Genomic DNA, 72089 nt, shown 5'->3' with positions numbered 1-72089 from the left:
TAATGGGGGAGGTCGTGAAGAGGTTGATGGGCAGAGCGCAGTTTGGACCGATATTGATTGGTTGATGAATGAGCAGGTGGAGATGGAGATGAAGGAGACTGAGGGATAGGTGGAGACAAGGTAGACTGAAGGATGGGAGGAGGGGAAGAGGGGGCAGGAGGTTGTGTAAGTGACTCTTCCAACATGAGGCCACGGGGTGCTCGCTTTAAGTCATCGACGTGGACCCATCTGGTGTCCTTAGTGGACAGGTCCTGGAGGTGAAATTTGTTGCCTTGTTGAGTGAGGACGCGGTAGGGCCCTGTAAATTTGTCATCCAACTTAGAGGAACGCGTATGGGAATGAGCAAAGACAAGATCGCCTACACTGATAGTGATAGGAGAGGCGGACTTATGTTGGCGCTGCAGCATGTCCTCCTGAGAGGAAGCCAAAGTGGATTGGACATACTGGTGGATTGTCTGGAAGTTGGCCAATTTTAGTTTAACATAATCATCCATGTTGTAGATGGGTTCTGGCTTTGAGGATAAGAGAGAGTATGGGAGGTCCTTGTCAAAACCAAAGAGGACGAAGAAGAGAGATTCAGCAATGGATGCATTGATGGAGCTATTGATGGAGGATGCCACTTGGGGAATCCAGTCATCCCAGGACGAACTATGGGAGCCGAGATGTCTGAGGCACTCTAAGATTTTATGGTTGTGGCGTTCTACAAGGCCATTGGAAGCCGGATGGTTAGGCACGACATTGCACTTACTGATGTGAAAGTGGCGACAGATCTCATCGAGAAGGCTATTGTTGAATTCTGTACCGTTGTCAGTAAGAATGGTATGAGGGGTACTGAATGGGCAAATTACGTGATCTACAAAGGCACGGGCAACGCTCTTCGCGGTCTTGTCGGAGAGGGGGACGAGGACACAGTAGCGGGAGAAGTGGTCGACTGCTACGAACAAGTACTCAGTGCCAGATTCTGTGAGAGGTAGTTTTAAGAGATCGATTGAGACAGTTTCCCATGGTCGTGACGGGATTGGGTATTGTAAGAGAGGTGCTGGTAAGCCGGTTGATCCTTTGTGGCGGTGGCAGGAGAGGCAAGAGTCACAGTGGGCATTGATATCGCGGCGCATCGTTGGCCAATAGTATTTGAGACGTGCTTGGCGCAAGCATCGGTCTTTCCCTGGATGGGAAGCTTGAGGAGTATTATGAACAATATGAAGAACCTTTGGTATCAAGGCAGTGGGGACAACAAGTTGGCGTACTTCGCGATTGGGCATATCTTTGCCTGTTAGCAGTGTTTTCCTGTACAAGAGATCATCATCTAGCATGAACTCATCTAGTGATACTGGCAGAGTAGGTAAGGTCGAGGCATCGCCAGATTCTAGGAAATAAATGACTTTGGACCACATGGGGTCTTGGCGTTGAAAGTTTCGAACAACGTCTGACGTTAGTGTAGTGTTTTCAGTTACTTCAGGCTGCAGTGATGTTATAGCTGCTGCTACATGACGTGAGAGTGCGTCTGCGACTACATTCAACTTGCCTGGTACATATTGAAAAGTGGGATTAAAGTCCTGGATGATGACAGACCATCTAGCTAACCTACCTGTTAGGTTGCAATTTTTGAACAAATCACATAGTGGAAGGTGGTCTGTTTGGATATGCACTGGATAACCATAGACGATATCTCTGAAATGTTTCAAGGACCAGATTACCGCTAGTGCTTCGAGATCTGTGACACTGTAGTTACGTTCAGCGGTTGTAAGGGTGCGACTAGCATACGCTATTACACGCTTCCTTGATGCTTCATCGAGTTGCATCAAAACGGCACCAAGTCCAGTGCCTGAGGCGTCTGTGCAGAGAAAGAATGGTGTGGCATAATCAGGGAACGCTAGAATAGGGGCATTTACAAGAGCTGTCTTTAGCTTTTGGAAAGCCTGTGACTGGTCGTTAGTCCAAACAAAGGGCACATTCTGCCTGAGTAAGTGGGTCAGAGGAGCGGCGATCTTCTCGTAATCATGGATAAAGCAACGATAATAGCCACTGAGGCCCAGGAAACTTCGTACAGCGTCGGTAGTGGTAGGTTCTGGGAAGTTAATGATCGCCTTAGTTTTATCCTCATTAGTATGAATGCCTTGTGCATCTACGACATGGCCTAGGAATTTGATTTTCTTTCGCAGGAAGTCACATTTACTGAGATTGATTTTCAGGCCTGTGAGCTGGAGGCGTTCAAAGACTTGCTGGAGTTTGGTAAAATGATCAGGGATGGATTTACTCACAACAATATCATCTAGGTAAGCAAAAAGAGTGTCCCATCATACCGCTGAAGACTGAATGGATAAGTCGCATGAACACGGAAGGAGCATTTCTCAGACCAAAAGGGAGTCTCTTAAACTGAAAATGTCCGGAAGGGGTGCTAAAGGCTGTAACTGGGCGAGAGGACTCTTCCATTTCGACCTGCCAGTACCCGCTGAGGAGGTCTAAAGATGAAAAGACTAAGTTATTTTCACCAAGGGATTCTAGCAAATCAGTGAGGACAGGTAGCGGGAAACGGTCTGGAACGGTGACAGAATTGACCTTACGATAGTCGACTGCTGGTCTAAGGTTGCCGTCCTTCTTTGGTACTAAGAAAAGTGGGCTATTCTATGGACTGACGGAGGGTTCAATAATGTCCTGGTCTAACATGTTCTGTACCATTTGATCTGTTTGCTTTCTCTGGCTGTGAGGCAATCGATACGCTGGTATGTAAATCGGCTGAGTTCCTGGGAGTAGTTCAATCGTATGTTTGACAAGGTCTGTTCTACCCATCGGTTCACCGGGTAAGGCAACCACGTTTCTGTACGAGGTCAGAAGGTCGAGGAGTTGAGGCGTATGTTCTGGGAAATCTGTGCAAGTGAGATGTGAGAGCATATCGGGTGAATGCGTCGGCGCAGATCCCGTAGAGTTAATAGTACATACACCGATTGGCGTATCATCAGTCTGAATAGTAGGAATTGAGGAATCCTGGCACACCTTTACGGCCGCTGGGTATACTAGGAAGTCTCCAATCTTTACACCACTTTTAAGTTTTAGTGGAGCATTTGTGACATTGAGCAAGTACAGGTAGCATAAACTGTCCTCTAAGACTGTACACCACGCTGACTCATAAGTCAAGCCATTCACACAACACGTCTCAGGTAGGGTTAGTACATCCACTCCTTCTTTCGCACAGGCAACACAAACAGAGACTTTGGTGAACTCATGCGGTAACAAAATTGTGCACGTATTCGTTACTGCACGTTTCGTCTCTGCGTGTTGGAGAAGATCATTCAGACTGTGTGAGGTAGGTAACTGAGACATGTCTGAGTCAGCGATAGTGTTGTCGGGAGAGGATGTAAGAACCATGTTCGAGGGCTGAGATGATGTATCAGGAGACATTGAGGAATTTATGTCCTTGCTCGCAGTCAGTAAAGGAATGATCTCTGTATTCTCAGATGATGAGAGTGGTGGTTTGGGCTGGGTTGGACTTTTTGGTAGTGATAGGGGCAGAGGTAATTGAAGGACTGATTTGATCGTAAGAACAGGACGGGGACATTCCATAGTGTAAACCGGGAATCCAGAAATGTTTATACTACCACAAGCAGGTAATAATGCAATGGAATGTTGTGCCATGGTGGAGAAACCAATAATGGCATCTGCGGGATACTGCAAGTCATTAGGGACATGAAATTCAATGAGGATAGGGGGCAAAGCTCTGTGGAGTTTGACTTCAAGGGTGACTCTTCCCTTAACCTTAAACTCTGAGCCGTTAACACCACATAGGCGAATGTCTGGTGGTTCTAGGAAACTGACGTGGCTGTGATGGCGATGAATAATTTGTAAGGAATTTTCGGAGATGAGATTTACTATAGATCCTGTGTCCAAGAAGAATGACGTTGGTATGTCATGACTGCTTCCGAGAATGACTAAACCCGAGGATGTTATGGGACCTACAAGGCGGATGGGGAGTTGGGTTTCTGGGTCTACGTGATATTGGTCCGATACGGGCGCGGCGCTACCCCCGACTGTGGGCAGTTGAGGTAACGACATTCCTCAGTGGTGTGAGTCGTGCTTGATTTGTGGTATTTGCAGTGTGGACGACGTGAGCGGGAAGGTGTACGCTGTCTGGTTTGGGAGTGAGGACGTCTGTATGTACGGTCGCAACTGGATGCTCGATGTCCAGGATGACCACAGTACCAGCAAAGAATCGAAGATCGTCTGTCCCGTCGGGCGCTAGATTGATCACGGCCTGCTGTAGGAGAGCGATGTGTGGCAGGTCTGCCGCGTGTGGTGGGACGGGAGCGAGATTGGTTTGGGGTAGTGGAGGTGTGACAGACTGAGGAGGCCAAGGGTTGGGTGGTGCCCTGACGCGTGTAGTTCGAACCTGTTCTTTCATGAATGGCTTTAGTGACCTGAATAATTTTATCTCCTGGATTGAAACCGATTTCCAAGGCTAGCTCTCGCTGTTTAGGAGTAAGCCAGTGAAGGAATCTCAGGTAACCAATTAAGTCAGCAAAGTTGGTGAGTGAAAGCATTGGAACGCCATTCTTGTCTTCTAACCATTTCGTGCCTACCAGTAATTGGAGCATCTCGCTACTAGTTGCTTTCATGGCGGCGGCAGCTTCGCGGAGCTTGGCATATTGCGCTGGGACGCGCAAGTCCTCATCTAGTTGGTTTAGGAGATTAATGAATCCCATGAGAGACGCGGAATTTGAATGCTGGCAACAAAGGCTGATGAGTTCCGTACGAAAATCAGCAAAGGTACGAATGCTATCGAAATGTCCTGCACGGATCGCGGATCAGATGTCTGATTTACCGTGATGCAAGCGACCGAGGAGGTAAGCTACTTTGAGCGATTCCTCGGTAATTTGTCTATTATTTATTTCGGTTTCGACTTCTCGGAGGAAATCATAGACAGACCAAGTTGGGTCCTGGCCGGTAAATTTGGGACGATTGGCATCGTCGAGACAGATAGACTGTGGAGGGTTGGCCATGGCTGGAAGTGCAGAAGTGGCGGGAGGAGAGGTGTGGGAGAGAGAGAAGGCAGTGGCAGTTAAGGGCGAGGAAGACGGGGTATGAAGGGAGGCAGGAGAAGTAACGACAGTGGAAGGAGTAGAGGAAGAAGAAGGGAGAGTAGAGGCAGGAGTAGAGGAGGAAGTATCTGGATTTACGAGGGTAGGACGGGTAGTAGGTGATTCTGCGGGAAGTGAAACGGGAGTCTCAGGTACAGGGCGGTGGTACTCTTTGCCACTTCGTAAATGAGTGATTGTGTTAGAGTCGGCAGACGGGGTATGAGCAGGTGATGTTTCCGGGTCGAGAGGGCTGGCGGTAAGCGGTTGACATGGAAAGTATGACATTGAATGCGGCAATGGAAGATGAAAGGATGAAGATGGATACGTAGGTGGAAATGTATAAATAACAATGAGAGAATGGAATACACTAGGTGTGAAAATGAATGAAGGTGCGGGCATGGATGGTTTAAATAAAATGCGAAGGATGAGACGGATAATAAATAACGTAGGTGAAGATGAAAACGGGGCAATGGAAATGAGATGGAATATTTACAATAACCAATCTGTAGAGAAAATCGAGGATAATCTCTATAGAAAGGAAAGATATACTATAGTTACACAGTAGAAACGGGAGTGTCGAGAGGTATGAACAGGCACGATTCCGAAACGGGTATTCGACTACTGATCATCTACATACAATGAATCAACTAATTGGGAAAACTGCAGAATATAATAAACCATCCTGCTTAGGTTTTGTTGATTACGAAAAGGCTTTCGACTCAGTGAAGTACATCATCATCATCATCAGCAGCAGCAGCAGCAGCCGTTTGAGTGTCCACTGCATGACCGGCCTATCCCGACCGAAGTGGGGACGATACAGCCAATGTATCTCTTACCAAGTGGCTTAGGCTGTCTAGTAGAGATTGTATGTGGGTTGAGAAGTGCATGTAAGTGTAATTGTAGTGTTGTAGTGGCTTTGGATGTGTGTATAGTCTGTGAACCAAGTGTAATCAGTCCGCGCAAGCCGATAGAAATTATAAAATAATTCATTGCGAGAACAAAGAGTGAATGAGAACATTGTAAACTGTTCGAAAACATACTTAAAGAGGGAGCTCCTACAGTTAAATTACACAAGGACTCGGAAAAAAATTAAGACTGAGAAGGGCTTGTGTCAGAGAGATACAATTTCACCAAAATTATTTACAGCATGCCTACATAGTACTTTCAGAAAGCTTGACAGGGAAAACAAATGAGTGAACATAGATGGAGAAAAGCTAAATCATTTACGACCTGCAGATGATATTGTCCTAATTTCAGAAACAGCAGAGACATTACAAAAAATGTTAAATGACCTGAACAATGTCTCAAAGTAGGGTTAAAGATGAATCGGAGTAAAACTAAAGTGATGTTTAATCCACAAACACTAAGGAGCGTCATCAGAATAAGCGAAGAAATTCTTGAAGTCGATTAGTACAATTACTTGGGGCAAACACTAAAATTAACAAAAGATCATGATAGCGGAATAGAAAGGTGCATGACAAAGAAAGCTTTTGTTAAAACAGAAACATTATGAAGAGTAGCTTGCTTGTTTGTTCGAAACGAAAAGTATATAACGATTGTACAATTCCAGCTATGACATATGGTTGTTAGACATGGAAACTGACAAAATTGATGGAAAAGAAATATATCCGTTCTCAGACAGCAATGGAAAGGTCAGTGTTGGGAATATCCGTAAGGGACAGGAAAAGATCAACTTGGGTGAGAGGGTAGACTAAAGTCAAAGATATTATAAAAGTTATAAAAGAACAGAAATAAAGGTGGGCGGGACATGTAGCAAGAATAAGGGATAACCGATGGAGCAAGACGCTGACTGACTGGACGCCAAGAGATCGTAATCGCAGCAGAAAAAGACCAGACAGGAGGTGAATAGATGAGATTGAGAAATTTGCAAGAAAACATGGCAAAGATTGGCTCAGCCAAGGAATTCGTGGAGAAGGTTGGGAGAAACCTTTATTCAGCAGTGGACTTGTACTGCCTGATGATAATGATGATGATGTTGATGGTGATGATGATGATAAAAATGGTTTAATACATGGGACAGTACAAGCTTGACTCACTCCTGTGAAGATACAATTAGGTAAGAACGCGCACACACACACACACACACACACACACACACACACACACACACACACACACACAGTACAAACGTCCATCAACTCCCTCTCAGTCCTACAGTTGGAAGATGCTAGAGTACAGTAGAACATCAGCCTACAGTCCTTCAGTCCACCACGTTTACATTCACATGAGCCTGGGGTTGCAGCTAATACAGTATATACAGTATGGTGTATGCATTTAAATAAGTTGATGCAGATAATCTAATTTTAGTACTCAAGTGCCTTGTCCCTGACTGAGTTACCCCACCGTTGGACTAGCTCCCCCATCTTACATTAACCTAAATTTAAGGTTACCGTATTGATGTACTATACATCATATACTGGAATAAAGAGATATCGCTGCATCAATAACGAGATAACAGTACCACTGTTACCTCTTCTTTGCTGAAGGACGAGGAAATATATGTGCACAACCTCCCTAGGCCTGTATTTATTTTCCTGCAAAAACATATCTGTTAAATAATAAATAACAAATCATCAGCTTGTATCCTAAGTCTGGCCTCAGATCCTCGAAGAAAATAGGATAAATATATTCCAGTGTTTTAGAAAATACCATACTATAATAAGGAACTAAGTGTCCTTTTTTATTTTTTTTATCGAAGATCTGCACAAGGACGTCTTCACGCGGTGGCACATGTATGGCTGGGTGACTCCCCTGCCTGGTTACACACACGTTCCTCAGTTTCATCCCTATCACTCGAAACGAGGATTGTGGACATCAGGTGAAACGCAGTTTCAGCCTGTAGTTCACTGGGTTCCCAATTAGTTGAAAATTGGACAACAACAACTTAGGTCACAAACTGTCAATTTCGAGGCGCCTGTCAGTGTTGCGCTGTTGTATTGTTATTAATGTTACCGTAACCCTATGTTGCTCAAGAATGAATACTCCTCTCTTTGACGGTCGCTGTGTAACGTCACATCACTGACGTTTCTGGAAATGAGTTTATTGACCATAAGCCGGTAGGATAAGAACCATCGCTCCGAAATACTAAGTTTAGCACATTCAGGCAATAAGGAGTTGACAGAGTTATGTTAAAAATGAAAGCAAAGATTGATTGATCAATTAACTGAAATAACAGCTGGCGGCACAACTATCACAGTCACATTCCAAAGTAATATGAAGATGAACTTCGAAGTAAAAAAAAAAAAAATAATGGGCTAGATGGCAAATTTACTTCAAACGATGAGCATTACAAACAATCGATGTCTCTTATGGCCTACTTACACTTCTTGCAGTAGGTATTTGGAACCAGTCTAGGAGGACGACCCATACGAATTGATGAATTTTGAGGTTTTTGAGCCATCAGGGGAGGCGTTTGTCTTGGTTGAAGAGGGACGTATGGAGGAGCACATAAGTGTGGATGTTGATATCTGTGAAGTGGAGTCAGGATTCCGCGATTTTGAATGGTAAGTGAATGAGAATGAGGTCCGTTCAACTAAGCACACTTTGCATTCTTTTTCCTGTTTTAGTTATATAGATAGATAGATAGATAGATAGATATTTATACGGAGCCTCTGTGGTACAGTGGTAGATTGTGCGTTTCGCACGCTGGTGAGCGCAGGTTCGCCTCCAGTCATAGTTGTAAAAACTTTGGGAAGCGTTCACCAAGCCACTTGCTACTTTGGCGGACACAAGGAGTGCTGTGGTTGAACCAGTGTAGCATACTAGTATGCTTGCATCCAATCTGCTTAAGGCGGGCCGATTACACTTGGTTCACAGACTACACACACATCCAAAGCCACTACAACACTATAATAACGCTCACAATCACTTCTCACCCTACATACAGTCTCTACAAGACAGCCTAAGCCACTGGCTAGAAATACATTGGCTGTATCGTCCCTGCTTCAGTAGGGATAGGCCGGTCCTGCAGTGAACCTCAACGGCTGATGATGATATATATATATATATATATATATATATATATATATATATATATATATATATAGGGCCTGCAGCCCTAATGGATCCAGGATCGAATCCCGGCTGAGGCAGGGAACAGTTTAAGGATTTGAATTTCCTAAAATGCAGACATTCCTGATCTACCAGGTGACCTGCCGAGATGTTATAAAAATACCCCGGCTAATACCAATACATCAGCCCTGTATGAGACAGTCCTAGCATGTATTCAATGTGGATGGTGGGTGTCAGCGCCGAAGTGGTGATATGTGGAGGTGTAGGAGGACTATTGGGCCTTGGGATAGGTCACTGACCCCAAGAAATAGGCCCTGAAGCCTTTGCCCAGAGTCGGACACGTAAATAAATATATATATATATATATATATATATATATATATATATATATATATATATATATATATATATATATATATATATGTATATATATATATATATAGGTACCTATCCAGCCCATTATGTTTCAGTTTAGAAAGAATATCAGACAGTGGTGGAGTTTTTTACTGGTACATCCAATCCAGGCAGTTTGAAAAACCACTTCCACTAATGAATAAAATCGCCTGGCGCTGTTATGGCTGATTGATAGAGTAACTGAAATAAAAATTGGCGGCGCAACTGCCTCGTTTGGCACCGGACACCTGTTAAACAAACGACAATAAAATGAACAAAAGCTGACAGTACGATGAAGTAAAAAAAAGTAAAAACTACAGACACTCAAAGTATCAAACACTAAAACTTACAAAGGAGTCTGGGAACCTGCATAAAGGAGAGGATCCCCCCACCCCTTCCCCTCACCCCAAAGTACAAGCATCCTCTCCAAGCACGAGGCTGTTTTAGTAATAACGTAAAGAAGACGTAACATGAGAGGCAGGGTTAACCTCACTCCGATGATGCCTTTTTTCAGATTTGTCAGACAGTCACTAAACGACTTTACTGAAAGTACAAGGGACAATCAGCCTGTCACTACATGTGACTCCACAGGCTCCTCTTAAATAACTCATTTCCACTGCTCTCACTCTTGACTTGTGTCCTTCCAACAACGTCCAAGCTTCACTTCCATACGTTAGAGTTGGTATCACAATACTGTCATGTAGTAACTTTTTCACTTCCATGCTCACTTCCCTATTTCTTATCACTGCTTTCAAAGAACCAGCAACCTTTCTTTCCTGCTGTACCCTTTCAAGCACTTCACCGTCCAAACCTCCATCCTTACTCATCACACTACCCAAGTACTTAAACGTACTCACGTTTTCCAATTCCTCACCATCCAACCTCGCAGTACATTCACTGACTTCACCTCTCTCAAAGACCATCACTTTACTCTTCCCTACATTCACCTTTAGATTCCCTTTCTTACACACTCTCCCAAACTCATCCACCAAGCCTTGCAGCTCCCCTTCGTCTTCACTCAACAACACAGTATCATCTGCAAACAACAGTACAGGGAGTTTCCAAACACTATCCTCTCTCACCAGGGCCACTCCAGCATCCACTACCCTACTTTGTACCTCTTTTATTACCCCATCCATGTACAGATTGAACAACCATGGAGACATGACACATCCCTGTTTCAAACCAACTTTCAAAGAGAAAAATTCACTTAGTTCACCATCCACACGCACTGCAGCCTTCGCACCATCGTACATACTCTTCACAGCATTCAAGAACTTCCCATCTACTCCATATATTCTTAACACTTTCCACAATCCTTGTCTATCCATCCTGTCATATGCTTTCTCCAAATCCATGAAAGCCACATACAACTTCTTTCCCTTCTCTAGAAACTTTTCCACTAAAGATCTAAGAATAAATATCTGATCTACACAACCTCTTCCCTTCCTAAAGCCTCCCTGTTCTTGTCCAACTTATTTCTCTGTTCTTTCTCTAACTCTGTCAATAAGTATCCTACCATACACTTTTCCTATCATACTAAGAAGATAAATGCCCCAATGATTACCACACACTTCTTTTTCCCCTTTTCCTTTGTACAAGGGAATAATCATACCTGACTTCCAATCCTCCGGGACTCTACCTTCCTCCCAGGCCAATCTGCACATCTTTCACATCCATTCTACTACTATCTCTCCCCCATGCTTCAGTATTTCACCACACACTCCATCAATTCCTGGGGCTTTCCCCGATTTAACTTTCTTCATTGCTTCCACAACTTCTATCCTGATTTCTTCCTGTCTTCTCACCTCCCTCCTTCTCCCAGCCATTCCCCAGCCACTTATACTCGCATTACTTCCATCGTCTATGTTCAACAATTCCTTAAAGTGTTCTCTCCATCTGCTCACTTTTTCTCCCTTCTCCACTAGTAATCTACCATTTTTATCTTTCACTCCCCTGCTAACTTCACTTCCACCCTGTCTTACTCTTTTCACCTCTTTCCAGAACATTTTCTTACAGTCTCTCCACTTTACACTCATATTCCTTCCAAATTCCTCATCCACTCTCTTCTTACTAATCTTTTCACCTCTCTCTTTCTTTCTACATATAACTCTCTCTTCCGGCTCTCAACTTCATCCACGCCCCTATTTCTCATCCATTCACTGTATGCTTTCTTCTTTTGTGCCAGAGCCTGTCTCACCTCTTCAGTCCACCACGCTGTTCCTTGCACCCCCCTCCGTCTTCTCTTCCTTCCACATACCACATCACATGCTGCACATATTTCTTCTGTAAATATCCTACACACACCTTCCACATCTCCCATCTGCTCCAATTCATATTTGCCCAATCGTTCCTCCACTTCTCTCTTATACTCTGCCTTTTTCTCATCCTCTTGTAACCTTTCCACTCTCCTTGCAATTACTCCTTCCTCTCGTCTTTCCCTTCTTCTATTCCTCCATCTTACTTGAATTCTAATTCTGGCCACCACCAAGTAGTGGTCAGAAAGTCCACTCCCCCAACCTCTATAGGCTCTTGCATCCATTACACATCTTCGCATCCTTTCATCCACACACACATAATCAATCATTGCCTTCCTTTCATTCAGTTCACCACCCACCCTTCTCATCACTCGCTATGTATACCTGTGGATCATTTTATGCCTGAAGAGGGTATTGGCTATCACCAACCCCCTCCCAGCACAAATGTCCACTAATGCACTCCCATTCTCATCTGTCTCAGCAGGCACACCCCACTCACCAACTATTCCATCCACCTTCACATTCCCAACTTTACCATTCATATCACTGATCAAAAACACTCTCTCATTCCTTCCAAACTTTTCCATGCACACTTCTACATTTGTCCAGAACTCTTCTCTCACTCTTCTAGCACGATCTTGCGTTGGCGCATTCACACATACAATCGCCCACATTTGTATTCCAACTTTCAACTTTACCCACACAATCCTTGACCCAACTGATCCATACTGTCTTATGCTCTTCTTCCATCTTTTACTCACAACTAGACATACTCCTTCCTTTGCCCTCTCATTCTCACCTACTCCTGCACCTTGTGGTTGGATGTGGATGTGATAGGAAGCGTTATGAGGAATACACTAAGGTGGTTTGGCCATGTGGAGAGGATGGAGGGTGAAAGACTGACGAAGAGAGTGTATGTGAGTGAGGTGGAGGGGGGAAGAGGGAGGGGGAGGATGAGATGGAGTGATGGGGTGGAGAGGTATATGAGAGAGGGGGGTCTGAGTTGGGAGCAGGGCAGTGAAATGGCGGAGGACAGGGCGACTTGGAGGCGATTTGTTTGTGTCCACCCCAAACGGGATTGAGGCGTCTGGCAATGGATGGATGGATGGACAAGGGACAATTATTGAACCGTTTAAGGAACTCTGCTCAGGTAGAGCCGGGTCTCTGAGACCCCTACCCCCCAAGTTTGTTAAGTAAACTACCTTCTAAACACCCGGGAACTCTGCACCCCTCAATGGCTGCCTGAGTTTTTGTACCCATGTAAGGGGTGAAAGGGCAATTTCGAGCTCTTCTCCGTTTCCGGTGTAGGGGGGGGGGGTCTCAAAGATCCGGCTCTACCTGAGGAGGGTGCTTTATTTTGTTCCCTGATTGCAAATAAGGTTGCAGCTTCAGGCACCCCAACATTACACCATGAAGCTCCAGGATGCTATTGCCAGTTGCACCACACAAAGTTACAATCAGATTTTGTTTTAATTTTTTCCCTGAATATTTAAAAAAGGAACCTTTTTTTTTTTTGAAAGTTTGTTTTGTAATTTGTAAAAATATATAATGAATTTTAAAAATAAGTTTATTTACATGTCTATATTGCATATACATTGAAGAATGTCATACCATGTTTGGATCTGACATAAATAAAACAAAAGTGTGTTTTCTGATCTTGTTTCTGACCTAGGTCTGGTAGACCCAGGTCTACCTGAGGCGAAAGGGTGGACAAAGGTCTACCTGAGGAGGGTTAAAGAAGGTCCTATTTTGTCTCCTACAAGGTGCATAAGACCGTCTAGATTATTATCCTGGTTACTACGATGATGTAATGATTTTACTGTATTGTTACCTCCAGAAAATAATATTAACAGTGCTGTGTAGGTGCAAAAACACTTGCGCAAAGGGCAATAGCGCACCCTTGTGCTCCGGTGAATATCGTTTGCGCATTGCGCACTGCACGAGACCATGCACAATATTGCGCTTGCACACAGGAAAAGGCAGGTGCACAAGCGCAAACTTGGTTGCGCTTACACAACAAAATTTGCGCTTGGACACCTGCCTTGTGCACCTGCCCTGTGGATTGTGCAGTGCGCAGTCCAAGGGACACGTGGTCTTGGGAGCTTCCCGCATGGCTGGACAATGGATGGGGGAGGTTCGGGCGGGTTGCGAGGGTGGTTTGTCGGGGGGAGGCGGGAGGGAAGGAGGGTAGTGCATTTCTTAAAATGCTTCAACAGAGATAATGTATTTTAATATTTTTATATTATTATTAGTAATAAATAATAATAAATATACATTATTTATTAAGAGTACCATATGCAATTCCATACAAAAATCATGAAAACATATTTAAATCAAATATCCACAGCCTAATAATTTATTAGGCTGTGGATACTCGATTTAAATCATATGTTTTCATGATTTTTTATTTTTTGTAAGGAATTACATATGCTATTGTGTATTGAATTATTAAATAAATTGTCTTGCAAAAATGCAGATAAAAGTAAAACTGGCGACATCACAGTCTTTGTTTTACTGTCCCGCTCCGCACCTCGTTCGCTCTGAACTTCCACGAGTTAACAAATAACGACGCCTTGCTCCAGTCCTATCGCCTTAGTCACTTAAGTGTGCAGAGTGAATCATTTTATTACACTAAATGTGCACAGTCGAGGTCTAAGTTACAGGAAAATGAAAATAATAATAAAATAATAAAAATTAGAAATAACAGAATATAAAAATAATAAATCTAAAGTTGAATGTAGGGAAGAGTAAAGTTATGCTCTAGGACAGAAGTGAAGCCAGTGATAGTACAGTGAGGTTGGATGAGGAGGGAATGGAAAATGTGTGTTTAAGTGCTTGGGTAGTGTGATGAGTTGATGAATGATGAGAAAGAATGGAAGTTTAGAGGGTGAAGTGCTTGAAAGGGTACAACAAGGAAGAAAGGTTGCGGGTTCCCTGAAAGCAGTGATAAGAAACAGGGAAGTGAGCATGAAAGTGAAAAAGTTACTACATGACAGTAATGTGAGATACCAACTCTAATGTATGGAAGTGAAGCTTGTTGGAGGGACAGAAGTCAAAAGTGCGAGCTGTGGAAACAAATGAGTTATTTGAGAGGAGCATGTGGTGTTACATGGAGAGACAGACAAATGGAATGTGGAAGTGAAGGATCATTGTAGTGTGGATATGGATGAGAGGAAGCGTTAGGAGAAACATACTGAGGTGGTTTGGCCATGTGGAGAGGATGGAGAGTGAGAGACTGACGAGAAGAGTGTATGTGAGTGAAGTGGAGAGGGGGGGGATGGAAGGGGAGGCCAAGAATGAGATGGAAGGATGGAGTGGAGAGGTATATGAGAGAGGGGTGTGTGAGCTGGGAGCAGGGCAGTGAAATGGTGGGGGACAGGGTGACATGGAGGCGATTTGTTGCTTGTTTGTGGCCAGTGGCCACCCCTTACGGGATTAAGGCATCTGGCACTGGCAATATATAGATAGAATAATAATAATAAATAAAAGTAAGTATGCTAATTTATTTAAATATCCCAATATATATTTTACAGTAATTCCCACAAATGTATTCAAATGATTTGCGCTAGCGCTTTGCGATATTGTGCAAGCTAAATATTAGATTGCGCACTTGTGCAAATTACAAATAATTGAAAATAATAAAAATAAATAAAAGTAAGTAAGTATGCTATTTCATTTTATTATCTCAATATTTTACAGTAATTCCCACAAATATATGCAAATGGTTTGCGATTGTGCTTTGCGACATGGCGCAAGCTAAAATGTTTGTCAGATTGCACACTTGCGCATGCACAAGGTAGTGAACTGTGGACTGCGCATTGAGCTTGAGCAAGGTCGTTCTTCGTTTGCGCTGCCCACCACTGAATATTAAACTCAGGAAGAATTTCTCTTATTCAAGGGGTTCATGAAAGATACATCGGACCACCCAAGTTCATGTTCAGTTTATTTTCTGCCATCCTCAGTAAAATCGTCTGAAGATTTCAAGATCATATGTAGAATGAAAGATATCTTTTATCTGGAAAAACAAAGTTCCTATGTTTACTTATTAACTACGATTATTTTGTATTTTTTGTATCTCCAGATGATTCTTTTCGCGATAGTATAAACATTTTGGATTTGTGTCCATATTCCCAATGGTTAAAGCAGCTCCCTAACAGCTCTGCCTTGGCGATTTATTTGCTTATCAAGATACTCCTTACTGTCCTCTTCTCTTCATTAAAACAATTAAGGTACTATCACACACAGCACAAATTACATACAAATTGATATTAACCAGACTTTTCCAAAAATAAATCACTAAGGAGCAGGTGTTAGGTAACTTCCTTACCCGACGAGAATGTGACCCTGGGAGAGTGAAATATAGTCTTCATTAACTTCATCTCTACTGGTGGTCTCTTCCAAAAAACTATGTTTAAACGATGTTTAAATGACTTCGCCCTGCACCTCGTCGGCTGACGCATATTCTTAATATTTTTCTTTAGGCGATTTATTATCATTGTTACATCCTACTGTCCGCTTCTTTTATGTAAATTCATCCAGTATCGCCATATTCTGCACAAATGACGCAGATAAATATTAACCACTAATATCCAATATTAAATCCATAAAGAAAGGGTGGTAGGAAACTTCCTTTACCGACGAGAATACGAACTTTATATCTACAGTATATCTATTAACAGCTCGAGGATGGTTAAGGCTGACAACTTTTTTCCCCGTCTCAGTTTTCCCACGAGATATGACCTGCAGTATTAGTTTACATCCAGGTCCCTAATACAATATATGACCTGCAGTATCAGTTTACATCCAGGTCCCTAATACAATATATGACCTGCAGTATCAGTTTACATCCAGGTCCCTAATACAATATATGACCTGCAGTATCAGTTTACATCCAGGTCCCTAATACAATATATGACCTGCAGTATAAGTTTACATCCAGGTCCCTAATACAATATATGACCTGCAGTATCAGTTTACATCCAGGTCCCTAATACAATATATGACGCAGTATAAGTTTACATCCAGGTCCCTAATACAATATATGACCTGCAGTATCAGTTTACATCCAGGTCCCTAATACAATATATGACCTGCAGTATCAGTTTACATCCAGGTCCCTAATACAATATATGACCTGCAGTATCAGCTTACATCCAGGTCCCTAATACAATATATGACCTGCAGTATTGTGATCCCTACCCTGACGTATGGAAGCAAGGCGTGGACCTTGCAAGAGAGGAACAAGTCAAGAGTGAGAGCAGTGGAAATGAGTTACTTGAGAGGAGCATGTGGAGTGACGTGGAGGGACAGGTTGACGAATGAAGAAGTGAAGGAACGTTGTGGGGTAGATGTGGATGTGGTTGAAAAGATTAGGAGAAATACACTGAGGTGGTTTGGACATGTGGAGAGGATGGAGAATGAAAGACTGACTAAGAGGGTGTATGTAGGTGAGGTGGAGGGAGGGAGAGGGAGGGGTAGACCGAGGATGAGGTGGAGGGATGGAGTTGAGAGGTATATGAGGGAGGGGGGGGTGAGTTGGGGGGAGGGGAGTCAAATGGTGGGTGACAGAGTGACTTGGAGGCGTTTTGTCTGCGGCCACCCTTTGCGGGATTAGGGCGTCGGGCTATAGATAGATAGATAGACAGTATCAGTTTACATCCAGGTCCCAAATACAATATATGACCTGCAGTATCAGTTTACATCCAGGTCCCTAATACAATATATGACCTGCAGTATCAGTTTACATCCAGGTCCCTAATACAATATATGACCTGCAGTATCAGTTTACATCCAGGTCCATAATACAATATATGACCTGCAGTATCAGTTTACATCCAGGTCCCTAATACAATATATGACCTGCAGTATTAGTTTACATCCAGGTCCCAAATACAATGGTGAACGACAAACTCAGGTTCTCCCAAGTGCCAGCTGAATGGTCTAACAAATGCACCAGCAGCTCACATGAAAAATTTAATATTATCCAATAGTTTTATCAACCAAGAGTCACGAGCTTAATTAAAGGTTAATAATAGTATGAGAGAGAAATGAATTCCTGACGGTAAAATAGATGAGTCCCAGCCAGATCATCGAACAAGTTACGGAGAAGCATTTCTTTATGACTATTGACCAAACTTTCACTGATCTTACCGGCATGTCAAGCTTGTAATTTGGCGTATAGATGTTTCAGTACTAATATCCAAGATGTGAGATGTGATGGTGTGTTTCCTCTGCCAAGGTGTCGTAGGAACTACAGAGTCCATGTCCAACGTCATATAAATGACTGTCGCCTTACTTTTAATGGGCTCACAACTATGTGAATCATCTCACTCCCGTTACGTTATTAATCATAAGTGTTCTCAATGTTGTCCTGCCTCTGGGAAAGGTAACATTATTGCTCTTGCAAACAGGACTTCAAAGAGATTGTGGGTACTGGAAGTGTGGATGCTTTGTATACTTTTCGACCCTGCAAAATGACTGACTCTATACATGATACCTATTGTTCCTTGTGCAGTGTACAGATGTCGTGTATGGGTAATATGTGCTGTATAAAACATGTTGTACACTAAGGCTATTCCTTTCACCCACTCTGTTCGTATCTTGGACTCGGTTCTCTACAATAATACATCACAGTTGTTTCCGCTAACACGCAGGACCCTGTTATTCTGATCTTTTTCTTTTTTTTTTCATTTTTTGTTACTTACTTTCATATTCCATCGTTCAGTAAAATTGTGTTTTCTGTACCTGTATGTTCTGTACCTTCAGGCGACTTTATCAATGATAATTAATACCCTCGTAGGTCATTGTGTTAGAAGCAGTCTCCATCAAAGTCAGGTTAGTAGCATTAATCAGTCCATACACTCACCTCTTTTTCTTCTGGCCATATTATTAATGTATGTAGTAATGGTTAGTTTTATTCCTTCATTCATATTAGTACAGCTGTATAGAACTGGAATAGTCAACATTCATGGTGCCATTCCTATCCCTGTCACATTATAGCCCGTATGCTCGTCGGTTAAGGAAGCTCCCTAACACCTCATCTAAGCAATTTATTTTGCATATTACTCCTTATTATCATCTTGTAAGTCACTGAAATCACTGAAATAACACCATAACATTAAACTTGATGTTAACTAGCCATATCCAAAATTATATCGCTAAGACAGAGGTGTTAGGGAGCTTCCTTAACCGACAGGAATACGGGCCTATGGCTGACAGAGGCCTTGTGAGAAGAGTGATGAGTGATTACCAAAAAGAGAAGAAAATTAGAGGCAGATGGAATGACGCAACGAGGATACCAAAGAGGAGGTGGAATAACGGTGTGAAAGATGCAGAGGCTTCAAAATACAGAGTCTCGCCTATATAGGAGGAGGTGAGGCGGGTATGGAGGAAATCATGGTGGAAGGGAATGATATCTGGGGAGGGGATGGAACTGAGAGTTGCGGTCAATGATTTGTAGCCAGAGGGAGATGAAGTGACCAGAGTAAACGGAATAACAATCAACGGTATCTAACTAGAAAACACACACACACACACACACACACACACACACACACACAGACATGAATCCTCAATGCAGACAGAATTATTGTGTAAATATTTGGGGAATTGTTCCCTATGATGTATCTCGGTTCGCTTCCACTGAATATACAGGCAGTTACACGACACCATAAAGAACAAATCAGAAATATCACTGGGTTCAGATAGCATCACCTTTAAACTGAGTTATGGTGTTTTGGCGACGTATTGTAACATTCATTATGCAGCCAGCTGTCATTTGTGTGTGTGTGTGTGTGTGTGTGTGTGTGTGTGTGTGTGTGTGTGTGTGTGTGTGTGTGTGTGTGTGTGTGTGTGTGTGTGTGTGTGTGTGTGTGTGTGTGTGTGTGTGATAAATGTTGGAACTATAACAAATCACAACATGAAGTATTAACACACCTCTTTAAGGGCATGGCAGGCCCTACCTTGTCCTGGTAAGGTTTCCAAACAGCAGGTACTTCCATCACTCGGATACCTTCCCTACTGACTGTCTTCTCGATCATCTCACTTTTATACATCAGCACCAGGCACAGAGCGACGACAGGACAGTATTTAAGGATAGAGTGGATATGCAGAAGTAGGTAAAACTAAGATGGTAGGAGGGCAGAGGGAGAGGGTATAGTAATTCTTCTCAGTAGGACTGCTTAAAGCAAAGATTTCCTCGAGAAGAAGAACGCGAAAGTATAATGCGTTCCTTACATGGACCGTACCTTCCTGCTTGCTGCATATGTAAATGTGTGTATTATTAAGTGTACTTAGGCAATTTCTACTTTCTGCCGAGAGAGGTAGCCAGAATTAGTTTATGGTGGAAGAAACAGTTAAATTTGGCCTTGAAAATAATCGTTCATAATTACGTTTCATCGTTCTGATACCGTTATTTTATATGGGTCTTTTTCGGTAAGTGTAATGAAATCTGTTACTGGAAAAAACAAGTACAACGTTCTGTATCAGTTGACTCTGCTTTGGATGTATTATTTATTCACAAAATCTTTGGCATTCAGCCTGTATGGCATAGGGTCAGAGTGGACGACATGACACTGGATTTGCCAGTTATCTGGTTTTGCACCAAAACCTTGATGTCATGACGTCCCAAACTATTTCCAATTCTTAGTGTCAGACCGACATTATAGAAGAATATTAATTTTCTGCACGTAATCTTGACTGATTACGAAATACTTTGTTTAAGTCTTGAATATGTAGTAAGAAATTAACATTCATCTACCGAACACAGACAGACAGACAGACACACACACACACACACACACACACACACACACACACACACACACACACACACACACACACACACACACACACAAACTACCAGCTGTGTAAGAGCATTGTTACCTGTTGCCAGCTCTGAAATCCTTGTACGATTTAATGTGAATTATAAATGACATGTTCCGTTGTATGTTTTACATAAATATTTTACATGAATTAACAAAATGAATAATCTGTTAATCCCTACCTTGCATATAATTTTGGAGCAAGCACATCTAAATGGAAGAATCAGACTATGTTCTTTTACATTTACATGACATCATACGTGTGCTGGAGTGCGGATATTTGACCTAAAATATTCCTCAGTTACCGAACTATTTATTTTCAAGAATTGACGCATTAATAAAAGAATTAAAACAAGAACCATCGGTTCTCTTGGGAGGCATTTACTGTTATTTCTAAGGTAAGTTTGCTGTTTTTGTTCTCGTCACTTTGTTTATTCATTCCTGAAAACAAAATGTCAAGCCAAACAAAATGTGGCAGAGCAGAGCCTGTTGTGCGACGTCGCTCTGTGCCTGGCGCTGATGTATAAAAGTGAGATGATCGAGAAGACACTCAGTAGGGAAGGTATCCCAGTGATGGAAGTACCTGCTATTTGGAAACCTTATGAGAACAAGGTAGGGCCTGCCATGCCCTTAAAGAGGTGTGTTAATACTTCATGTTGTGATTTGTTATAGTTCCAACATCTATCTCACACACACACACACACACACACACACACACACACACACACACACACACACACACACACACACACACACACACACACACACACACACACACACACACACACACACATACACACACACACACACACACACACACACACACACACACACACACACACACACACACACACACACACACACACACACACACACACACACACACACACACACACACACACACACACACACACACACACACACACACACACACACACACACACACACACACACACACACACACACACACACACACACACACACACACACACACACACACACACACACACACACACACACACACACACACACACACACACACACACACACACACACACACACACACACACACACACACACACACACACACACACACACACACACACACACACACACACACACACACACACACACACACACACACACACACACACACACACACACACAGAAATGACAGTTGGCCGCATTATAAATGTAACAATACGTCGCCAAAACACAATAACTCAGTTTAAAGTGGATATTATATGAACCCCGTGAAATTTCTGATATGTTCTTTATGTTGTCGTGTAACTGCCTGTATATTCAGTGGAAGCGAACCCAGTTACTTTACAGGGAATAGATTCCCGAAGATATACACAATACTTCTCTCTGCAGCGAGGATTCATGTCTGATTTTTTCCCATGTTTATTCCTCGACCAACCATCTACGTAAAATTTCTTGTAGGACACTGTTGATTGTTATGCCGTTTAATCTGGTCACTTCATCACTCTTTGTCTACAGATCATTGACCGCGACTCTCAACTCCTTCTCCTCCCGAGATATCATTTCACTCCACTCCGTTTTTTTTCATACCCACCTCCCTTCCTCTTAGATAAGCGAGACTGTACTTTTAAGCCCCCTGCCTCGTTCATACCATTATTCCATCTCCTCTTTGGTATCCCTGTTCCGTCATTCCTTTTACCCCTAATTCCTTATCTCTTTGGTAAACTCTCATCACTCATCTCACAAGGCCTCTGTCAGGCATAGGCCCGTATTCTTGGCGTTTAAGGAAGCTCCCTAACACCTCTGTTATAGCGATGTAATTTTGGATATGGCTTGTTGATATCAGTTTTTATGTTATGATGAGTCTGGTGGTACTTCAACAATTTAAATGAATTAAAAATTAAAAATAACGAGTAATAAGCAAACTAAATCGCTTAGGAGGAGGTGTTAGGAATATTCCTTATGAGGTGTTAGGAATATTCCTTAACTGATGAGAATACAGGCCACAGTGTTACAGGGAAAAGGAATGGCACCATGACTGTTGAATTTTCCAATTCCATGCAGCTGTAATAATATGCATGGAGGAACTAACTAAATAACCATAACTACATTCATCAACTAGAAAGCACTCAAACAGCTCACACCTCCGCCAATGCCATTGCAGGACCCGTGTTCAGATCCGGATCCGCCCCCAAACTTAATCAATTCTTTCTTGGACCATGGCCCAACATTCCACAAAATTTCATCAGAATTCCTTGCGAATTTTTGGAGCTATTGTGTGGACAAAAAAAAAAAAAAAATCCTGCGTCCGGAAGAAAATCCGGATCACCACCAAAATCTAATAGATTGTTCCTTGGGCCATACCTTGCCATTGCAAAAAGTTTCAGCAAAATCCTTTCATAACTGTCTGAGTAATCCTACTAACAGACAAACAGACGAACAAACCAAAGCCAGCAAAGACATAACCTCCTTGGCAGAGATGAGTGTATGGGTTGATGAACCTTTACTAGCCCGACATTGATGGGGACTGCTTCTAACGCAAGCATTACGAGAGTTTTGATTATCATGAGTAACTTCGAATGAAGGTACAGGAAATACAAGTACAGAAAACACCATATTACTGAAGGATCGAATATGAAAGCAAGTTGCAAAAAAAGAGAAAAAAAAAAGTTACAAGGACAGTGTCCTCCTTATTACCGAAAATATTAGTAATGAATTACTGCAGAAAAGTGAGTCCAAGACAGGACTGGGGTCGATGAAAGGAGCAGCCTTAGAACACATGTTTTATAAAGCATATATTATCAATACACGTGCACACCGCACATGGGACAATGAGGACCCTGTATAGATTCGGACATGATGCAGGGACAAAAGAATTCGAAGCAACCACACTCGCAGTACGCACATTCACTTTGAAGTTCAATTTGTGTTATCTTTCCTAGATACAGCACAGCCTAATGAAACACTGAGAACTCTTATTATGATTAATAAATATAACAAGGAGAACGAGATGATGATTCAGAAAGTTGAGAGCCCATTTAATGAAAGGGGGTGTGACTTAGGACGTAGACTCGTCAGTCCATACGTCACCTTGGCAGGGGAGAGAAACACACCATAACATTCAAACCTTGGACCATAGTACTTAATCGTTTATACGCAAAAGCGCAAGCTAGAATGTGATGGAAGTAGCATAGGTGCATTACATGACATACCGGTTAGTCCTGTGAAAGTTTAGTAAACAGTCATAAAGAAATGCATCTCCTTAACCCATTACCTCCCATAGTTCCTCTGGTATTTTGCTGGAAGGGTACTAGGCGTACCGACCTCCGCCTTTTGGCTCATAGTCGCGAAGCTTATAGGTCTCATAACGAAATCACTAGTGGGCACCTGGGAGTTAAGAAAACCCTAAGCTGGCTGCGACAGAGGTTCTACTGGATTGGCAGGCATCAGGATGCTAAAGAGTGGTATCAGGCCTGTGATGTATGTTGTGCCAGAAGGGACTCAAGATACGTGCAGTCTGAGTGCTGCAAGCTACTGGGGATCAAGAAAACCAGGATGACCCTACTATAGCCACAGTTACACTGAATGAGTTGTGGAGAAATTCAACTCGACCCTGGGACAAGAAAAGCAGAATGGGACCAGAAATCACCTGCATTGCTGAAGACATATCGGTCTGCATCCCATGAGTCTACCGGCTACACCCTTGCAAACCTGATCTTGCACCAAGAGTTACTTTTACCCATTGACTTGTTAATGGGAAGACCACCTGGTAAGGAGCTGCCTACAGACATCTCCAGCTATGCAAAGCATCTTCAGGAATGGCTGGCTGAGATACATCATCAAGTGCAAGAAGCTTTAAAGTTTTCAGGCGATGCAATGAAGTGCAAGTATGATGCCAGGGCAGGTGAGGTGAGCTTCAAGGGTGGTGAAAAAATTTGGTTATACAATCCTCAACAGAAGTCGGGACAGTTTCTGATGCTGCAGAGCCCGTGGGACAGACTTAACACTGCTGTGGACCTCCTATGAGACTTAACATACCGGATTCGGGGAGGCAGGAATTCTCACCTGAAAGTGCTACACGTGAATCGTCTGAGGCAGTACCATGGGCTAAGACAGTAATGCTGGGACGTCTCCGAGGAATAGTACTCTCCCGCAGCCGAGGATGTTGAGGAGCACAAAGGAGCTGAACTGCAAGAGAATGGTGACAGTTTCCCAGGAGAACAAGTGCATCAGGGAGAGGACCAAGACAATCCAGGAGGAGTGGACTGTGTGGAGGAGCAAGGAGGTTGTTGGAAGCAGCATAGCAGAAGACCTGATAAGTTGAATGATTATGTTGTGTATAAATAAATGTTTAGTTCTGATTATGGATTATGCTTGTATACGTTGTGTAGTTTTGTTGGTAGGACAAAACGATTAGGAAGGGGATAGTAATGAGAAGTGAGATTTGCTAGTAAGGTTGTACTGGGATATTCCCGACGATTCTTGTAGTTTGGTTGCGTGTCAGAGGTGCCAGTTAGCTTGCTGTCTGTAAGCATAGTTATTTTGTAAATTGTACATTAATTTTTGTGCTCTTTCTTTCTCTATAATGTTTTAGTTAAGGGATTTTTTTCTTATGTACTTCTATCTTAGTTTGTATGTTAATTAATTTAGAGTGTTATGCTGTGTATGAAAACTCTGGCATAATGTGGATATCTCTGATTTGGTAACTGTAGCTGCTAGAGTAAACTAGATGCTTCGAGAGTAATGCAAGGCTATATAAGAATGGGGAAAGGACTAGAGCAGTTTCAGTTCAGTTTGAGTATAGTTTAGTGTTAGTTCAGTGAAGACTGCATAGTTCCAGTACTTATGAAAACAGTGAAGAGTAGTTTACAAAATTAAGTGTAATTATTTGGAAAATAAAGACAACGAAAGTGAAAAGCTTGTTTACATTCAACGTCTGAGCTGATCTTGTGTGCCGTACACCGAAAGGCTGACCTTAGGAAGAACAACTCAATGGGCAACGTCCTTCCCATATTGAACTACTGCTGTTGGAGTCTGTGGCGGTGTAGGATGGGGAAGTAAGTATATACGTGTGTATATATATATATATATGTTATTGTGGAACGAGAAATTACATTTTTAGATATTAATAATATATATATATATATATATATATATATATATATATATATATATATATATATATATATATATATACATTTATATATATATACATATACATATAAATATACATATATATATATATATATATATATATATATATATATATATATATATATATATATATATATATATATATATATATATATATATATATATATATATATATATATATATACATATATATATATATATATATATATATATATATATATATATATATATATATATATATATATATATATATATATATATATATATATATATATATATATATATATATATATATATATATATATATATATATATATATATATATATATATATATATATATATATATATATATATATATATATATATATATATATATATATATATATATATATATATATATATATATATATATATATATAGATAGATATTAGGGTGCAGTGAGAAATTACAGTTCTAGATATCAATTGCCGTGGGTGCTCCAAGGTTGTGGCATGATGAAACAGACTTTCTATGAATAAAATATCAACTGTATCTTAAAATCTTGGCTGGCCCCAGAAGCATTGAATGTATTCATTTTTTGCATTTCCAGGTTGACACAATTCTTAATGCAGCTATCGTTCAACGTATTTTTGCTTAAAGATTGATATGTCCAGATATGTTAAAGTGCTTGAAAAGTGTGAGATATGATGTCACTGAAAAGTAAAACAAAACTGAAAATACGGAGAAGTACTGAAAGCCCCATATTTAGCCCACCATAAGAGCTGACTCATAATACACTGCCTACTTATGAGGATATTTTAGAACTTTGTCGCACAAAAGATAAGTAAGTAATTCAAGAAGGGGTAAAAAATCCTCAAGCGATTATCATTGTTTCCTATGTAGTAGTATAAGTGGAAGAGGTTTGGAAAAAGGCCAGCATTCCTACATGTCATTACCGCATCATCACTCGAGTCAAAGAATACTACCAGAAGTACCTTAGACGATTGGACCCAATGAAAGAAAGAAAGGGAACAGACTCCAATGAGGACTTGTTAGACCAATTCAGGAAGGAAGCAATGAAACTTTTTGACATAGCTTCTTGTAAATTTCTAGACTTTTCCAAGTTACTGTGAAAACAAAAAGAAAGTTTCTAAGCACGAGCAGGAAGTTTTGACTGACCAGCGATGAACAAGGAAGATGACAACTGGTGCACTCGATGTAACAGTAATTAAGAGGCTAACTGTAAGAAAGAACAGAAAACAAAATGAATATCAGCGCATTTCAGCACTGGCCTCACAGGCTGCAGTGGATCAGCCATGTGATTATTTTGAGAACGAAAATGACTCAGAGAATGATTAAGATGGCACAGCACTTGAAAAGAAGAAAATTGATGCTCCTCCTAGAAAAGAAACAAACAAATCAGTCAGTAATCAGATGAGATTGAAGCTTCCAACAATGGCAAGTGAATGTAACAGAAGTGGATTATCAGATCGAGCAGGTGCTGCCATTTGTTTAGCCGTATTGCAGACTCACTGCATTATAAGATCGTAGCAAAATTAGACGAGAGAGGGAAGACAGAAAAAGGCAGCTTTCAACAAAAGGACAATTCACTATTTGGTTTGGATGTTGGCCTTTATTCTGATGGCAGAAATTACCTTTTTTGTGTTATGGAAAAGAGAGGCAATAAAAAATACTCTACTGGAGTAAAGGAGGAGTACATTATGTTGACCGAGCCTGCATCAACATACATTGGTCATATTACACCAAAGTCAAGTAAAGCTGTTGATATTGTTGAGAGTATTACCAGTTACATATCTTCTTCCAGTATTGACTAAGACAAAGTAATTGCGATTGGGTGTGACGGAACAGGAGTGAACACTGGAACCAAAGGAGGTATTATAAGATTACTCAAGCAACATTTCCAGAAATCTTTACAATGCTTCATCTGCCTATTGCATACTAACAAACTACCTCTTCGCCACCTACTCACCAAGCTTGATGGAATGACACATGGACCAAGGGCATTCTCGGCACCTACTGGCACCTTGCTAATGAAATGTACTGTTTGAACCAATACCTGATCCCAAACTTCCACAAATAGATTTGTATCAGTTAAGGACCTACCAGAAGTACATGTATGAAATGTACGGAGCAGTCGCTGTTGGCTATTGTAACGAAGATCTGGCAAACCGTCGTCCTGGTCCTCTAGTTCATTGACTGTGGTTGCAGATTGATGCGCCTGTATATCGGAACCAAGATGCCTTCAGCTAATTTAGTCACATTAGTTGAGTATGTTGTGCGGGTTCATGTTCCAGTATGGTTGCTCTCAAATTAAAACCATCGTGCTCTGAAGGCCCTCGCCATCTATGGAAACATTTGCTCATAAACTAGATATCTACCAGAGCACCTTCGTGATCTTGTCAGTAAGGTAATCAGTCACAATGTTTTTTTTTGCTCACAAGGAGAACATCCTACTGGCAATGTTAGAAGATGAGCGCCCGTCAGTTCGAGAAGTGGCTGTCCACAGAATACGTCTTGCAAGATCATCCTTCACTCTGACCTACGGTTAGACGGTTCAAACTACCTGAAATCAACTTTGAGGCCACCGACTGCACTGATATGATTATAAGTTGGCAAGAAGAGACTCGTTTGGAGCCACTTGTACTGCGAGGAATACCAGAGGAATAGCTGTGGCATGCTATACAGCAAGACATTCCTTCAGCAGATGGAAAATATCAATTTCACTTTTCTAGCATTCCTCGCCATACACAAGCTGTTGAGAGAGGAATCAAGCTAGTTACAGAAGCCGCAGGTTTAGTTCATGGTTAAGAAAGAAGACATGGATTTATCAATGCAAACACTGCTTCGTGGAAAGTAATGCCATCCTTTGATACACAATCTGAATACCACACTGGGTAAGAAAATTCTCAAACGTGTTCACATATGGCTGGGCGGTGGGTGCGCACGGGTGGAAATCGACATGTAGCCACCTCCTCGTGGTGAATTCTGGGTGATTTTAAGCCAACTAATTTTTACATAAAATCAGCAAAAAGCTGCACTTAGTAACTAGTAAATGAATATTGAAACAAATGCTATATGTATGACGTTATCTGTTTCTACTGAATTTTCAAAGACCCATGGGGGCCACTGAAGATAGACAGATAGACCAATAGTATTTTAACAATATTTTATGTTCCATTTGGGTACTTTTGACCACCCATAGCATTTAAAATTCCTCAAAAAAAAAATATATATCATACCTTTGTTTCACTCCACCCTAATATATGTACAGCCGCATTCACAAATTCGTGACACACCTGCTAAGGCGAGCGCTCAGCCCTTACCACTCTTACTTGACGGCGGGTCGCTGCCCAAACCACCGCACCAACACAAACACAACGACTCCGGGAACAGAACACCGAGTCTCGAATATTGATTCAGCACTGTGACTTGGGGAGGATAACATAATTTCCGGTCTCCAATACTACAGATTGATAGTAGTAATGGTGCAATTGTGAGCATACTACACGAGATACATAAATTCTAAAAATAAACAAATTATTTTGAAGGCAATAGTTTCACTGTTTCCGAACCAGAGATTTTATAATGGAGTCAATAGTAGGGTCACCCCTTCCCCCAGCTGGAGATAGTGAAGATTTGTTCTCCGTTATATTAGATGACAAAACGTAATGGAAAGAATGCATGTTTATTAACTCTACCCCAAAATAAAATTGGTAAAAGTAGCTATACTTTAGAAAACTGTGAGGTCCCAGAGAGAGAGAGAGAGAGAGAGAGAGAGAGACAGACAGACAGACAGACAGACAAATCGGGCTCATTCAGTATTAAACGTTCCTGTTAGATGTATACCTCCATAGTCTCCTTTTGTCTTCCATTTGATGAAGAATAGGAAACTGTATCGGTGCAGTACATGTCGGTCCGAGGTGGTATGACTCAGCGATAGTTGTTTAGTTTTACAAACTATGCACGATAATATCCAGGCGAGATATAACTTGCTGAGTAGAGGTTACTATGGTAACCACCCACCGATTGAAGTTAAACTACAGATATTCCGTGGGTTGAGTGATCTTTTGTTTATATTGGTTACATAATTATATTACCAAATACTTGAGGACTCTATCCATTCAACAACAACCGGAAGCAGTATAAGTGGAAGGATTGACTAATGACAGCGTTTTATCAGGAATGGAATGAAACGACAGTATAAGTACCGAGCATAATGAAATAAGTAGTATGATTCAGTAATATCGTCATTATGTTATTGCCAGAATAATTCAAGGGTCCATTCAACAACCAAAATGAACAATGACATGATCAACTCGTCTCTTCCATGTATAACATAATTTGATTATACTGACCTTGACCACATAAAATTATACGATAAATTTCGCCATCCCTCACTAAAGTTTACCTTGTATTCCTGTGTGGGTTTTAGTCTAATACGAGTGCCTGGTTAGTGATTCAAATGAGTAAATGTAATATTACAGGACTCTTAGCCAGATGCGAGAGAAATTATGTAATTATAAGAGTTTAACCGTTTATCGCGTTGCAATTGTGTATTCTCGGTTCTTGCCTTCCGTCATAGATACTGGGCATTAGTTTGACCACGCTGATGAATGAATATTTTCATCCATTACTGCATAGGCGCCTAACCAAAACCAGTAAATGACATTGGGTAAGTGGAATATTGGCAGACATTTCCCGAGGTTCACATACCAAAGAGATATGGAAATTCATCTGGGGCACTAGGCATCCAAAGTTATTTAACAGTGATGGAATGATAAGATGGTGGCGACCATCATCCACTCACTTGATGTAGTGCTGCCTACTTCTTCCATAGCTTTTATCATTTTTTCTGTGCAGGCCTTCCTTTCTTCCTATTCCTTCCATCTTTCCTGTCACTTCATATTGCTTTTCTTTCATTTACAGGTGGCTTTACATTGAGTGACAAGCCAAATGGTTTCATGTATGCCAAGAAACCATTTACAATGCTGGGTGGTAACAATATAACCAAATCCTACGTGTCAACAAGTGGGTTGGCGGAGGGTTAGTGCCCCTCCCTGTAAAACAAATAACTCAAAGTCAATGGTCATCCCTTACGGGCTTATGGCGTCTGGCAATAGATAGATAGATAGGAATGAGCCAGGATTCTGGGGGACTGAATGATGAGTGAATGGAAGCTTGGCCCATTTGAATTGGGCTGTCTGGACGTTGCTACTCCTCACCCTGCCATTGGGTGGGAAAGGTCCGGATGATGATGATGGAATAGGTATAATGTGTGCTACCCCAACTGCAGAAAAAGTTTGCTAATAGCGGCAGAATGGGAGCTCTCATTCACGAGCTGTGAAGCCTTAACCTACTACAATAGTTACGGTGGCCTAAACCCAGTGACAGATTTTTGTATTTTCATTACTGCCACTAGAACATACCCAAACTCCCGAAATATTTAACACATTTTTTGTATCCTCTGTCTGTGGTTTCCATCTTTGTTTTTCATAACAGTATGCTATCTAGACTGAGTTATAGTTATTCACTTGCCTGTGTTCAAGCAAGGAGCGCTTCGTTTGCTTAACATTCTCCACTAAGGCTTTGTATTATCATGTACAGTATACACAGAGATATGGATGTATTCATATATCAGTAATTACCATATTAATGTTCATCAGAGAAATTACCAATATGCCGGGAATCGAACCCAGGGCTCTCAGGTGAGAGCCAGGCAGCATACCACTACACCACGACCAGGTAAAAGTTAACTCACGTTGTCACAATCTTGTAACCAACGTCCCTCCGCCCCCACTGTGGGCCTGAAGAGGGTGAGTTAACCCCCTGGCACTCGGGCAAGTAGATGATTTTAATCTATCTCAAGCACTTACGACAAGTCAGAATGAAGAGAGAACCTGTATTTTTACACAGGAAAAATCATCAGAGAAATTACCAATATGCCGGGAATCGAACCCAGGACTCTCAGAGTCCTGGGTTCGATTCCCGGCATATTGGTAATTTCTCTGATGATTTTTCCTGTGTAAAAATACAGGGTCTCTCTTCACCATATTAATGTTTTAATATCACATACTGAATTATGACAGTGTGAGAGTATTTAACATGGATATCGGGAAAGGATACACGAAACAAAACCATGAACAATTGGGAACTTAATATACTAGTTCTACTAGGTATTTATACACTGTATGCATAATACATAATACAACTGAACAATGATACATATTTGTAACCATTACAAATCACATCCCTGTCACTTAGTATCTAGTCAAGCCCCCCCCTGTTATCAGTTACTGGATTCAATCTGTCTGGCATAGACGAGACCAAATCCCTAATAAACTGTGGCCTACATCTGAGGCTTTCCCACTGGGCGCTGACATGGTTTAGTAGTTGCTGCCTCCTTCTCTCCTCTCCTGGTTCACAGGTGTTCACCATATCAGCCCAGACATGTTCGATAACATTGAGGTCCGATCCCTTACTAGGGCAGTCAAGAAGTTGAAGGTTGTCCTGCTCGTCCAGCCATCGCTGAACAGCGTGGGCAGTGTGGATGGGGCTCCTGTCGTACATGAATATTATCGGCCCGTCAGGGAATGGAAACTTCCTTTCTCGCAGTGATGGTAGAAACTTCTCACCTAATAACTGGATGTATTTCTGTGCAGTAAAATGACCCTCAGTGTAAAAGACGTCACCCAGTCCATGCATAGTCACATAGTCCCAGACATGGCACGTAACATGGCTTGTCCGTGTCACCTCGCATATGTTGGGCTGATCATAGCTGTGTGAGGGGTTAATGTATTGCATTACTAAGGTATCCATGATTTACATAATCCTAAGTTATATCATTCATTCATTCATTCATTGCCAGACGCCATGTATCCCAAGCGGGGTGGCCAAGGGCTTAGAGTTAATTGTTTTACAGGGAGGGGCACTAATCCTCCACCAACCCCACTTGACACGTAGGGATATATATATATATATATATATATATATATATATATATATATATATAGATATAGATATACTGTATATATATATCTTCATCATCATCATCATCATCATCTTCCGGACCTCCTTTCCCACCCAAGGGCAGGGTGAGGAGTACCAATGTCCAGACAGCACAAACTTGCCCAATCCAAATAGGCCATACGTCCATTCACTCATTATTCAAGTCCCCAGAATCCTGGCTCTACCGGATACGCCAAAAACATTCACCACAACCTGCAGCATCACACAGCATATTCATTGAGTCAATCCGGACGCTGCCATGCTCAAAAGGGGTGCCAAAATCTCTGATCACCCACTTCTCAGAAAATTCATCCAGCCAGCTCGATCTCTTGTCAGCTCCCCAGTCTCACCGACTTCGAAACCTCTCTTCCTCACACACACATTCACCATATCTCTCCACCTTCTCCTTGGCCTACCTCGCCTCCTCCCTTCTTCAAATTCACTCAGGTATACCTTTTTAACCACTCTGTTGTTATGTAGAACTACATATTATATAGAAAGATAGATAAATAGATAGATAGAAGCAGGGAGTCAGATGATGAGAGGTGTTGTGTCTGCGAGAATCGAGCAGTGCTAAACATGCTTACACACTCTGACGCGAGGAATGCTTGATAGGCACACGACAGCGTCTAGTGGCCATATACACGCATACACACACGCTCACACACAGGCTGCGGGAACTTTCCATCCACGAGGAACACACGTGACACACCCCTGCTACACCAGAATTTAGGAAAGAGAGCTCAGACGGAGATTAGCCACAGAAGAGGCAAGAGAGAAGTAGACAGGTCTCAGAGGAGACAGGTGACGGGAGAAGGGCTTGGCAATTTGAGAGAGAGAAACAGATAGCGAGACAGGGAGGTAGCTACCCGGGACTTATACTCGTTCCGTGTGGGAGATTTGTTAATATTTCCAAGACAAATAAAAATAGTCCCATACTATTCTTTACCTCTCCTGTCACCACATGACATTTGGTAGCAGCGAACGTATACAAACCTCGTCTACGAATCAACATTAAATTCCTACAAAATATCAAGATTGAAAACAAGAATATCTCTCTCTCAACCAACAACACAACCGGCTCCTGACGCTTCTCTCCAACCAGCCCCCTCCGTCTCCCAGATCATCATGCTGATGCAGAGGTCAAGAGATCACACGACGCCTTGATACGATCTTACAATTCCTACGCCGAACCAGCGAAACTACGAACATCGTCTCCCGATTAAAAGCAAATTTCTACAAAAGCAAGTGAAACTCTACAAGATTAGCTTCAGTTCTACAGTGAATCCCGACAAAATACAGCCTACAATGCAAATAGTCCACAAGTCTACGAAACAACTCTATAATCTTCACGTAACTTCAAGCAGCAACAAGAAGAATATAAAACGAAGCAAGTAAAGAGGAGGAAAAACCAAAGCAACAAGCACATCACTCTCTCCCGCCTGACCCAGAGGTCAAGACACGCAGCAAAACACCAAGTCCATACTCACAACTCGTCTTACTCACCCGTCTTCACTCAAGTTACTCATCGCTACTCATTCACTCACCACAGCTACCAGTGTGGGAAGCCGACGTCACCATGTGCTGAGACGACAGCACGCCAATCAACCCGCGAAGGACAACGCTATCACCACGTGCAACACCACTCACACCATTTCCCACCACGGTAAAAATTAGTGAGTTACATAGTTACTTCATTCATACAATACACAGTGATAGACAATAAGCTTCTGCACAAACATATAAAACGTGTTGTATAGTTACAGCTTAAATACACATACCTACTTCAATTATCTTCATAATTCAATCATTAAATACTTGCACCAACAATAAATATTCTACACTGTATATATTCATTCATTTATTATAACATTTATTTACTACCAACGAGTGTTACCATTTATACCTACATAAAATACGTGTTTCATATATACAACTATACATTAGTGCATCTACAAGTGATAAAGAAAATATACCATCACAGTTACTCAGTGAGCGATTAAAAGAACTGTATTAAACATTTATTAATTAAAGCTACCTAGTGGAAACATATAAATTAAGTTACAAGGTAAACTAGAAAAAAAATGGCCAACACAAATGACGTTAGCAAGAGTGAACATCTTCAACACAATCGTGAAGACAATGATTTCCACACAGTGCTGACACACATATTACTCACGATAGGTACAGGTGAACAACAAGTCAGTGTATATAGTTAATACTGTATATAGTGTATATATTTTTTATATAAAATAACAAAATATGGGACTATATAATATCATTTTCAGTAATACCTGTGCAATATAAACTAAACTTTAAAAAAGTATCCCAAGGAAATTAGCCAGTAGTTATGCAACCATGAACAACATGGAAAAAGCGTACACAAGCAAAGAGAAACAAACTACAGAAAATCAATACATACAAAAAAAAAAAAAAAAAAAAAAAAGAAGGAAAGAAAGAAAAGTAAGAAAGAAAAAAGAGAAATAGAGTAAGATCACATAACAAACAAATGAAAATAAGTGTAAGTGTTACTACATATGCCAAAATACCACATAAACTATAAACAAAAAAGCAAATTGTTGTCTCCACAAACAAGTGGCATGACACATCATCACTATCATAGACCACAGCATATGTTAGGACTGCAGTTATTACAATTATGTTACTCCATATTATAATTATGTAACTACAAACAATATGTAACAATTATGTAACGACAAACGATTGCATTATGTTACACTAACTACAATTATGTACCTACAAACGATATGTAACAATTATGTAACGACAAACGATTGCAATATGTTACACTTTGCCAATTATGTAACAGTTGCATTAACAAGATGTAACTTTTATGTAACTTTAACTACAATTATGTACCTACAAACGATATGTAACAATTATGTAACGACAAACGATTGCATTATGTTACACTTTGCCAATTAACAGTTGCATTAACAAGATGTAACTTTTATGTAACTTTAACTACAATTATAAGGCCAAGACACTTTTGTAACAGTTGCATTAACAAAATGTAACTACAATTATAAGGCCAAACACAATTATGCATTAACACAATATTTTGTAACAATTCATAAAATGTTACAATTATGTAGTACCACAATGTTAGTACAATATTATAAGTCATACAATTATAGCACAATTCTGTATTACCAGTATCATCATACAAGTTAGGTGAAATATTAGACATTACTAAAGTGATAACTCAAATATGTAATGTATAACCTAGCAGTATTACCATTGCACAATTATATGCGTACGTCTGTTGTACATGCACGTCTTACAAGTGTTATACAACAACCATTGCATTTATTCAAATATGTATACAACTTGTTTATATGTATTATTACTGAATAATCACTATTTACTATGAATATTATATGTATACAATATTCATACAATTATGTTACTTTTACAATATTATGTATTTCACTTAATTAGCTTATAAGTTCATTATAATGTATATATAATATGTATTAATATGTTATGACTATTAAAGGTCGATGGTAAGCCATTTTTGCGCGGCCGAGCAGTATGTAGAACTACATATTATATAGATAGATAGATAAATAGATAGATAGAAGCAGGGAGTCAGATGATGAGAGGTGTTGTGTCTGCGAGAATCGAGCAGTACTTAACATGCTTACACACTCTGATGCGAGGAATGCTTGATAGGCACATGACAGCATCTAGTGGCCATATACACACATACACACACGCTCACACACAGGCTGCAGGAACTTTCCATCCACGAGGAACACACGTGACACACCCCTGCTACACCAGAATTTAGGAAAGAGAGCTCAGACGGAGATTAGCCACAGAAGAGGCAAGAGAGAAGTAGACAGGCCTCAGAGGAGACAGGTGAGGTGAGAAGGGCGTGGCAATTTGAGAGAGAGAAACAGATAGCGAGACAGGGAGGTAGCTACCCGGGACTTATACTCGTTCCGTGTGGGAGACTTGTTAATATTTCCAAGACAAATAAAAATAGTCCCATACTATTCTTTACCTCTCCTGTCACCACATGACAGTTATCCATTTTTTCCATATGACCATACCATCTCAGGACACTCTCTTCGATTCTGGTGTCCACCGACTTCCTCACTCCACTCCTTTCACGAATCACATTATTTCATATCCTATCCTCCCTCTGTATTCCACATACATTCCTCAGCAGTCCCATCTCCACCGGTTTTACTCTTGCCTTTTCATTTTCATGCCACACCATAGACTCACATCCATATGATAGAGTTGGCACTAACACTTCCTCATGTAAGCCCCGTGCAGCTGCAACACTCAAGCCTCTGTTTCATATCAATGGCTTCATAGCACCAGTCACTTTTCTTCCTTGTGTCACTCTACTTTCAGCTTTTTTTGCACATTTTCCTCTCTTTTCTATCACTGTACCCAAGTATTTGAACTCTCACCAATTCCAGGCTCTCTCCATTCACTGTGACATCACGTTGAGAGTCACCTTCTCTCTCAATAGCCATCACTTTACTCTTCTCTGCATTTATTCTCAAGGCACGACGCTCACAGACATCAACAAAACTCTGCACTAGCCTACCAAGCTCTTGTCCGGTACTTGCAAGCAGTACTGCATCATCAGCATACAACAAATTTGAGATATTCCATCTATCACCATTCATTACCAGTGCCACCCCTCTCTCAATTACTCGTGTTTTTACTTCTCTCATCACCCAATCCAAATATATATTGAACAACCAAGAGGATATCACACAACCTTGTCACACGCCCAAACATCGTGAACCACTCACTTAGATGCCCATTAACCCTTACACATGCTTTGCTACCATCGTAAAAACTCTTGGCAGCACCTAACAGCTTACCATCTACACCATACATGAGCAAAACTTTCCATCATCCCTCCCTGTCCTTTTTGTTGTATGCTTTTTCCAGATCCATGAATGCCATAAACACCTTATGGTCCTTCTCACAAGCCTTCTCTGCTATCTGTCTCACTGCAAATACTTGATCCACACATCCTCTGCCACTCCTAAAGCCACCCTGTTCATCACTCACAAGGACTTCTGAGATCTCTCTTACTTTCTCTATAATAATTCTTCCATATACCTTCCCTACCACACTCAACAAACTTATGCCACGATAAATCTTGCACTCACTTCGCTCACCTTTATTTTTGTACAGGGGTACAGTCACAGCTTTTTTCCACTCTGCAGGCACAGTTTCACTCATTCATGCCTTCTTGCGTATCTCCAACAAGCACTTCATTCCACTCTGTCCACTACACTTAAGCATCTCTGCATACACCTCATCAACCCCAGCTGCTTTCCCATTTTTCAGCCGTTTTACAGTGCTCCTAACATGTGCGAGTGTCATGTCTCCTGGTACTGCATTCCTTCTCTGCACACCCCCCAACTAATGTTTACAGCCGCTCTGCTCTCTCTATTCCCATTCATCAGGATCTCAAAATATTTTTTCCATCTGGTCCTTACTTCATCTCCATGGGTTAGTAACCTACCACCTGCATCCTTCACACCATCACATTTCTTCCCGCTTTCACTTCTACATTTCCACACCTCTTTCCAGAATAACTTCCTATTTTCAGAGTAGTTCACATTCAATTTTCTTCCCAGATCATCATTTACCTCCTTCTTTTTCCTCTTCACTAGTCTATTTACGTGCTTCTTGCTCTCGATATACTCAGTTCTTATTTCAACTGAACCCCTATTCTGTAATACACACACTCACAGCACACACACACACACACACACACACACACACACACACACACACACACACACACACACACACATAATGTATTTATAATATAACTTAGGGTTATGTAAATAATGGATACCTTAGTAATGCAATACATTTACCCCTCACACAGCTATGATCAGCCCAACATATGCGAGGTGACACGGTCAGGCCATGTTACGTGCGACGTCTGGGGCTATGTGACTATGCATGCACTGGGTGACGTCTTTTACATCGAGATCACTTTACTGTACAGAAATACATCCAGTAGGTGTGAGTAAAGATAATATAAAAATCTGTCATTGGGTTTAGGCCACCGTAACTATTGTAGTAGGTTACGGCTCCACAGCTCGTGAATGGGAGCTCTCATCCTGCCCGTTTTAGCAAACTTTATCTGTGGTTGGGGTAGCATACATTACACCAATTCCATCATAGTCATCATCTGGACCTTTCCCATCCAATGGCAGGGTGAGGAGTAGCATTGTCCAGACAGCTCGTATATGTCAAGTTCAAATGGGCCACGCTTCAATTCACTCACCATTCAATCCTCCAGAATCCTGGCTCATTCCATCACTGTTAAATAACTTTGGATGCCTAGTGCCCCAGATGAATTTCCATATCTCTTTGGTATGTGAACCTCGGGAAATGTCTGCCAATATTCCACTTACCCAATATCAACTACTAGTTTTGGTTAGGCACCTATGCAGTAATGGATGGAAATATTCATTCATCAGCGTGGTCAAACTAATGCCCAGTATCTATGACGGAAGGCAAGAACTGAGAATACACAATGGCAACGCGATAAATGGTTAAACTCTTATAATCACATAATCTTTCTCGCATTTGGCTAAGAGTCCTGTAATATTACATTTACTCATTTGAATCACTAACCAGGCACTCGTATTAGACTAAAACCCACACAGGAATACAAGGTAAAGTTTAGTGAGGGATGGCGAAATTTATCGTATAATTTTGTGGTCAAAATTAGTATAATCAAATTATGTTATACGTGGAAGAGACGAGTTGGTCATGTTATTGTTCATTTTGGTTGTTGAAGGGACCCTTGAATTATTCTGGCAATAACATAATGACGATATTACTGAATCATACTACTTATTTCATTATGCTCGGTACTTATACTGTCGTTTCATTCCATTCCTGATAAAACGCTGTCATTAGTCAATCCTTCCACTTATACTGCTTCCGGTTGTTGTTGAATGGATAGAGTCCTCAAGTATTTGGTATTATAATTATGTAACCAATATAAACAAACGATCACTCAACCCACGGAATATCCGTAGTTTAACTTCAATCGGTGCGTGGTTACCATAGCAACCTCTACTCAGCAAGTTATATCTCGCCTGGATATTATCGTCCGGAGTTTGTAAAACTAAACAACTATCGCTGAGTCATACCACCTCAGACTGATATGTACTGCACCGATACAGTTTCCTATTCTTCATCAAATGGAAGACAAAAGGAGACTATGGAGGTATACATCTAACAGGAACGTTTAATACTGAATAAGCCCGATTTGTCTGTCTGTCTCTGTCTGTCTGCCTGTCTCTCTCTCTCTCTCTCCCTCTCTCCGGGTCCTCACAGTTTCTAAAGTATAGCTACTTTTACCAGTTTTATTTTAGGGTAGAGTTAATAAACATGCATTCTTTCCATTACGTTTTGTCATCTAATATAACGGAAAGCAAATCTTCACTATCTCCAGCTGGGGGAAGGGGTGACCCTACTACTGACTCCATTATAAAATCTCTGGTTCGGAAACAGTGAAACTATTGCCTTCAAAATAATTTGTTTATTTTTAAATTTATGTATCTCGTGTAGCATGCTCACAATTGCACCATTACTACTATCAATCTGTAGTACTGGAGACCGGAAATTATGTTAATATCCTCCCCAAGTCACGGTGCTGAATCAATATTCGAGACTCGGTGTTCTGTTCCCGGAGTCGCTGTGTTTGAGTTGGTGCGGTGGTTTGGGCAGCGACCCGCCGTCAAGTAAGAGTGGTAAGGGCTGAGCGCTCGCCTTAGCAGGTGTGTCACGAATTTGTGAACGTGGCTGTACATGTTACAGGGAATTTATTTCATGAAATTCCTAGTGAATTCGCGACATGAATATAAACCAGGATGGGTTAGTTTTGGTTAGGTTAATTTAGACTGCGGTTAGCTTAGGCTGGGATAATCTACGAGTTCAGGTTAAGTTAGGCTAGGTTAGGTTAGGTTAGGTTATTTTAGATGAATGCTAAGTTATCATAAGGGATCTTCTAAATAAACCTTATCTAATCTAACTAACCAAGCATAACCTAACCTATATCAACGTAGATTATCCCAGCCTAAACAAACCGCAATCTAAATTAACCTAACATTAATTAACCCATCCTGATTTAAATTCATTTCACGAATTCATGAGGGATCTCATGAAGTCGCTTGTTACACAAATTCCCAGTAATATATATATATATATATATATATATATAGAGAGAGAGAGAGAGAGAGAGAGAGAGAGAGAGAGAGAGAGAGAGAGAGAGAGAGAGTCTGCTCAGTTGAATGGGCCTAATTCTCATTCACTCACCATTCAAAATCGCGGGGTAAAAGCAGAGGATGGTAGGATGTTAACTGAGATGGTTGCAGTAAGGAAGTACTGGGCGGAGTATTTTGAAAGATTGTTAAATGTAGAGGAGGAAAGTGAGACTGAGATTGTGGTAGATGGAAAAGGCAAGGAATAAATGTGTTGCGAGAGTTGAAAGATTCTTTAATCACGAAGGAGGAAGTGCAGGAGGCAGTAATGGGAAACAGGGAAAGCTGCAGGTATGGATGGGTGTCATGTGAAATGCCTGAGAGATGGTGGAGCGACTAATGTTGAGTGGTTAGGAAGATTGTTGAATGTTTGCTTTGTGAAAGGTATGGTGCCAATTGACTGGGCAAGTGCTTGTGTGGTCCCGTTGAATAAAGGTAAGAGTGAAAAGTATGAATGTACTAGCTTTAGGGGTATAAGTCTGTTAAGTGTTGTAGGTAAGGTGTATGGTAGAGTGTTAATTAAGAGAGGTAGAGAGGTAACAGAGGGAGTGATTGGTGATGGGCAATGTGGCTTTAGGAGAGGGAGGGGATGCGTGAATCAGGTGTTTGCTGTGAGACAGGTGTGTGAACAGTATTTAGCGAAAGGTAAGGATGTGTTTTGGGCGTTCAAGGATTTTGAGAAAGCGTATGATAGAACTGATAGGGAGGCTTTGTGGACTGTTTTAAGATTGTATGGACTTGACTGGAGGTTACTAAGAGGAGTGAAAAGTTTTTATGTAAAAAGAAGAGCGTGTGTAAGAGTGAGAAATACTGTGAGCAATTGGTTTCCCGTGAGAGTGGGGCTGCGACAGGGATGTGTGATGTCGCCTAGGTTGTTTAATATTTACATGGATGGTGTTGTAAGGGAGGTAAATGCAAGAGTGTTAGTGGAGGTCTGAGTCTGGTGAATGTTGATGGTAGAGAGTGGACTCTGAAGCAGCTGCTGTTTGTGGATGATACTGCATTTGTGGCTGATTCAGAGGAGATTTTGAGACAGTTTGTAGCAGAGTTTCGAAGAGTGTGTGAAAGGAAATTGAAGGTAAACGAGAATAAGAGTAAAGTGATGAAGTGTACTATGTTGGTAGATGGTAGGAGGATGAATATAATTTTGAATGGTGAGTTGCTTGAGGAGGTAGAGTGTATTAAGTATTTAGGGTCACATGTAGCTGTGGATGGAAGAATAGATGCAGAACTGAAGTTTAGAATCAATGAAATAGGAAAGGGGCTGAGAGGAATGAAAAAAGTGATTAGATGTCGTTTGCTTAGAATGGATGTAAAGAGAAGGGTGTATGAGGGTGTTGTGGTACCGACTGCATTATATAGGGCTGAAACACGGAATATGGGTGTAGCAGAAAGGAAAAGTTTGAATGTAATGGAGATGAGATGTCTTAGGACTATGTATGGAGTGATGCGTATGGATCGAGTGAGAAATGATGAAGTGCGAAGGAGAACTGGAGTTGTTCGGGAGATGGCGGATCAAGTTGACCAGAAGTTGTTGCAATGGTTTGGGCATATGGAGAGAATGGATAATGAGCAATTGGTGAAAATGATAACTAGATCTGATGTGAGAGGTGGAAGTCTGAGAGGGAGACCACGAATAGGATGGATGGACAGTGTGAAGAGAGCGCTGGATGTAAGAGGGGTGTCTGTTGAGCAAGGAAGAGTGGCTGTGCGTAATAGAAATGATTACAGAGAAATTGTGAATGAATAAATGATGATGCAGCCTTGAGGGTATATTCTCAAGCATTTGGTCTGATCAGCTGAACAGGTCAGGTGCACCTAAGGGGATGGGTCCATCATGATGTGGCAGGGGTAAACCAGCTCTACTGGTTTATATATATATATATATATATATATATATATATATATATATATATATATATATATATATATGGAGCCTCTGTGGTACAGTGGTAAAGTGTGCGATTTCGTACACTGAAGAACGAGGGTTCGCGCCCCGCCAGGATAATAAACTTTGGGAGCGTTCTCCTGCCACGTACTGCATTGGCGGACACAAGAGGTGCTGTGGTTGAACCAGTGTCGCATACTGTAAAGTATGTTTGCACCCAGTTGGCTTGCGCTGGCCGATTACACTTGGTTCACAGACTACATACACATCCAAAGCCACTCCAACACAACAGTTACACTCACAAGCACTTCTCACCTTACATACAATCTCTACTACACAGCCTAAGCCACTTGGTAGAGATACATTGGCTGTATCGTCCCCACTTCGGTAGGGATAGGCCGGTCCTGCAGTGGACACTCAAACTGCAGATGAGATGAGAGATGAGATGATATATATATATATATATATATATATATATATATATATATATATATATATATATATATATATATATATGTATATATATATATATATATATATATATATATATATATATATATATATATATATATATATACTGTATGTGTATATGTCTATCTATCTATCTATATAGTTAGATAGATAGATGGATAGATATATACAGATAAACATATAAGAAAAAAAAGTCTGCTTAGTTGAATGAGCCTCATTCTCATTCACTCACCTTTCAAAACCGCAGAATCCTGACTCCATCTCACATATATTAACATCCACAATTACTTGCTCTTCCATACGTCCTTCTTCATCCAAGACACAGGCCGCCTCTGATGGCTCAAGAATCTCGATGTTCGCCATTTCATATGGGTCGTTCTTCAAGACTGGCTCCATTTAACTACAGCAAGCAGTGTAAGTAGGCCATGATATGCACCGATCGATTAACCAGTCATTGCAGTCACCCTGTCGTATCGGTGCCACCGCATGAAGGCGTCCCTGTGCATAACCTCGGTACAAACAGAAGAAATAGGACACGTCATTCCCTAGTAGAGAATATTCTCTAAATGACTATAATATATTCCTCCTGTTTTCTTTGAGGACCTGAGCCCAGACTTAGGATAAAAGCTGAAGATTTTTTGTTTCTCATTTTATAGATCAGTTTCTGCAGGAAAAACTGCAGGCATAGGGAGGTTGTGTACTCATATTTCCTTGTCCTTTAGCAAAGAATAGGTAACAGTGGTACTGTTAACTCATTATTTATGCAGCAACTTCACTTCATCCCAGTACATAATTGACAGTATATGAGTAACCTTTCATTTAGGTTAACGTAAGATGGGGTAGCCAGTCCAGTGGTGGGATAAATCAGTCAGAGTTAAGGGAACAGTCAAATCTTGCGAACTTGATTACTAGAATGAGATAATCTGCATAAACATTTACAATAAGTATATTCCCCCCTGGGGAAGAGGGGGATAGAATACTTCCCCAGTATTCCCTGCTTGTCGTAAGAGGCGACTAAAAGGGACACTTTTATCTACATTCTCTTTGCTCTCTTTCTTTCCCTCGTACTTTGTTCAAACCCTCTGCATTTTACTTTCATTTAATTAATTTCCTCTCTCCACTGTCTGGTTCCTGCGAGTCACTGGCATTGGCTCCAGGGTAAAATTTTTTCTGCCTAAGAAATCTTGATGAACTCTGGTGATGAAGCAATGGCCCTCAGTCCCGTGCAGCCCTTAATTGGGCAAGGGGTGCTAGGAATCCCACGGTGTAAAAATAAGTTTATACATCCAAAAAGAACCTTAAGAATAGGAAACTGGAATGTTCGAACTCTCAGTCAGGCTGGTAAAATGGAAGAGCTTATTTCAGTGTTCAAGGAATACAAGATGGATATTTATGCTCTTACAGAAACGAGGTTGCTTGGAGATGATAAAATGAATTTGGAAGATGGTATTATTATGTTGGTTTCTGGTAGGAGTGATGGAAATCACTACCAAGGAGTAGGCTTACTGCTGAGTAGAGATGCTTGTAAGGAAGTATGTGAGTTTGAACCATTTAGTGAGCGCTTGCTTTATGTTCGTTTAAAATCTGACCATGGTAATATCAGTATAGTTGTGGGGTACCCTCCGACAATTGAGGCTGCTGATGAAATGAAGGATGACTTTTATGAGAAGCTGCAGGATGTAGTGAATAGAGTGGCAAGACATGATGTGTTATTTTGCATTGGTGATTTTAATGCGATTGTTAGCAGTAGTAGGGATGGCTTTGAAGATTGTATGGGTAAGGAGGGTGTTGGTATAAGGAATGAAAATGGGGTGCGACTTGGAAGCTTTTGTTTGGCAAATGACCTTATCATTGGTGGAACTATTTTTGAGCATAGAAAAATTCATAAGACTACTTGGATTTCACCATGTGGTAAATATTGTAACCAGATTGACCACATTGCAATTAGCAGAAGGCATAGGAGTTATTTGCAAGATGTTTGCGCAAGGAGGGGGGCAGACATAGGTAGTGATCATCAACTTGTTGTGTCAAAGATTAAAATAAAACTTAAGAGAAACGTTAATGGTAATTGTACAGGAGGTAATAATTATGATTTGGATGAGCTGAGAAGTGATGAGAGCACGAGGGAAAAGTTTCGGTGGGAATGTAGGAACAGGTTTCTAGTCCTGCAGACTTTCATGGAATCTGATGACAATGATTTTAATCAAATGTGGAGAGAGGTAAAAGAGGTTTTGCATGAGAGTGCTAAGGTTACTATTAAGAAAAAGGGAAAAGCGAGAAGGAAAAAGTGGATGTCAGATGAAACATGGAATGCAATTCAGAAAAGGAAAGAGGCTAAGTTAAGAAGTGAAGAACATGTTGATGGCCAGGAAATTGAAGTACTTAGAGCAAAGTACTGGAGTTTACATTCTGAAGTAAAAAGACTCGTTAGACGTGATAAGAGGAGACTATATGATGAAAAGGCGACAGAGACTGAAATTAAATTAAGTAAAAATGACGGTCAGAGCACAAGAGCAGCATAGCAGGCCATAAAGGAGTTAACTGGGACTGAAAAAAGAAGGAAGGAAATACCTGTACGATATAAATGGTAATTTGATGACTAAAGATTTGGATATAAAAGGAATGTGGCAAGAGCACTTTGAATCTGTTCTATATAGACCAATCCCAGCTAAAGAGGACATCTTGCCAGCCGAGAGAGATCTGCTAATGGAAACAGGGGATATAACTTTAGAAGAGATAGCAAAATCTATAAAGGAGTTAAAGAATTTTAAGGCTCCAGGTGAAGATGGAATATTCCCTGAAATGCTTAAGGTGTAAAATGACGAGTTGATGAATGCGCTTTTGAAACTTTTTAATGTGGCTTGGGATAATGGTGGAATTCCAGAAGAGTGGAAAAATGGAGTGATTATAAAAATACCAAAAAAGGGAGATTTAAGTGTGTGTGGCAATTGGAGGGGGATAACTTTGACACCTGTAGTTGCAAAAGTCTTTTCCAAAATCTTGTTGAACAGAATAGACCCAGTAATCGATAAAATTTTAAGAGAAGAACAAGCGGGATTTACAAAGGGTCGAGGTTGTAATGATCAGATCTGTATTGTAAGGCATCTAATGCAACAAGCTAATGAGATGAAAATGCCACTTAGTATGTATTTTGTGGATTTTGAAAAGGCGTTTGACAGTGTTTCACGTGAAGCTATATTGAAAATTATGAGATTCTATGGTATACCAGAAAAGTTTGCAAATATTATTAGAAGCCTGGATGAAGGTACTTTTTGTAAGGTAATGGTTGGTGGTTCTTTGAGTGATCCATTTCAAGTTAGGTCAGGAGTGATTCAAGGAGGAGTTCTTTCGCCATTGTTTATTGTTTTGGTTATGGATTATGTTATGAAAAAGGTCTTAAGGAGAACAAGTGCAGGAATTAACTGGAAAGAAAATAAGAAGCTGATGGATTTGGACTATGCTGGTGATACTGTACTGATTTGCGGAAGTATTTACGAGATGCAGAGGGTGCTTGGTTGTCTGGTGGAGGAAGGAGAAAAAGTGGGATTGGTAATAAATTGTGGAAAGACTGAAATCATTAATATGAACGTGGAGAATTAAATTGATTGTGTAATTGGGAATAATGTGGTGAAGAATGTAGAAAACTTTAAATATCTGGGAACGATTGTATCATCTAATGGATCATTAAACAATGAAATTGAGGAGAGGATTAGACAGGCTTGGCGAGCAGTTGAAATGGTGAAATCTGTTTGGAATAATAATATGCTTTCGGTACATACTAAAGTGAAAATTTACAAGTCCATGCTTAGACCAATTTTAATTTACGGGCATGAGTCATGGTACAGTACAATTGCAACAGATCAGAAAGTATTAGGATTTGAGAACAAAATACTGAGAAGGATTCTTGTGGTAAAGTGGCAAGACAAAGTTACAAATGCAAGAGTAAGGGATATTTCGAGAGTGGAACCAGTTAATGAATATGTGAGACTGTCTCGCTGGAAGTGGCTGGGGCACTTATACAGAAAAGAAGGTAGTTTAATACAGGATGTGCCAGAGTGGACTGCTAGAAGAAGAAGAGGTAGAGGTAGGCCGAGGGAAACCTGGTTGAGGACAATGAAAAAAGAAGCAGGAGAGGAGTGTTGGTGGGACCTGAAGGAGATGGCAAAAAACAAATATTGGTGGAGAGAGTTCATTGAGGCCCTGTGCATCCCGTGGGGTGCCACAGGAAATGATTGATATTCTCATACCATACTATATATATTGTATTAGCTACAGCCTCAGGCTCATGTGAAAGTAAAAAGTAGGCTAATGGTGTTCTGCTGTACTCTAGCATCTCCCAGTTGTAGGATGCAGAGGGAGGTGATGGAAGTTTGTACAATGTGTGTGTGTGTGTGTGTGTGTAAAGCCACCCACAGGGACCACTTTGTCCTGTTGGGGGGCATGCGTACCCTATAAATCTAGTGGATCATATCAACGGGGAGAAATCCCCACAGCCTCAGCAGGAGTATAGGGTTACTCGTGCCTGAGAGACATTCAGTGAGGGGTCAAACTAAGTGTTCCCTGGCACCCTTGGATGGGTTATTTCTTTGGGGGCAAAGTGCGACTGAAAAATCCGTGAGGGAAATCTTACAGAACACACAGCTTGACAGAATGAGTTCCCGGTAGACTCCTGCAACTCTGATCACTAGATGGTCGTGATGAATCTTCTTGAAACCACCACAGGCTAAGAAGGGCCAAGTGATGTGCACACCCTCACCACCAACCCAAATCTATGCACAAGCCCAGTGCTATATTTGCTTTCCATTTCACCCTTTCATCAAAACCAAATGATCTATGGTGACACAATAGGGTGACTGTGACAGGTCATGGATGTGGTTCGAAGTCGTTAGCTCGAGGCCTGTACATTGGTGGCATTGGCCCAGTGGTTGCTGCCATGATGACATTGCAGTAGGTCATACCTTCAGCAGCATCCACAGCGACTAAGCAGCCAAAAATGGACATTCATCTGCGTTCTCTGATGGGGAAGGACCTAGAAAGTGTTACCTAAACATATGATGCTTCACATCTGGGCAGATAACTGCATCTGTCAAGGCATTCCACATTGTAATTGAAGGAACCATGAAAATCCCTCTCTCTCTTGCTACCTGGAACACAGGGTATGAACCTTGCTTGGTACTGACTAAGACCTATGACCATACTGTAGGACTGGATTTATTCCCAAAGAGTGGAAAAGATAATAAACTGATATTGCTTTCTTATTAATTTTGAGAATTGCCTCTTATGAGAAGGGAATCGAATAGAAGCTGGAGATGGATATTAACCCCTACATGCTGGAGGTCTTCCGATGTCACACGCTCCTCCCTATGGGGATTATCCTTGATGGAAAAAAGTACCCCTACTTCAAACCCTAATATCTGCCAAACTATAAGAGCTAGGGAAAATATTAAAGATACATAAGACTCAACAACTCTTCCTCTTTCAAATGAAAGTATCTTCACGTCTCCAGGTGGTCTATTCGATGAGTACGAATAAGTTAAAGTTCAAAGGTGGTGAGAAGATGCTTGTGGCTATACATGTCAACAGGCATTGCTCCGCGCCCAAAATCGTGACCGCTATACAAGTCAACCGGCGCATAGGGGTTAATATTTCTGAAGGGGATACCTAGACAAGCAATTATAAAATATCCAAGAATCGCTTGAGGGTATATCACAAATGCTGATGTCCTGGTTCATTATGCAACATTCCTTAACCCCTTAACCACGGGGCGTCACTTTCGTGACGCTTGGAAGCAAGGGATCATACCGCGGGGCGTCACTTTTGTGATTCTGTGTTATTTTGAATTCGCCCAGGCTTTCAAGTGTTGGCTTGTATCATCTATCAGTACTGCCAATGTACAACACTAGTCAGCACTCCTAATCTCATCTGTACTCCCATCCATTGTTGACAATTTAGCCATTTCTCCCCGTTCTTGACTCCCCTCCCTACCTCCCCTCCATTACCCTCTCCTCTCGCCTAGTAGGAGGGTTAACTAATGAGGTTTCTCTTTTCTGTAATGTTTCTGTAACTCTGTCATAGTAGCTTAACAGATTAGTAACACATGATTTTCCTTTTCTGAAACCAAATTGCCTTTCTGTTATCATATTCTATTCTTCTTGATGGTTTACCTAAACTTTTATTATCAACTTTTCCAGTACCTTACTTACAACACTGGTTTGTGATACTGGTCAGTAGTTAAGTGGATTTTGTCCATTCCCTTTATTGTTTTAAGGGAACAATGTTTGCTTTCTTTCAAATATTAGGTAGTTTACCTTGACCCAAGGATTCCTTGAATATTAGAGATAATGGTCTACTTAACTTCTTTGCCCATTCATGTAGCACCCAACATGAAATTTCGTCCGGGCCATTTCCTTTTCCTTTGTCTAATTTGCTTAACTCCTCCAGCATTTCTTTTTCTGATATTTGTATATCTGGTAATACGTTTGGGCATGCATGTTCCAAATCATCCCTCTCAGAATTATTTTCTTCTGTAAACACTGATTGGAAATTCGTATTTAGTGATTCACAAATGTCTTTCTCATGTACAGTATATAGATGATCCCTTCATCCGGTATAGATTGAATTTTATCTTTCACTTTGGTTTTGCTTCGGATATAGCCGTAAAATACCTTCGGTTGATCCATCCATCCATCCATTGCCGGACGCCATGTATCCCAAATGGGGTGGCCAAGGGCTTAGAGTTAATTGTTTTACAGGGAGGGGCACTAATCCTCCACCAACCCCACATGGCACGTAGGGATGCCAACAGCATCTGGTGTTCCCAGGTGGTCACCCATCCAAGTACTAACCAGACCCAACGTTGCTTAATACTTTTATTTATGATGTCCTCCTCAAACTGTTTATGGGCTTCTCTTCCTATTCTTGTGTATTCATTTCTTGCCTGTTTATAGTTGTTCTATGCCCTCTCACTATTGAGTTTTCTGTATCTGTTCCACAAGAAGTCTCCTTTATCTTTTGATTTTTTTTCATTCTTTATTAAACCATGTCTTTACTTTTATTTCTGCTTCTTTGTGCTGAGGGATGTAATTTTGGACTCCTATTTCATAAAGTTCACAGAACTTTTCTATATATAACATTTAAATCTTGTCCTCTAAGCTCTTTTCCCAATCTGTTTCTAAGAAGTATTTCTTTAGGTCATGATAGTTCCCGTTTTTGTAGTTAAGGCTCATTTTGTAACTTTCGTTACTGTTAACTATATCATTTGCAATCCTGAAGCTGCAGTTTAATACTGCATGGTCACTTTTGCCGAATGGAGGGTGATACATAATACTGTCAATATCATTTTCTTGTCTAGTAAATATAAAATCTAGTACTGATGGCACATCAAATCCTCTTTTTCTGGCGCTTTCATATACATGTTGTGTTAGGTAAAACTGCACAAAGTCCAGGAGCTTTTGGTCCCAACAGGTTTCCTGTCTTTTTATATCTAGAGTATTCCAATTTATATTTGTACTGAAATCTCCAGTTAGTATAATTTTTTTTCAGATTTCTCCTCCTTTCTATGAGGTAATGCTCTTAAACTTTTGTACTCTCTGCCAGGTCTTCACATTCGCCTTTTTCCAAAGTGTTAGATTTGGGTGGCATGTATAATTTGCCACAATTAATTTCCCTTCAGATGTATTACTCTCTACTGCAATCATTTCTGCTTGTGAGGGTATATCTAGTTGTGTTTCTTTGACTTTGCAGATTTTTCTTTGTTAATATTATAATTCCTTCCCCTTTCTTTAAGTTCCTATCTCTCTCCTCTAGGTTTAGGGTATCGTTTGATATCCTTGGTGTTAATTTTGTTTCAGTTAGGCAAATAATATGTGGTTCCTTTTCTTTGATATTCATTTCTGATAATTTAGATACCATTCCATCTACATTAGAGCATATCAGCTTAATCATATTTTTATATACTTGTCATGACTTGAGTTTACTGCATTCCTCCCTTTTATTCCTTCCTGTTTATGTACCTCTTTTGCACTGCAATCCAATTACTTTTGTAACAAAAATATGTTCTTCTCTTCCTCTTATCTCTCCTTGTTCTTTGTTTTTATCTCCTTCCTCTTGAGTTAGGCAACTTTTTATCCATCCATTTTTGAGTTCCTCCTTTTCCATAAGCCTGTTTCAATTTTTTAGTGTCTCCTCCACAGTGTTTACACTCTGGAAGGTTACTATAAGAGGCCTTGACTTATTTCTCTCACACTTCCCTAGCCTTTTGTGTTCCTCTATATCTCTACCACAGATTTCCTCTGGTACTTCCTTTGGTATGTTAATTTAATTTCCCATCTCCCTTTTGTCTCTTGAAATCTTGTTTTTTTTTAATTTCTTCCTCCTCTATACCAGTGATTACTACAGATTTGTTGATATCTGCTGAATCTTTGACCAATTTTGGATTTTTTGGATTATTTTCTTTACTTCTCTTTTGATACTATTTTCATTGACTCTTGTTTCTAAGTCTTTGTTTACTTGCACCATTTCAGCATACATGGTTTCCACATCATTTTTGTAGCTTTGCATCGCTTCATTCACCTGGGTTATCTTCTAGATATCACTGCTATGATCTACCAGAGTGCTTGCATGCCTTATTGTTTCTGTATCATTCCTGAACTCTTCCATAATTCTCTCATAATTGACAGCTGTACTTGCCATTTCACTAATCTTCCTCCTAAGTAAACCCACCTCAACTGACAGCTCATCTATTGTTGTGTCTTTCTTGTTATCCTTCTTTACTAATTTTTAATTCTCCTCCTTTTCATGTACAATTGCTTCTTAATTTCATTCATTTCACACTGAAATGCCTTCTCTAATCTGTCTGCCCGTTTTACCAGCTTATTGTCCATCTCAATTTCAACTAGTTCCTAGTAGAAATCATCCTGCTTTCTACCTATATCCCTTTTCTTTTCCATATTTGCTTTACTAAAGATGGTGGTCATCTTCCGGTACCAAGAGAAAGATTCTACTTACAGTTTTGCATTCATGTACACCGCAGACAAAACAGTAAACACTAAATGGCTAATTTCCTTGTTCGGCACATCTGCACTACTTTGTTGTATTCTGTTATTGGAACAACGCTTTTGCTTAAACTTCCTCTTTTATATTAGAACACCATTTAGTTGAACCTAGTACAGAGCTTCACTCGTACAAGAATAATGATACTATTTAGGTATGGCCATTTGTGGCCGAGATTGGCCAACCATGGAGTGATGTGTAGTACGTCCTGCCTGTCTCACGTCTCGTGTGTGTGTGTGTGTGTGAGAGAGAGAGAGAGAGAGAGAGAGAGAGAGAGAGAGAGAGAGAGAGAGAATTTACTCTGCTGTTAGTCCTACACCAACTTCACAACATATTTTAAAAAAATAATGATCGATTACTTTGACCTAATTCCCGCATCATACCTTAGCACATAAATAACGTTGCATGAGTATTTGTCTCACATTGTAAACTAAATTCGTAAGTGCCTAATCCTGTACCCAACTGTGATGGCAGATCGTTTGGATACAGTGAGGATGTGGCTGGAAGGTGTATCAGTGAGAGACATTGCCCTGGTGACTGGTGCAAGTGTCTCCACGGTTTACAGATGGATTCACCGCTGGCAGCAGGAGAGCCACGTGGATGTCAAAGCTTGTCAGATAATACGTCATCTCAGAACTACATCCTGGAGTATAGCGTCGAGAAATGACACGCTGTCCCAGCAACATCAGTTCATTTCTTTGCCCACTGTTTATTTTGCACAATGAAACATCATCTCTTGGATCATATAACCTCATTCTTTTTATGCTTAAGAAGTCAGTTCTCTAGGGATCACCAAGTGATCACTGTGGAATTCAAGGACTAATACGAAAATCGTGGGGCATCTCTTCATGTCTCGTGCCTCGATCAGTTGTCATCGAGTGTTGATTTGTGGTTACAGAAAAGCATAACTGGACTAAACTGGCAGCGAAACTTGAAGCGCAAGACACTAATAACTCACTAAGAGTATATAGAAACCGCCGCCATTGTGTTTGCAAATCAAATGCAAAAGTTTGCTTAAATAACATTAAATCATGTTTATGTATTCAGTCATGAGAGCATAAAATTCTTGCGCTTAGGTCTTCATATTAGTTTTGCTCTCACCTGGAGATTACTGTTAATATTATGATCTTTAGTTTTTTCGAATGCATATTTTACTGAAGAGTTTAGTTGATGCTGACTCCCTCCCGGCAGAAGGAATTCTTATCAATAGTTAAAAAAAATATTTCTGCTGTATTTTGCATTGTAATTATTTAGCAGTTTTGTTTTTATGTGCATCAGCGCAGGATTACTTCCCTTGTTTGGCAGCAGGATACCACTGCATGTATGTTAAACTATTCCCTACGATGTATTAGTTTATTCTAGCAACCCACAACCTGTTTCATGCAACTGGGGAGACATTTCATAGTGAAGGGGTGATTGACGTTTATATTGAACCTCTCCACTTTGAGGGCAACATGAATGAGTTCACTTTAAACATATACTTTGGTTAACATCATAAGAATGTGAACTCGAATAACAGTGGATGAACATAAATTTTAAATAACTCATTAATATCCTGTCCTATACTCGGTTCCACGGAGTCTGACGCACTGATTTTGGCAGCCGAGGACAGGTGGATCTGGTAATACTGCGCGATGTACTCGGGCGGTGATTGGTGGATTTCCGATGTGTTTGAATGTGCACCGAAGTGACTTTGTATTTCAACCAAGGCCCTCATTGATTTGTAAGGTACCGGAATATACAGATACAAATTAAAGCAATGATATCTTTAATAATAAATATGTGCCTTTTAAATTACTAGAGATAAACCTGAACGACAATGATAACAAAAAGTAAATAAAGTCGCGACCGGACGCATGCGGACAAGTCAGCTACTGTGGCGGGAATTCAGACGTTATAGCAAGGTGGTCCCGAGGTCCTGTGTAGGCACGAATGTTTTTCCCACCACTACTACACAGTGTCACAGTCTACAGTCTACACCATGCCCTTCATTACCTCATCACCTCATCTACTACTATACTGTACAACCTTACCCTAAATATGCTTAGCTTAGCTTCTAATAATTATGATTTGTGTAAGCACACACACACACACACACACACACACACACACACAAACCCATTACTGGGGCCAATACATGCTATTCTATTCTCAGTACATAGTGTACATACATATTTTCAATACCTTCATAGGTAACAGTAGCTTTAAAAATCTGCATTTGTTTGTATTCATAGATTCAGTAGAATTATTTCTTACATGAATAAGTTTGGTGTTTGATTTTCCCTAACATTTGTGTATCATAAGAGACAGACATACAGACGGACACCCTATCCCTTGTCACAATGCATCCAGAAGCATGTATCTCTGCCCCCTCGACAAAGAGCGGGGAAAGTAATGGATTACATCATTACAGAATGAACCGAATTTTTGTTAATGGTGGATGAAAGGAAAGTAAGATAAAAGCAAATTCCATGAGAAAATATTAGTTGAAATATGCTGCCATAATAAAACCGCGTGCAGTATAAACGAAATCAGAGATATTGAAATGAATTTAAATCAAGTCGCTGACTTGTCCGCATGCGTCCGGTCGCGACTTTATTTACTTTTTGTATCATTGTCGTTCAGGTTTATTTCTAGTAATTTAAAAGGCACATATTTATCATTAAAGATATCATTGCTTTAATTTGTATCTGTATATTCCGGTACCTTACAAATCAATGAGGGCCTTGGTTGAAATACAAAGTCACTTCGGTGCACATTCAAACACATCGGAAATCCACCAATCACCGCCCGAGTACGTCGCGCAGTATTACCAGATCCACCTGTCCTCGGCTGCCAAAATCAGTGCGTCAGACTCCGTGGAACCGAGTATAGTAACTATTTCATTGGCCCCTGAGTTTCTGTGTAATATATTGTCTAATTGATTAAAAGTTCATACCTAGCTCATTCGGTATAACAGCATGCTTTCCATATAATTTCATTCATTGTTAGAGTGTGCTCGATAGTGAAGAATTTGGTACCAGTTTCCTCCGGTACTCTATGACGAAAACAGCCAATCTGTTTATTGCCGGACACTCTGGGCTCTTGGTGTAAAAATGGCCAAAGGGATTTTGACCCGTCACGTCCCGACCGATTTTCCACCACTGACTCCCCCCCAATCCCGATCAATTTTGGAAAAAAAATTTTTTGGCTCAAACTTCCTCTTTTGTTGAGAAACATCGAAAATTTATAGAGAAATCGCTCACCTGAGGTTTAAAATACTCGATACAGCTAGCAGTACTCCTTACCTTACTGGGTTTTCTATCAGGCTAGCTCCAAAGAAAACGAGTTCTATTGGAGGGTAACCATTCTACACCACTCATAAATGGTATTTATTTATTTACTTGGTACGAATTTATATGTAGTATGAGAGTTTATTGGTTTTCACACAGAAATGTAGGCAATATGAGTATTGTTTCACTCACTAACACATCAACATACCTGACCTTTTTTGGCGACATTACCTGATCATCATTTCTGACTGTTTCTTCCTCTAATGCTATGTAAACTTTGTCATCCACATTGTCATTGATTGGGGAATCACTCTGGCCATAAATGTCTTTATTGGCCAGGTCACTGATAACAGATGAATTGCCGAGACAATGGTGTGCGGGGGGAGGGGGAGGTCATGTGGGGTAAGGCAGTGGCCCTGCCTGGCATCTTGTAGAGGAAGGTGTCCCGTGTATACGTATAAAAAATCACGCGCAAAAATTGAAAATTGTGCATATTATGAACCTTGCAATTAAGCCATGTACTGCTACGTCGATGGGACTAGCTGTGACAAAACGTTGCGATGTGCCCTTACGTCGGCGGGATGTCTCAGGTTAAAAGGGTCTTGTTTAGTGATTATACGAAATAATGTTCACATTCTTAAAGAATATTAAGATCCTTATAAGCAGACAGGAGGCTCTAAGAAGACTAATTTCAAACCTGACTTGCGGTGACACTGACTCATTTAAACCGCCTGGTGGGAGGGTCTGACACTGAACAAAGCCGTAATGAGATATCAAGCATTGGCGTACTCACAAACTTCATCAGTTTAGTAAATGGGTTGACAAACCAGGACTTTTTCTGCAGTATAATCTGTCAGTTATAATAAGAAATTATCAGGATACCCCACCCTTATGAAAGGCAAATTGGGACAGGATAAAAAAGAACACATTGATTGTAGGGATCTTCAATTTGGCTCTCAATAATCTTGTTTTTGTGTTTTCTTGGAGGGAACAATCTGCGAGCTCTGGTCTTTGTTTCCATCTTAATAGCCAAAAAACAGGCATACCATAAATATAAAACTACACAAAATAATGATGATAAATTACAGTACGAAAATCTACACCGCATATCGAAAAGACTTATTAAAAAAAGCAAAAGAGCACTGGAGATTCACATTGCTAATACTTGCAAATCAAATCCTAAAGAATTTTACAGTTACATTAGAAAGAAAAGGGTTATGACTACATCAATAGGTCCTCTAGAAACGAACAGTGGCAAACACACAGAAAATGAGGTCGAAATGGCAAACATTCTTAACGATTACTTTGCGTCTGTTTTTACAGTTGAAAACACCACCAGAAACCTACTGCTACCCACAAACCAAGCAAATAGCACAGTCCTTAGTAACTATGGTATCCATAATAACGATATCCTTTCAGCCATAAATAGTACGAACATAAACAAAACCCCTGCCCCCGATAAAATATCACCGAGAATTCACAGAGAAGCAAAAAATTAGTTACTGCTGCCACAATCTGTCTTATTCAATAAATCGTTAAGTACTGGGAAAGGTCCATGTGAATGGAAACTAACAAATGTAACACCTATTTTCAAAAAAGGAAATGAGTCGCACCCAAGAAATTACAGACCAATCAGCTTAACATCAATAGTGTGCAAATTAATGGAAAAAATCATAAGAGATAAAATAGTTAATTATCTAGAAAATAATATAATTAAAGACTCGCAGCATGGATTCAGACATCGTCATTCATGCTTAACTAACTTACTGGACTTCTTCCATGATGTTTACAAATCATACGATGACTCAAGAGCAGTAGATATAATTTACCTCAACCTTTAGAAAGCATTTGACACTGTCCCTCACAAGCGTCTCATGAGCAAAATAGAAGCACATGGAATAAAAGGAAATATGCAGAAATGGTTACAAGACTGGCTTTCAGACCGAAAACAGCAAGTTGTGATAAACGGAAAGGAATCTAAATGGCGTAATGTGATCAGCGGCGTTCCCCAAGGCTCAGTACTTGGACCAATACTTTTTATTATCTATATAAATGATATTGATGAGGGTCTAAATTGTAAAGTATCCAAATTTGCAGATGATACTAAAATAACCAGTAAAATAACTTCAAAATTACAGTGGCAGGAGTTACAAAATGACCTTAATACTTTAGCAAGCTGGGCAGAAAAATGCCAAATGAAATTCAACACAGAAAAATGTAAAGTACTTCATATTGGAAGTAACAACGTCCATGCGAACTACACAATGAACAATATCCAGTTATCAAGTACAGACAATGAAAAGGATCTTGGTGTGATAATATCAAATGACCTAAAACCAAGTAAGCAGTGCACCGAGACGGTAAAAATTGCAAACAAGCTGGTGGGTTTTATTGGAAGAACTTTCGGGTTTAAATTGGAAAAATTCATACTTGCCTTGTACAGCTCACTAGTGCGACCCCATCTTGAGTATTGTGTGCAGTTCTGGTCTCCGTACTACAGAAAGGACATTGAAACATTAGAGAAAATTCAGCGAAGAATCACAAAAATGATACCACGACTTAGAAACAAACCATATGAGGAACGCCTTGAAGAGCTTAAATTATTTAGCATAATGAAGCGCAGGCTAAGAGGGGACCTTATCGAAGTTTTCAAAATTATGAAGGGATATGACAACTTAGACATGAATAAATATTTTGATATAGACCGGTCGAGTCAAACCAGAAGTAATGGCTGCAAAATTATGGGAAAGCGTTTCCAATCCCATGAAGCAAAATACTTCTTCTTTAACAGAGTTGTAAATATCTGGAACAGATTACCCTCAGATACCGTGAACAGTAATCAATTGAGACATTCAAAAACAAAATAGACAAGTATTTGCACGAGAATCCTCAGCTGACTCTTTTTCTGTCCGAATAACTTGTTTTTATAGCTACGTGTAAGTTGATTCCCCTTTGTCTACAGGACACCCTTTAAACAACGTACCCGTACATAGTGTCACATCACGTCATTATACATTTTTCAATTTATTCGATGCAAATAACGTAATATAAGCACAGATTAGGATCTGCACAGATAACCCTGAGTTAATGGTCACTACTCTCACTTTCGGCCTGTGATGGGCTGTGGATCACTGAGGGTCCCTGTTAGTCAAGTGACCACAATCGGGATTTTTTTTAAATGTACCAGGGGTCATTGCGTCAGGATGAAACTTGTGTACTTGTCCCATTTAGGAGAGTTCCTTGTCTCAGTGCAGTGAACGGAGCTAGGGCCTGATTGACTGCTGCCTACCTAAAAAGCCCCAGGCAAGGCTGCCGCACCACCCCTAAACATCCACTCTGTGCATTGCACATCCACACTGTGCAGCCCAATTTTATCTAAGACACCCGTTGTATATATTTCAATCTCCCCAATGCAAAGAAAGCAATATAAGCACAGATTAGGATCTGCACAGATAACCCTGAGTTAATGGTCACTACTCTCACTTTCGACCTGTGTTGGGCTGTGAATCACTTAGGGTCCCTGTTAGTCAAGTGACCACCATTGGGATTTTTTTTTAATGTGGGGTCACTGCTTCAGGAGGAAACTTGTGTACTTGTCCCACATGGGAGAATTCCTTGTCTCAGTGGAGTGAATGGAGCTAGGGCCTGATTGACTGCTGCCTACCTCAAAAGCGCCAAGGAAGGCTGGCGCACCACCTCTAAACATCCACACTGTGCAGTGTGAAGTTTCCACGTTACGTCCACAGACTTCCCATAAGCTCAATGTACCGATTTATAATGTCATGCCGTAACTATTAGTTGATTTGATTACTTTCTCTTTCAGGTTACTCAGTCGGGTAGCTTATAGACAAAGTATTATAGAATGTGACTTTTCCTTTCCAGTTATTCCAATGAAATTTCCATGTCAGTTTTTCCATGCTGCATGGTGGTTTTTCTCACTTTTTCCTGGAGGGTTTGGTGGTGGGGGGAGCCTTCTTGCTTTACTATCCTTATCCTTCAGCATGTAGAGTTAGATCTTGTAGTCATAGTTTTCTCTGTAACAAGCAGCCTCGAAAGGACCATAAGGTCTGTTGCTGTTTGCTTTCCTATGTAATCCTATGTATTAAGAAAAAAAAAAAAAAAATAGTAATATTACTTTGTACCTAACTTTAATGAACTACAGTCTCCAAAAGTCCCACTCCTCATGCCGTTCAGCAACTCACAACCTTGTATTTGTCCAAGTAAGATTGTGTACCGTCACTTTCAACCGTCTGGTTACTTACACAATTTAGCTTTATCCATTTGTTAGTTTTAAATATTATAATTATTATAATGTTTGAGTTACAGATGACCATCAGGAGGAACATAAATTTTGGACCAATAGTGCATATGATTCAGTTTCAAAATAAAATCAGTATTCATTGTCTTGATGTTTTTCATCATCTCTTAATTTGCCTTTTTTTTTTTTTTTTTTTTCATTTTTTATGGAGGAAGCAGATCCTGACCATTGTTCATTAACTCGCTAAGAACAATTGTTCATTAACTCGCTAAGAAGAAGAATAAGCTAAGAAGAAGAATAAGCAAAGGGAATAATGAAAGTTAATTACCAACAATGCCTTACAACAATGAATACCTAAAAGATAATGACAAAAGCTCGGATTGTCGTTGGTTAAGGAAGCTGCAGACCACCACATACATAGGGGCATGGTTTGGGGTTTGGGTGGTAACTTATTTAGTATGTTGTTTATGCAGATTAAGGTGAAACTCGTAGGATGTATGTAACACAGAAGAGGACAGAGAGGTGAAATAAGCTAAATATATCGCATGGGAGATGTTAGAGAGCTTCCTGAACCAACAAGATTACAGGTCTTAGTAACTGTTGGTGATTAAGCAGGCCACGATCAACAACACGGCTCTTGATTATGATTATACATTCTCCTTTATCAGCCCCTCTCTGCAACACACTCAAGATGTACTTTTACATTCACTCATATTTAATTTCAGTGTGCAATATTATGAGTACATTTGAAGGTTATGTGTTGTGGGTATGGGGAGAGCTGAAGTTACAGCTGTGTGTGTGTGTGTGTGTGTGTGTGTGTGTGTGTGTGTGTGTGTTTTGATTGTGGTTAACCGACTATAAGTAAGGTATAAAAGTACAGGCAACTTTGAAACAAAGTTATAGAAGAGGTAAATCTAACAGCAAAACAAAGAGCAAGGTATCCTCATGAAACACTGGTCACTCGCTACATGGGTACCCGCCAACAACCTTCAGATAATAATGCATATATATAAATAAGCGGAAAGAAATATGATGGTGTGAAAGATGTAGATGGTAGATTATTAACCCATGGAGAAGAAGTAAGGACCAGATGGAAAGAATATTTTGAAACCCTGTTGAATGGGAATAGAGAGAGCACAGCCGCTGTACACATGATTGGTTTTGGGGGTGTGCAGAGAAGGAATGCAGTACTACGAGACGTGACATTCCCATAGGTGAAGAGTGCTGTGAAGCGGCTGAAAAATGGGAAAGCAGCTGGGGTTCATGAGGTGTATGTAGAGATGCTTAGGTGTCGTGGAGAAAGTAAAATGAAGTACTTGTTGGAGACATGTAAGAAGGCATGGATGAGTGAAACTGCCTACAGAGTGGAAGAAGGGTGTGATTGTACCCCTTTACAAAAATAAAGGCGAGTGAACTGAGTGCATGAATTATAGTGGCATAAGATTTTTGAGTATGGTAGCGAAGGCGTATAGAAGTTTCATTATAAAGTAAAAGAGATATCAGAAGTTCTAGTGAGTGATGAACAAGGTGGCTTTAGGAGTGGCAGAGGATTCGTGGACCAAATATTTGCAGTAAGACAGATAGTAGGGAAGGCTTGTGAGAAGGACCATAAGGTGTTTATGGCATCCATGGACCTGGAACAAGCATATGCCAAAGTGGACAGAGCAGGATTGTGGAAAGTTTTGCGCATGTATGGTATAGAGGGTAAGCTGCTGGGTGCCGTCAAGAGTTTACATGATGGTAGTAAAGCATGTGTAAGGGTTAATGGGAATCTAAGTGAATGGTTCACGATCGGTGTGGGCATGCAACAAGGTTGTGTGATGTCCCGATGGTTGTTCAATATATATACGGATGGGATGATGAGAGGTAAAAACACGAGTAATGGAGAGAGATGGCGTTGGTAATGAATGGTGATGGATGGAATACCTCAAATTTGTTGTATGCTGATGATGTAGTAATGCTTGCAAGTACCGGACAAGAACTTGGTAGGCTAGTGCAGAGTTTTGCTGATGTCTGTAAGCGCCGTGCCTTGAGGGTAAATGTAGAAAAGAATAAAGTGATGGTTATTGAGAAAGAAGGTGACTTCCAGTGCGATGTAAAGGTGAATGGACAGAGACTGGAATTGGTGAGAGAGTTCAAATACCTGGGTACAGTGACAGAAAAGAGAGGAAAATGTGCAAAAGAAGAAAGTAGAGTGACACAAGGAAGAAAAGTAGCCGGTGTAATGAAGGCCTTGATAAGAAACAGAGGCTTGAGTGGTGCAGATGCATGAGGCTTACATGAAGGAGTGTTGGTGCCAACTTTAACATATGGATGTGACTCTATGGTGTGGCTTGAAAATGAAAAGTTAAGAATAAGAGCAAAGGAGATGGGACTGCTGAGGAATGTATGTGGAGTTCAGAGGATAGATAAGAAAAGAAATAATGTGATTCGTGAAAGATGCGCTGTGAGGAAGTCGGTGCAACTATCTTACTTCTACGATGGAACACATTCTATCCATTTCTCCTTTCTCTGAAATCTCCATTCTAGGAGATTTCAATGTTCACCACCACCTTTGGCTCTCCTTTCCTTTCACTGATCCACCTGGTGAACAAGCCTACATCTTTTCTATTCTTAATGACCTAGAGCAGCTTGTACAAAACCCTACTTGTATTCCAGACCACCTTGGAGAGAGCTCCAACATACTTGACCTGTTCCTGAAAACTAATCCTTCTGCTTACACTGTTAATCTTTTCTCTCCGTTGGGCTTCTTCGATCACCACCTTATCACCTTAACCTGTCCTATCACTCCAGTATGGCCTGTGGACCCTCCAGGGAAACGTAGTCTGTGGAATTTTGGATCTGAGGATTGGGAGGCCCTCAGGCAGTACTTCTTTTATTTTCTCTGGAATGATTATTGTTTCCATGGCCGGGAGCTATCTGAGTGTGCCTTGTGCATTACGGAGGTTATTCTCTCGGGCATGGAAGCATACTGTACATTCCTTTCTCATATCCTTTGACTAATGCAAGAAGCCTTGGTTTAATCACGCTTGTTCTAATGCTGTCCGCAACAAGGAGAGGGCCTACAAAAGGTACTGGAGCCAACCCACCCTTGAATCACATCATCTTTACGTTTCTGCCAGGAATCGTGCTGAGTCTGTTCTTCGCTCTGCTAAAAATAATTTCATCCGTACTAAATGCTCTCAACTCTCCAGCTCGAAATCTTCCCACTCCTTCTGGCACCTTGGCAAAAACCTTTCTAACAACTTTACCTCATCATCCTTCCCTCCTCTTTTCTACTCTGATGGTTCTGTAGCTATATCTTCTACTGATAAAGCAGATCTCTTCGCACAGACTTTCTCCTCCAATTCTATCTTAGACGATTCCAGTGCTGTTCCTCCATGACTTCCCACCTCTGACTTCCCCATGGCTGACATTAAAATTTCTTCAGCTGATGTATTTTCTGCCATCACTGGCCTCAATACTAACAAGGCATATGGGCCTGATGGAGTCCCTCCTGTTGTCCTCAAGAACTGTTCTTCTGTGCTCACAACCCTGCCTAGGCAAACTCTTTCGCCTTTGTCTGTCAACTTGTACCTTTCCTTCTTGCTGGAAGTTTGCTCTCATTCAGCCAGTCCCAAAGAAGGGTGACCATTCCAAACCCTCCAACTATCGTCCAATTGCTTTAACGTCCTGTATTTCAAAAGTTTCGAGTCAATTCTCAATAGAAAAATTTTAAGGCATCTTTCCTATCACAACATTCTTTCTGATCGTCAGTATGGGTTCCGTCAGGGACGCTCCACTTGTGATATTCTCACCTACCTTTCAGACTCCTGGTCATCCTCCTTTTGGGACTTTGGCGAAAGCTTTGCCATTGCACTTGACATCTCAAAGGCTTTCGATCGAGTCTGGCATAAATCTTTAATTTCCAAACTGCCCTCTTACGGTTTCTATCCTTCTATCTGTGCCTTCATTGCTAGCTTCCTTTCTGGTCGTTCTATAGCCGCTGTTGTAGACGGCCATCGTTCTTCTATATATATCAACAATGGTGTTCCTTAGGGCTCTGTCCTATCACCAACTCTCTTCCTCTTGTTCATTAATGACCTTCTAAGCTGTACATCTAACCCTATCCACTCATACGCTGATGACTCCACCCTTAACCTTTCCATTCGGTTCTCGCAATGCCCATCTCAGCAGTTACTTCAACAAACAAGGGATGAGGCTATGGCACACCTAATGTCTGACTTGGCTCGTATCTCTGACTGGGGTAAAAATAATATGGTTGTTTTTAATACATCTAAGACTCAGTTCTTACACCTATCAACCCGTCAAAATCTTCCACATGTATACCCACTAATGTTTAGTGATATTCAGCTTAATCCTGCATCATCCTTGAACATGCTAAGGGTTTCATTTACTCAGGACTTATCTTGGAAAGATCATATTGCATCTCTTGTAAAATCTGCTTCCAAGAGATTGGGTGTGCTAAGCCGACTCCGTTCTTTCTTTACGCCTGCACAATTGTTGACTCTATACAGGGGTTTTATCCGGCCTTGTGTGGAGTACAACTCTCATGTGTGGGGAGGCTCCCCACATACAGGTCTTCTCAGTAGCGTGGAGTCAAAGGCTTTTCGTCTCATTAACTCTCCTCCTCTTACTGACTCCCTTCAACCTCTGTCTCTTCGCCGCACTGTTGCATCTTTATCTCTTTTCTGTCGCTACTTTAATGGTCACTGCTCCTCTGAACTGTCTGAATGCATTCCTCCACCTCTACGAAGGGCGCGTAGCACCCATCTAGCAGCAAACTCTCATCCCTTTTCTGTCCAACTCTCTAATGGAAGAGTTAACGGTTACTCCCAGTCCTTCATTTATGAAACAGGTCAACTCTGGAACTGTCTCCCTCTGTCTGTATTTCCTGCTGCCTATGATCTCCAATCTTTGAAACGCAATGTGTCCAGGTATCTCGAAATGAATAGATCTTGAATTTGGCTCTCTCTTGTATTTTGTTTTTCTCTTGGTGGGAACTGTTATTGCAGGCTCATGGCCTTTGGTTTCTTCTTCCATGCATTAATTAAAAAAGAAGAAGGTGGAGAGATATGAAGGATGAATGCATGAGGAAGAGAGGTTTGGAAGTCAGTGAGGCTAGGGAACTGACAGGAGATCGAGCTGGCTGGATGAATGTCGTGAGAAGTGCATGATCAGTGATTTTGGCACCCTCTTTTAACATGGCAGCATCTGGATTGACTCTACCAGATACAATTATGTGAAGCTACAGAACGTGGTGAATATATTTGCTGTATCGAATAGAGCCAGGACTCCGGGAGCTTGAATGATGAATGAATGGAAGCGTGGCCCATTGGACTGGGCAAATTTGGGCTGTCTAGACATTGCTACTCCTCACCCTGCTCTAGGGTGGGAAAGGAGGTCCGGACGATGATGATAGAATATCTATATCTATATCTATCTATCTGTCTATTGTTACGGAACAGAGAAAGATAATGTACACATTAAGTGAGAATACTAAGTCACTACTGTCCTGTAAAGTTCCAGGTTCAAAACAAAAGAGTTAGGTAAAATTACAAGTTAAAGTTTAATGCTCAAACTAACAACAAAACATTCAGAACTCATAAGGATAATGTAATGGCAAAAACAGGTTAAATATATGGTTAACTGCAATAGCCTCTATTAACACAAAAGTAGCAAGAGTAAATTTATCTAAGTCAGCCCTGTTAAAATGAGATACCAGATAATACTCAGTGAATGCCAGATATATTATTACAGATACAAAATATTATTAATGATGGCTGACAACAAGAACCCTACATAAATTACAAAAAACGTTACTAGGCCTAAGAACCAACACCCTATGCTATACAGTACAAGAACAAAATGCAGTAACACTTATACTCAAATTAAACAGCTGCTAGATGGTTGGAGACTTCCTGAGCACTCACAATAATAACTGTACAGGGGAGGACAGAGATGTGAACAAAATGATGAGCAGATCTAAGTGGCAATTAATGTAGAGACTGAGCTCATTATATAGGGGCCAGCAGAGCTTGATACAACTTGTAAGAAGGAACCGCAAAGGAAGCCATAGGGACAAAGAGTTGACAATCCCGCTCTGAACAACAGAAAGGACGACTTACTCTACTATAATGGTAGAAGGGTGGACTGAGGTAGAACACGCTCGTGATCAAACATGCAGCATACTGTGCGTTAAAAATTACACAAAGGATGATGAAATCATAGACTATGTAACACCTCCCCACAAAGAAAAAGAAATTTACAAAGGAAATTTCTTATTACTCTAAAACAATATGTCTAAAGTCTAGATAAGCAATCTGCAATAACATTTTCTTTCCCCTTGACATGTTGTATGTCTAAAGAATACTCCTGAAGATGTAGACTCCATCTTGTCAATCTCTGATTTTTATCTTTAAACTTACTAAGGAATTTCAGTGGGTTATGATCGGTATAAATGACTATGGGGTCAAAACCAGAACACAAAGAAAATGAAAAATGCTGTAAACCCAAAATCAAGGCCAAAAGCTCTTTCTCAGTAGTTGAGTAGTTCTTTTGAGGTGGAGTGAACTTCTTACTGTAATAAGATACAGGGTGTTCAATACCCTGATCATCCTCTTGCAGCAAAACAGCCCCAGCTCCTGTATCACTTGCATCAACAGACATCTTAAAAGGCTTAGCAAAATTTGGAGTAGCGAGCACTGGCTGACTTAATAGGATAGCTTTAAGTTTGTTGAAAGAGGATTCACAGTTATCGGTCCAGACAAATTTAACTCCCTTTTTCAGTAGGTCTGTAAGTGGTGATACGAGAATTGAAAAGTTAAGAACAAATCTCCTGTAATAACCTACCATTCCCAAAAATCTTTGTAACTCTTTCCTACTTTTAGGTCTGGGAAGATCACTTATAACCTGAACCTTAGCTGCTGGTGGTGCAACATGTCCATCACCAATTACGTACCCAAGGTACTGAACTTTAGCTTGACCAAACTCACACTTTGATAAATTAGCTACAAGATTAGCATGAACCAAACGCTCAAGAAATTTACTGACATGGCATAGGTGATCTTTCCAGTTGTCACTGAAGATTAATACATCATCAATATAAACAACACACCCTGCCAAACCCTCTGTTACAACATTCATGAGCTTCTGAAAAGTGGCTGGTGCATTCTTCATACCATATGGCATTACGGAACATGCAAAAGTCTTTCCTAGTGTTACAAAACATGAGATCTCCCTAGCACGTTCAGTCATAGGTACTTGCCAATATCTCTTTAACAAATCAAACTTACTTATGTACCTAGCCTTTCCGATCTTGTCTATGCAATCTTCCACACGAGGGAGAGGGTAAGTGTCTGTTTTGGTTATCTGATTAACACGTCTGTAGTCAATGCAAAGCCGCTGTGACCCACCTGGCTTAGGGACTAGAGTGACAGGAGAACTCCACTCGCTCTGACAGGGCTCAATCATCTTGTGGTCCAACAGGTAGCCAAGCTCCTTCTGGATGAGAGGAACTTTCACTGGGTTCACACGGTAAGGAGGCAATTTAATTTGCTTGGCGTCTTCAACATCGACATCATGCATCAACACAGTGGTTCTTCCTGGAGTGGCACGGAACACTTGCGGGTACTCTTGCAGTAATTCCGAAAACTCCTGCCTTTCCTCGGAAGGTAGATGAGAAAGCTTAGTCTGGAGATCATTCATGATATCAGGATTCTTCCCCAAACTATCACTCAGGCTCATGCTGCATGGGAGAACTTCACTTGCAGACTCGGGTGGAACAGCTACAGTGCAGACTGGATTATTTTCGTCCCGCCTGTGATATAACTTTAGCATGTTGATGTGACAAAGTTGCTTGTTCTTTCTACGATCCGGTGTGGCGATGACATAGTTGATGTCACTGAGTTTCTTCTCCACGAGATAAGGACCACTAAACTTGGCTTGAAGAGGTTGCCCATGCACCGGTAGCAGAATCAAAACCTGATCTGGCTGAAAGTGGCGTAACCTGGACTTCTTATCATACCAAGTCTTCATCTTCTCCTGAGCAGCTCCTAAATTCTCTCTCGCCAGCTGTAAAGCAGTGGACAGCCGTTCTTTGAACTTCATCACATACTCCAGCAGGTTGACGTCATCTTCCTCCGACAGCCAGCATTCCTTGAGTAGCTTAAGGGGTCCTCTTACTTCATGGCCAAACAGTAGTTCAAAAGGTGAGAAGCCCAGTGATTCATTTGGAGATTCTCTTGCGGCAAACACAACGAATGGAAGACCTTTATCCCAGTCTTTCTGATGTTCCAAACAGTATTTCTTGAGCATCAATTTGAGTGTTTGATGATATCTCTCCAACGCTCCTTGGGTCTGGGGATGGTAAGCTGAAGACGTGATCTGGGTGATGCCCAACTTTTTCAGAGACTGCTTGAAAACGTTTGACATGAAATTACTTCCCCGGTCTGACTGTACCTCCTTGGGCAGACCAAACTTTGTGAAGAACCCTAGCATTTCCTTAACCACGTTCTTTGCTGAGATATTTCTAAGTGGAATGGCTTCAGGATAACGAGTAGCCATATCAATCAGGGTCAACACATAAGAAAATCCTGAAGAAGTCTTAGAAAGAGGGCCCACAATATCCACCAACACACGGGTGAAAGGCGCCTCAAAAGGAGGAATGGGAACTAGAGGTGCAACCTTTTCGGTCTGATTACACTTCCCCACAACTTGACAGGTGTGACAAGACTTACAATGCCAGGAAACATCCCTGAAGATACCTGGCCAGTAGAAGTGTTTCAAAATGCGTGCCACAGTCTTCCTCACTCCAAGGTGTCCTGCCAAACTGGAATCATGAGCCACTTTAATTATATTATCCTGCCTACAAACACGAGGGATGACAACTTGATGTACAACCTCCCATTCACAGTCGGCTGATGCTGTTGGGGGTCTCCACTTCCTCATAAGTACTCCTGACTTTATATAATAACAAGTAGAAGCACCGGCTGACTCTTCCTCACTGCAAGCAGAGTTAGCTAGACCTTTCAACTCAGGGTCAGCAACCTGCAACTCAACCAACTCTTGACGAGACAAATTATCAACACTACGGGGTACTGCCTCATCTGGTGAGTGGTCTAAATTAGCAAGAAAAGTGTCAGCTAGGATAACATCATCATCATCATCATTATCCTCTAAATCACCAGTAACTTTAGACTTAGCCCTAGTGACAGCACATGCAGGGGACACATCAGGGACATCACAATCCTGGGATGCAGCCACTGGCTCACTAGACAACTGAGGAGCTGGACACACTTGACTTCCACCAATATCATTTCCAAGTAAGAAAGTTACACCTGACATTGGGAGTGTCTCAACCAACCCAACCATAACGGAACCATTAACAAAACCAGACTCTAAATTCACTCTGCACAGAGGGACAGAGAAGCAATTATTCCCTACACCTTGTAAGATTACAGTTTCATCAGAGGAATTAACATTAGAGCCTAGAACACTGGTCAGCATAAGGGATTGGCAAGCACCTGTGTCACGATATATTTTAACTGATTTCCTGTCATTACTGTCCATAGGACTGACAAAACCATCAGACAGGAAATTAGCACATGAACTCTTGAGAGTGTCACCCACGTTACTGCTCAAAAGAGGAGCTCCATCATGAGAATTTAAGTTACCCCTTAAAGCAGGTTCAGTTAACTCAGTTAAAGAATTCTGGGAACTCTCAAGGGTGGACACTAGACCAATTGACTGAATATTTAAAGACTCCTTTTTGTTCACATCACGCTGTCTCCTGAAACATCTCTCCGTAGTATGACCAAGCTTACTACAATAAGTACATTTACTTTTCCGAAATCTAGAGGTGAAGCTGGTATTTACTTCCTGAGAAACATCATCTTTATTCTCTTTCCTGTTACCTGTACTCTGAGTAGAGGCAACGTACTTACTCTCAGCTTTCCTTTTTTCTCTAGAATATCTCTTGTGAGTGAGAACATATTCATCAGCTAAAACTGCAGCATCAGACAAATTATCTATTCTTTTCTCATCAAGATATAGGCTTACATCTTTATTAACACACCTTTTGAAGTCCTCCAGCAAAATCATCTGCTTAAATTTACCAAAATCAGAATCCACATTCTTAGAATTTAACCACTGCTCTAACAGATCTTCTTTGATTTTTGCATACTCAACATGGGATTGCTTATCTTGCTTGTAAGTTGTCCTAAATTTTACTCTATAAGCTTCAGGAACAAGCTCATAGGCCTTAAGAATCAAGCTCTTAACTACATCATAATTATCAGATTGATCCTGAGGCAAAGATGCATAAGTTACTTGAGCTTTACCGGTGAGAACAGTTTGAAGGAGCACTGGCCAATACTTTTTGGGCCAATTAAAACCTGTAGCTACCCTCTCAAACAACTGAAAATACTTTGTTAAATCAGATTCATTAAAAGGAGGGACAAGTTTAACATTTTTAGCCACATCAAAATCTTCAGAGCTAGATGATCCAGTTCCACCTTGTTTCATGCGATACTCATGGTCTGCCTGAATCCTAGCAAGTTCAACTTGTGCCTCAGCCTCCTTAGCACGAGACTCCGCCTCCTTAGCCTGAGCCTCCTGCAGGGCTAGCTGTAACTTAGCTAATTCAATCTGCGTTTGCTCATTTGGAGGAGTTACATTAAACAAGCTTTCATTAATCATGTCAACAATTTGATCTTTAGAATGATGAGAGCGAACAGCAATTCCCAATTGTTGAGCAACAAGCTTAAGTTCATTCTTTGTTCTGTTTTCTACATCCAACACTGTTTGCACATTTGACAAAAAATCTTTGGCTTCATCAAGTGTAGTAATAGTAGACATCATGAATAAATCACAGTCACAAAATATCAAGCAATATCCTTATGATAATATCCTGAATATCCTGATAAGAGGTCACCAAATTTATGTTACGGAACAGAGAAAGATAATGTACACATTAAGTGAGAATACTAAGAGTCACTACTGTCCCGTAAAGTCCCAGGTTCAAAACAAAAGAGTTAGGTAAAATTACAAGTTAAAGTTTAATGCTCAAACTAACAACAAAACATTCAGAACTCATAAGGATAATGTAATGGCAAAAACAGGTTAAATATATGGTTAACTGCAATAGCCTCTATTAACACAAAATTAGCAAGAGTAAATTTATCTAAGTCAGCCCTGTTAAAATGAGATACCAGATAATACTCAGTGAATGCCAGATATATTATTACAGATACAAAATATTATTAATGATGGCTGACAACAAGAACCCTACATAAATTACAAAAAACGTTACTAGGCCTAAGAACCAACACCCTATGCTATACAGTACAAGAACAAAATGCAGTAACACTTATACTCAAATTACACAGCTGCTAGATGGTTGGAGACTTCCTGAGCACTCACAATAATAACTGTACAGGGGAGGACAGAGATGTGAACAAAATGATGAGCAGATCTAAGTGGCAATTAATGTAGAGACTGAGCTCATTATATAGGGGCCAGCAGAGCTTGATACAACTTGTAAGAAGGAACCGCAAATGAAGCCATGGGGACAAAGAGTTGACAATCCCGCTCTGAACAACAGAAAGGACGACTTACTCTACTATAACGGTAGAAGGGTGGACTGAGGTAGAACACGCTCGTGATCAAACATGCAGCATACTGTGCGTTAAAAATTACACAAAGGGTGATGAAATCATAGGCTATGTAACACTATCTCTCTCTCTCTCTCTCTCTCTCTCTCTCTCTATATATATATATATATATATATATATATCAGTATATATACCGGTATATCACAGAGTGCGGTAGTCACTCCATAAGTAGGAATGGTACAGATTCAAAATTGTGTTGTACATAGGATGTGGGAACATTCAGTGAAAACGGTCGCATAACTCATTTCTAAACTAATGAACTAAAGGCCTTCTATCGTACTTGTAGTCAATTATATCGTAGTTGTAGCTGAGCTATAGTTAAGAATAGGTTGATTTGTAGGAGATAAAGCGAGTTGTACTTGTTGTCCATGACAGGAGAAAGGTAAAGATGAGTACTTGGGTTTGATTTTAGTTTATTTCTTCAAAGGGAATATCTCAAAATTAATACTGAGGTGAGAGCATTATAT

This window comes from Coenobita brevimanus, chromosome 40 (genome assembly GCF_032717465.1).
Source record: "Coenobita brevimanus isolate Jiangsu-jjx chromosome 40, ASM3271746v2, whole genome shotgun sequence".
Classification (NCBI taxonomy): domain Eukaryota; kingdom Metazoa; phylum Arthropoda; class Malacostraca; order Decapoda; family Coenobitidae; genus Coenobita; species Coenobita brevimanus.
This window is presented reverse-complemented; position numbering follows the sequence as displayed.